Below are 72,089 nucleotides of genomic sequence, written 5' to 3' on the forward strand. Positions count from 1 at the left end.
TCATCTTTTTATTCTACATTGGAAAATACTTATGAAAATAAATAAAAATAAAATAAATGATGCATAGACCTAGGAAAATTTTTTAAAAAGTGAACTATTGCACAACAAATCAACATGAGAATATATGCAAGTAACATACAAATGCATTTAAATACATTGCATCAACATGTTCCATAATTCATAAATACATTTCACCTACTTACTGTTTATAATAATTTCTGGGTTCTGGAATTAGATGATTTCTTACCAACTCATTCCCATGTAGTACATTTACTTGCTACAGTAAAATTCAGTGAGAAACAAACATGTGCCATTTTGTTTAATTTAAGCTCATTTACTTAGCCCTTCCTTGGGCTGACAAAAGATGTGATCTTTAAAAATATATTTGAAAGAAAATAGTGCTCAATTCTAGATAAAACAAGAGTTTAAAATTCTTCTTCATATGATTTATAATAATTAGAACAGAAGAACATAAACTATTGAAATGGAATCCTAATATATACATTACTCTCCTAAATTTATTACAGCTTATTCTAGTTGATGGAATAAGCTGTAATAAATTTTTTTTCATCTTTGACCCTTCCTTTTGACCAGTATATACGATGGAATAAAGGCAACCAGAAAAAAAAAATTAATAGAAAGTCAGCAAAGAAACTATAAGGTAAATAATAATTCCCATTACCACCAAGTTATCCCCTGCCCAAATGAAAAAAAAACAAAAAACAAAAAAGCTAATGAATAAAATGATAAAGTATAAATAAATTTCAGAGAAAGTTATAAGCCACAAATTTCTACAATGATCCTTACAACTGATCAGAATCATAAATAAGAAGTTAGAAATTGCCTAAAAAAGGATTTGCTTGTACCTTTATAATAAGATCAAGGCTCTGTTAGGTTTGATTCATCAGAAACTACTACTGAATTACTGAGTGTGGCTGCACAAGCAAGCAAAGATATCGACTACTAAATACTATGTTACACTGAAAGTGACAATGATTAAAAGCTGTATTTTAGTCAAAGTTAAAGTATAATTACATTTTTGTGAATGTTTAATTACATAATAAATCAGCTATCTATTAAAGTAATGCATTTTCAGTGGTCTCTACTGTGATATGAATGGTGCTTCAGCCCTAAACAGTAGAAAGAAAATATAAGTAGGAAAAATTAGATGTTCTCTTAACCTACCCATAACTACATATAATTATACTTCAAGTGACGAAAATTCAAATTCTTTTCACCTGCATGCCCTACACTAATGATTAATTATTGGAGTTATTATCTATTAAGGGAGATGGTTTGTTTTAAAATCTATTAATTTAAATTCTTCTATATTCAAGTACATAGATATAAAAGCAAGATTTTGCAAGGAATTTTGTGCATCTTCTATTAAATAATATGCAAAGTTTGCAAAAATAAAGTAGCAAATTAAAACTACTCTTCAGACATGAGGTTATGGAAAAGAAAGGAAAAAAGTGAAATCTGAAGACAATTAGAAGTAGAAAGAATGTATGTTCAACTAATACACACTGAGTTAAAAAAAATTCACCTATAACCAGAATAAGATAGATTTGTATTTTCAGCCTTGTGTCTCTGAAAAGAAAATTGCATGATTACATTTTAAAGAACTGAGTAAAGATTTCTAAATTTGTAATCAATAATATACTGAGCAATGGGCAACACAGACCACAGGGGTTTTTTTCCTTTTCTTTTTAAAAAAACATTTATAAAATTAATTATTACAGAGCTCTACAGGAAAATGACCTCACATAACTAATTGTAACTAAACATATTCTCTTCAGTTCCAAAATTCCAAGCATCCCATCCTACGATGATACTATCTGAAAATAGGCACCAATAACAAAAATGTTTATTCTGATTTTTCCTCAAAGTAATGATCATTCTAAAACTTAAAGGGCTAAGCACTAGTGTTTGAGAGTTTGTGGAGGTATATTCAATGTGCTTTAACAACAGAAAAGTAATACCTAAGTTAATGATTCCACTTGAAATTCTTTTCTGACTGATAAGTGAATATTTCCTTGAATGGCACAGTTTAGGTTGTCAGGTATTTACTATATACAGTATATGTATACACACATACATACAAACACACATTACACAGCCAAAGGATTATGCTCCAAAAATTGTTGAAAAAAAGGTATTTTGAATAACTTTAGCACAAAATCACTAGGGGAAGTGCTCTAGATATCCAAGCAGCAACAGTCATAAAATTCTGGACTAAGCTCTTTTTGGATTCTGTTCACAGAACCATTCTTCGAACGCCACATTCGCAGCAGAACTTTGCCCGTTCTACAGGATATTTAGTCCCACACTCATGGCAGAATTTTGGTAAGTGTGCCATTGAATTTCCTTCAATGCCTTTAAGGTTTCCGCCATTAAGTGAAGAGATATAGTCTCCATCTGGCCTGGAGAGGTACAGAAATACAGTAGAAACACAAAGTTCATGTCAGTAGTTTTCAATCTGTAAGCCCTGGGAAACACAGCATAATACTAAGCATACCTAAAAGCTTGTTTAATCTCATTGTTAATATTCTTCTAGTTCAGATAAAAAAAATCCATGGGGTTTTTTTCTAACCACTCCATCACGATCTGTTGTTCTGTCTATCCCTGAATCAGAATCACGCTTTAATTACTATAGCTTCATAAATCATTCATGCATTATTCTTTAACTTGTCTTGGCTAATGTTATGCTTTTGTTCTTTCATAGGAAAAGAACTGATCAGGATTCACAAACTTTGAAAATTGCACTGAACTTACACACTGATTTAGGGGAGAACAGACAGCTCTGCAAGAAGCTTTAAAATATTGAATTTTCTATTTTATACAGAAGGTATATTCTACTTAGGTTTTAACATCTTTGAAGTTTTGTAATTTTCTCCATCAAAATTAAACTTCTTGCTTGGTTTTTAAATCAATTCCTATATTCTTTGAATTTGTATGTGGGTACTTCTAAAGACTGCATTTTCTGTTTGTTGCTGATAAACAGACTGCAAGTAACTTTCAATACACATCAGTATATCCAAACCAGCAAAGTTATTAAAAGGCTTCATTATTATTTATTCATTAGTCTTTTTTGGGTATTCTATATATGATCATTATAAAAACAGTTTTGTGTCCTTATTTCCATGTCTTATAATTTTAATTTTTTTTGTTTTACTACATTAGCCAGATTAAAATAGAAATTATACCTGACATTCTTGTGTTATTTCTGCTTCTATAGAAAATGCTTCTTACATGTCACTATTAAATATGAAGAGTGATAGACGGTTCTAGTAAATCTAATGTTCTGGTTGATTTAATGACATTCCCTTCTATTACCAATTTTCTAAGAGTTTTTTTAAAAATCAAAAACAGGTGGTAAATCATATACATGACAAATACTTTTTAATCCTTTCATCTGTTGATGTGATAAATTATATCAATAGACTTTCTAATGTTAAATCAATCATATTCTGTGAATTGGGTTTGATACATTTCTTGGAGATTTTTATATGTATTTTCAAGTTTCTAAGTAAGATTGATCATGGTCTGGATATCAAGGTTTTACTAACCTTTGAAAAGAAGTTGAAGAATGTTGTTTTTCACCTCCTTCCTCTGGAAAAGTTTGGTAGAACTCACTATGCGAAACTAACAAGAGCCCATTTTGTGTGTATATGTGCACACACGTGCACTCATGTGTAGTGAGGAAGCAGGTGTAGTTTAATGACTGATTCAATTTCTTTAATGATTATAATTTCTAGTTAATTTGAAATCAGTTTTCAGTGATAAGTTTCAAGTTACTGGCAAAAAGTTGTTCTTATAATTTTAAATTTCTGCTGCATCCGTAGTTGCATTCCTCTTTTCATTCTGCAAATTATTTGTACCATCTCTACTTTTTTGTTGATTCATCTTGAGAAGGTTAATTTATCATTTTAAATGAACCAAATTTTTTGTTTTGTGAGTCTTCATCATCATGTATTATTCATTCACTTACTCATTAAAAAAATTTACTGGGAGCCTACTTTATGTAAAGTATTAATACTTCTCTTGATCCTAGAGTTAGAGCAGTAACAAAACAGATAAAAATCTCTGTGCCTAAGGAGCTTACAGTTTTATGCAGAAGACAAGATAAATGGCATATATAACATATACAGCATGTCAGCTAGAAAACAATAAGGCAAAAATGGATGTGGTACAGGGTGGCAGAGATTGGTTCCAGCCCTTAGGACTTCAGTAGAGGGGATGAAGAATGATGGGTTTTCAGCATGTTGTGACGACTGAATTAGAATAAATGGCCTGACAAAATTCAATCTGATGACAGCAGTGATAAGAATTTAAATTAATTAAAGGTGAAGTATCACCCAGAATCCTAAAGTTCCCATTCTACCTCCTGCCAACAAAGATGTGTGCAGAAGCCGAGATTCAGATCTAGCGGTCTAATCAGGATCTCTAGCAGCTGCTGAGCACCATCTGGGAGGAAGCTCCTATTTGACCACCAGTTTTCTTCCTTAATGCTCTCCATTATAACCTTTTTATTTCATTAATTTCTGTTTTATCTTTATTATTTCATGTATTCACTATTAGTTTAGATTTATTTAATTACCAATTTCTTCGCTCACCAGTCTGCCTTGCAGAATTCCTCCTCTTTTGGACACTTTACTCTTTCCCAAGGAACTGCTTTTGGATGTTCTTTCAGTCACGGTCTATAGATGGCCAAGTTTCTCAATATTTTTTGTCTGAAAATACCTTTATTTCATTTCCATTCTTGGACTGACAGTTTAGCTCAGTGGTTCACAAAGTGATGTCCTTAATCTGGCAGAAGCAGCATCACATGAGAACTTACTAAAAATGCAAACTTGTCTTCCACTCCAGACCCACTGAATCCAAAATCCTCGGGTGGGGCCAACAAGCTATGTTAAAATTAGTGCTCTAGGTGATTCTGATGCACTCTGAAGCTTGAGAACCACTGGTTCAGGTGGTATACAATCCAAGGTCAACAGTTATTTTTCCTCCGCACCCTGAACGTGTCGATTCCACTGAACTGGCTCCAAGTGTTTCAAGTGAGCTCTGTACTATCTGGGTGATCCTCATGTTGTCTAAGCAATGTCCTTTCTCTGCAGCTGCTTTTAAGACCTTCTCATGGTCTGTCTTCCCAAGTTTCATTACAATGCATCTACATGTTATTTTCATTTTATTTGTCCTGCTTGGGATTGTTGTTCTTTGATTATGAGAACTCATGTTTTTCATTAATTCTGGATTATATTCAGGTATAAATTATTCAAATGTTGGCTCTATTTTCTTCTTTCAACCTTTGATTCAACAAATCTTAGACCTTATTTTACCACGCATGATTTTTAATTTCTCTCACATCTTCCTTCTCTCCTAGGACTACACTCTAGATAATGTCTTTAAATCTTTCCTCTAGTTCACGTCTCTCTTCTTCAGCTGAGTCTAACCTACAATTTAAACACCATCTTTTAAGGTTTTTTTTTCCCCCTTACATTGAATTGTTTGATTCTTTTGTAGAGATGCTCTAATCTTTTTGTGATAGTATACGGTCACTGTTAATGACTTCAATTCCCTGTCTTATTTCTTTATATACTTCAAACTGACTTATTTTATAAGCAATGTCTGATGATTTCAATATCTTAAGTCATGGGGCACGTGTTTGTTTTTGTGCTCTCACTCATGACTGATTTCTTGTTTCCTCGTATAGTTTGAAATTTCCAGGTGTGTTCTGTAATTCAGAATTGCAAGCTCATGTTTGTTTACCTGTGAGAATCAGGAGGCCTGGGTTAACAGCATTTCACACCAAAGATGATTCTCTTTGCTTTTGCTTTTTTTTTTTTTTGCTTTTGTTTTTAATAGCTCCGAGGAAGCTCTTAAGCTAAGAGTATCTAAGTTAGTTTTTCAGTTAAGAATTTCTTAGAATATGAAGATGCTGTACTTTCAAACCTTAAACCATGGGAAAGTGCACTTATAGTTGTGAATTATCAGTGGGATTCTCACATCCTTCTGAGCCATGGCTGAGACAGACAAGTTTCCTTGGAGTCTCTTATTCCTGGTTGGTAAAAAAAATTTTTTTCCTAGTCCATCCTTCTACTGAGAGGTAACCCTTTGAATACTGTGAGAGAAGGATTACAACTCTTTCTCCTTTTCTGTGGACATATCTGACCTTGGGATAACTTCCTAGCTCTGTTTAATGAAAACCCAACATAGGTGAAATGCTAGCTGTGTTTCTAGGCCATGGTGCTTATATGTAGTCTATTGAAACTGGATATATCCCTCAGGATAACCTGGAAGCTATGCCTATGAAACTGTTATATGAGATACTGGTTCCCTTTGGGGAAAAAAGATTTCTAACTAAAGCATCCCTACACCTACCTATGAGATCTTATTCTCTCACACCTAAGCTGTCAGACAGCCAAGGAAGACGAGCTCTAGGACTGCTGCAAGGGCTCCAATGAAAGAGAAACACCTGATGCTACCCTGCTGTTATCCCATACTTCTGCAAACAATTCCAATGACAAATGTAATATACTGTCATATAAATATCTCTGGCTGAGTCTAAGAAGACTCCATGCTGAACCTTTCAAGAATCTTGGCTTAGAGAAAGAGGCATGGCAGGAAGGGTAAGGGAAGATTGCTTTTAACACTCTATTTTGTACAAGTCCCAAAAGTCAACTCCTCTCTCCCACAATGACCTTAAAACCCAAACCTCTATGTAGTGAAGATTACTGAAAACCTCAAATGCAGTTACAGTGTCACAGTTAATTTGCCTATTTGACCTCTAGCTTTCATCATATTTTTGTTCTATAGAAGTTTCCCTTACTTTTCTGAGAGCTAAGCTATATATTCAGAAAGATATTTTTTCTTTTTTATCAAGCATTTCTAGTGTTTTGGGTGGAAGAGTTGTCCTGGAAATGTAGTCCATCACACTTTCAGAAAAGTAAGTCTGAGAATTCTCCATCTGTTATAGTTATAATTATTTCTGTCTGAGATGAGGGCAGAGCATAAGTCAAGTAACTAAGGCCCAGGGCTTCCTATCACATATAAAGCTCTAAAAAGAACAAAAAAAAAAGAATAACCCAAACATTTAATGTGTTTTTTGCTGCTGCCTGCTGACACTTCTTTTGTCTACCTCTTTTGTCTATCCTTATATTCAAGCATATGCATTGATTAAGTTTTCCATTTTACAACAACAGTAATCTTATACTCAGCATTGATTTAAAACACATGGTTCCATACATATACAACCAAAAGTACAGCCACACTCCAGGACTCCAAGAAACATAAGTTCACTTCTTTGATATTTAACACGTATTAAAACCTCAGGTGAAACAATTTATTAAAGAACCTAGCTGCTGAAAAGACAGCAATTCACCAATTCCTCTACGGTTCTCATCTTAGGCATAGGCATCATTTTTATAACTTTCTGAATGGCAGATGCCTAGAGACTACTCTTCAAACTAAAGAAATCAAAATCTCTGGGAGGGACCTTGACATGTTCATTTTTAGAAAGCTCCACAGATGCTTCTTTCTAATGGGCAACCAGGATGGAGAGCTAGCATCTTAGATACTTAAAAATCTATCCCTGGATTAAATCTGAATAATGAATGTGTACATGTCACATACTTACAACAGAAACAGACAATATATATAGTTACACATAATACACATCACAACAGGTTTTGGTGAATCACAGGATGTCATGTTATAGGCTTGCATGGAGGGCATCTTAAAAAAAAACACCCTAGGAAATCCGTTGACAAATTTAGTATGGATTCTGTAGAGATGTTAATTAAGAAGTTAACCACTAAGTTATTCAGTGCCCCACTATGAGAAATCACAGGAGAACCTTTGAGGCCTCAGGACTAGTTGTACTTTCACAGAGAAAGTGATTTATTTCTCTGTTTTAGACATCATGATTTATGTAACTAACCACTATCTTCTCCTGCACTCTGACTTCTATGACAAAGTTTAGACCCTACTTTGTGGCCCAGGGCTAGCCTAACTACAGGGTCTCATGATACACATTTTGTGGACTAATCCCACTGCTTTTTCCACTGTATCTTTTAATTCTCCTCTTTCCTTTACCTATTCTTTCATTTTAAAAAAAATGTTATACCTCACTATACATCATGGCCTTCTGTACCTTTCTTTAAAACTTTCTGGAATAAATCGGGAGACATATAAAAAATAAATATTTATAACAAATGATTTCATTATATGATTAAAAACAGAGTGAGTGTCGAAGCTGTACAAATATTGTGACAGATTAGAAAGGGAAGTACATGGATAATCACAATCTCAGCAGGGGAATTAAATGTATTAAAATGCTGCTGGAAATTATAATAGCAGTGGTATAAAGGGTCTATTATTCAATTTGTAGGGGTAAAAATAACCATGCTGCAGTTAAAATTAAGACATAAAAAACTCAAATGCATCCAGTGGAAGTGAATAAACTGTCTTGAGTATTTAGCACAAAAATTATAACTACAAGGTATGAGAAAACATTATTTATGCACAAACTATTTCTTTAGTGTATAACATAAAAGCCAAATTATTAAATAATATAGCAAGGTAAAAATTAGATTTTCTGTAAGTAGCCTGATAGAAATTTTTGTATATGGTCCTTAGAAAACAATATATCCTCATTTTTATTTTAGTTATTAGAATATCAGAGTTAAATATACCTGGCCATGTAGTTCTCAGTATATGTTTTTCTTCTGCTTGTAAGCACACCTGAGGCAGGATTTCGAGCCAAACTAGGTGGTGTGGAATTTCGAGGTTTGATGTTAGCTCTAGAAGAGAGGAAGAAATGGCATAATGAAAAAAACTATTGAATAGTGAGCATTTCTTTCTCAAATTGCTTATTTACATGATTAGAAAAATAATTAGAAGCTGTAGAGAGGTAAATTCAAAAGATTAAAATCCAAATGATTATTTCAAATCTGAAATCCTTAATACTAAGGATAAACCAAAGCATTTTGCATTTACTAACATTATCCTGATGGCACATAAAATCCTTTAAAATATGTACTCTCGACATGAAATTTATAAGTTAATCATTCTAAAAGGCTTCAAATTTTTTAAAGTTTAAATTTATAGTTCTCTCAAAATAGAGATATGTTTCATTAAATGACTATGAATAACTGTTAAATAATAATGTTAAGAGTATGAGATGTGGTTAAAAAAAGGATAATATTCTATTTATGAAAGTCTGTTCTTGGAAGAGCAACTAAAATAAGGGGGCTAATATAAAGATTTAATTTTACCAACTACACAGCCTGGGCTGTTACCAGTAAAGAAGGAGTTTTGGTTAGATTATCACTAAATTCTCTTTCTGAAATTTTTGGAATCAAAGAAAGCTCAGAAGGCTATATGAGGTAATAATGGTAAAAGCATAGGCTTTGGAATTTAGATGAATCTGGATTCAAATACCAACTGCTACTGAGCAACTTTGTGGCAGTGGCAACCTCTCTTGTGTCCAAGTTCCCTCATTTATAAAATGTGACCATCATAGCTTATCTTATAGGAAGATAGAGACATAACTTGTCATTTATATAGACATTTAGCATAGTTGATGGTAATGATGGTAATACTATTATTACTACTATGGCTATTGCTACTACAAGTTAACATTTATATAACAGTGCTTACTACCTTTGGTGTAGCTACATTTCTAATTGCCTCATTTAAAATTTATTTACTCCTCATAATAATCCTATGAAGTAGGAAGGATTAACAATTCCATTTTACAAAGGAGGCAACTGAGGCAAAGAGTAGTTAAGTAACTTACCCAAGGTGACAGACACAGTCAGTATGTTGCAGAACCAGGGGTAAGATGTTCAATCAAGCGTTAGTTCCCTCCCCTTCTTTATAAATTTAGTCAAATCTTTTCATTTCAGAGATAAGCAATGTTGTATATGATCAAGCAGAACACTTTAAAAAATGTCTTTCTGTTGGAGGTTCTCAAATATCTGAACTTGAGTACTTGAACTTGAATTTAGGTGGGTCTTATTACAACTCTTACATTCAATGTGCAATGCTATCATTCAAAGGGAGGCTGCTTTGCATAGTTAAATTGTTTCTAAACTTGGACAAGAATCAAGTTGGTGTATGGAGGGGTTACCCTGAACCTCTTCAAATGGCCTTCAAATGCTCACTGCAAGTCCATTCATGAGATGTATTCTACTCTACTTTTATACAGCCCCTCTAAGGAGGTTGTAAAACTATCTCATGCCTTTTTAGGAATTCAATCTCTGAAAATTCATTGCCAAACGATGTCAATTTCTGCAAGTAAGAGTCATAAGAGGAACAGGAAGGACACTTTTTTTTTCCAGCTCTAGAATAGTCTTGTTAGAAATCCTACCTCCTTCACATAATATGTACATGAGATATACAGATAATACAAACATACCCATGCACATATACACACACAACTTTGTATCAATACTTTATTCAAGTAATTAGAAAATAAAAAATTGGAGAAATACATAAGGTTATCAATAACAGCTGCCATTATTCAACACCTATTGTGTATTTTTAGTAACATCTTCTATGAGGCAGAACTGGAATGTCGAGAACCATTCTTAAGAAGACTGGGTAGAACTGTTTTGATCAGTACTTAAAACATGTTACCCCAGTATCACACAGTCAAGACATTTTTCTTCCTGGCCAGGGTCTGAAAAGTGCTACCTTTATTATGTATCTACAATCTGCCTGCTATAGTTCAAGCAGTAATAAAAAGAAGGTTTAATTTTGAAACTACACTTAAATCTACCTCACTGCTAATCACTGTTTCTTTGAGATCTGCTTCAGAGGGTACAGAGAGCAGCAGCACAAAGGAAAAAGGCTCAGGGCACAAATTCTGCCTTTTAGGATTTATCACTAACTACTTAAAAATAACACATGATGCCTGCTAATATATCAAAAAGACTTTTCCCATCTTTTTTTGTATATCTAGTTAAATTTATTATTATTTATTGGTAAGAGAATGTTGTAGTAGGCCTTAGTTTAAAGTTAACTAAGTGAACTCTATATAATAACATTTTTTCAATTTTAATTAATTTATGACACCCTAAGTTCATCATTTTAAGATGACAGGGCTAGACTTGGTTTGGGGCCCAAACTAGTCCTCAGTCTGCTAGGCCAGTCCAGAGAGGGGAGTGCGCCTGGCAGTATCGTACCCTTTCCCTGTGGTATGTGGAATTTGTAACCACCTAACAAAAAGACTGAGGACCCCTGGATCAAATGTTCTCTAAGATCTCTTTTTTCCTGCTTTTATATAATAATTTATCATCTGCTTAACTAAAAGATAACCTAGCAGTGTTATATAACATACGATATAATATTCCCTATATTCTTTTTAAAAATATCACTACTAAAAAATAACTTCATAAAAATAACAATTATTGAAGGTGACTATTTCAAGCCTCTAAAAATTAAAATTTAATGGAATAAAATGAATGCTCTAAAAACAGACTTAGAACAGCAGAAATGTTCATCAAAAATCAAGGTGTTATAAATCCTAGAAGATTATTTAGTACTTTTGGCTTAAAAATTAAAATTAAAAAAATATACGTATAGGAATGTACAAATTTATAGTATTCCATTATATAAAGCCTTTAAGGAAATACTGGAGAAAGATTAACCAAACTGAGTTACAAATACTTACTTGTAAATGGGTAATAACTCATGTCTTTTGATGGCACTGTCTGATTTTGTATCACTGTCATACAACCTTTGCACATGTCTTCCAGTTCGAAGTGGAGGGCCTAACTTGTCCATCTTACTATTAAAATATATAAAGGTGTACCCATAAGGAGAATGCTACTGTTTCTTTATATCAAAAAAAATTTTTTTTAAAGACATTATACTCGTTCATCAGAAATCCATACCCCAAGCTCTTAATTATCTGACTACCAGGGTAAGGACTAGTGTCAAAAAGAATCCTCAGGTAGTTCATACAATTTCCATTATTAGATATGCAACTTCTGACTATGCAGCCACCTTGCCAGTTTTGATAAACATCCTAACAAATCCCACACTTATATGCAGGTCCATGGAATCAATAAAAAAACCTTAGAAGGATTTGTTTCAAATAAAATTCATGAAGTCAGTGGTGAACTGAAAGTCATTATTCTGGTAAATAAAGACAGCTTTGATGTTTGTTCTTATGGAGATCACAAATAATCTAATTTTTCCCTTCCCTGAATTCAGAGAACCTTCCTCTGTTTTCTTCTTTATTATTTTATAATTTCCCCTACATTTTAAAATTCCAAGTATAAAATAATGAATCAAATAACGTATTTTTATCTTTATCCCTATCTGACTTTCTAAAACAAAGAATGACTATTTCTGAAATTTATCCAGAGAAATGTAAAACATGATCCTATGAAAACATGGATGGCAATTCTAAAAGTCACATGCAAAAATGTTAAGTGGCCATGCCATGTGAACTTCTCTGATTTTTTTTTGCCAGAAGTATAAAGGATTTCCAGGTAGTGAATAATAGAAAAACTGCAGGTTTGCAGAGATCTCATTGTTTTATATCAACTAAATTATATTATCACCAACCAATACCCATTCATAGTAGGGAGCAGGAAAAATTAAATTAGGAAACTAGAACTATCTTAAATGACTACTGAATGACACATCACTGCTAGATAACTTAAAAAATACAGTTTTTTTTAAGGGATTTTTTTTTTTTTTTTAACTTATTTAAATCCTGAGCACCTACTATGTATCAGGCACTGTGCTAAATTCTGGGGATACTGTGGTAAATAAGACAGACCTGATGTTTTTTTCTTATTATGGAGTTTAGTGTCTAAAAAGAATTCCTCTAGATAATAAGGATCTCTAAGGAGGGACCCATTTTATTCACTTTTTGTTCCTTCAGTATCCTATACATAGCAGGCATTTTGTTGCAAAAGTTGATATTATAAAGTTAAACCCATTAATAGTAGAGGAGTCAGCAGTGGCAGCACATAAAGAAGACAGAACGGAGCAAGATCAGTAATCAAACATGACCAAATCCTGCTGCTGCAGAATACTGTTCCCCAGAGTTAGAAAACCCAGCAAAATATATGACTTCTTCATAGCTCTCTACACTCCAGGGCACACATTTCACAAATAATCTCTAACTAAAAGTAAAATTCTATCATGGACACCCTGTGCCACTAAATACTCTGTAACTGCAGTTTAAGATTTAGGATAAAACAGAAAAAAATGAGCCATTTACTGAATAAAAAAAAAGTTGATATTAATACTTTGCTGGTGGTGACGCTTACATTAAATGTTTACATCCCACTCTTTAAAACATTTTAAAGAATTTTTTACATGCCTCCATTAAATTAATGTATATATAACAAAATTTCTAAAATTTCTGAGATTAATATTTTATGGGTTTTATTTGTGAGAGATTACTGGAAAATTCACTTATTTAGAATTGTAATTAATAAATCAGATTTTTCTTTAAATTAGTTAATAACAATCAAAACATAATTGTTCCAAACAGTGTTTATCTTACAAAAGCTATCTGTGGATTTGGAAAAAGAAATGAAAGATCTTACTTTCTTCCTCAGGAAAAAGTTACTGAAATTAAAATTTTAAAATTTAGAAACATCTAAAAAATGGATTCCTCTAATATGATAAGAACCATTAAAATCTTATGAATGACAGGACTTCCCTGGTGGCGCAGTGGTTAAGAATCCACCTGCCAATGCAGGGGACATGGGTTCAGTCCCTGGTCTGGGAAGATCCCACATGCTGCAGAGCAGCTAAGCCTGTGCAGGACCACTACTGAGCCCGCATTCCACAACTACTGAAGCCCATGTGCTTATAGCCTGTGCCTCGCAACAAGAGAAGCCACCGCTATGAGAAGCCTGTGCATCACAATGAAGAGTAGCCCCCACCTGCCACAAGCAGAGAAAGCCCATGCACAGTAACAAAGACCCAACATAGACAAAAATAAATTAATTTAAAAAAATGATAAATGATAAAACAAAGGAGATGAGTAAAATCTAATAAAAATCTAAAGGTAATTACCCAGTGGGAATATTACCTATTTTCCATACATGAAAGAATTGCTAGTATTTTCAGATTTTAAAAATGTAATTAAAAGGCAGGTTCCAATGATGATTTTTACTGTACCAAACACTTGTGCTATGAAATTCAACTCAATTGATGTATCTACCTATTTATACGTATATATGTATACACACAGACAATTCAAATGTTACTTAGGCTAAATGTTAGTAAATGTTGTCACTAAGCTCAAATGACTTAAACTTATGTTCCTGTATAATTTCCTACTGTTATGCTATGTTATTATCAAGGTCTAACCATACAAAAACAAAATTTTAAAATTTTATAATGTAATCAGGATTATATAATATATAAATTTACACATAAATGTATTTTCTATAATTTTTAATAAATACAATTTTATATAAATGAGTTTATATACTTAAGTGTTTCTACATATAAATTTTGCTTACATATATATTTTAAATATCATGAAATAATAGTCAATATTGGGGTAATTAAATAAATTTTAAAATTATCCTGGGACCTAATTAAATTTAAAGGCTTTTGCAGAGCAAAGGAAACAATCAACAAAACAAAAAGACAACAAACTGAATGCGAGAAAATATTTGCAAGTGATATGACCCATAAGGGGTTAATATCCAAAATACAAACAGCTCATACAACTCAACATCAAAAAAACAAACAAAAGACCTGAACAGACTTTTTTCTAAAGACAACATACAGATGGCCAACAGGCACATGAAAAGATGCTCATCATCGTTAATCACCAGAGAAATGCAAATTAAAACCACAATGAGCTATAAACTCACAGCTGTCAGAAAGGCTACTATCCATCAAAAAGACCACAAGTAACAAATGTTGGTGAGGATGTGGAGAAAAGGGAACCCTCCTACACTATTGGTGAAAACGTAAATTGGTGCAGTTGTGGAAAATGGTATGGAGGCTTCTCAAAAAATTAAAAATAGAACTACCATATGGCCCAGTAATTCCATTCCTGGGTGTAGATCCAAAAAAATACTAATTTTAAAAAGATACATGTATTCCAGTGTTCACAGCAGCATTATTCACAGTTGCCAAGATATGGAAGCAACCTAAGTGTCCATCAAAAGATGAATGGATAAAGAAAATGTGGTATATACATATATATGTACATATACACACACACACACACACACACATATATTGAGTACACACACACACAGCAATACTACACAGCCATAAAAAGAAATGAAATTTTGCCATTTGCTACATGGATGGACTTGTAGGGTATTATTATGCTAAGTGAAAATAAGTCAGACAGAGAAAGACAAATACTGTGTGAGATCACTTGTATGTGGAATCTAAAAAATGAAATAAACTAGTGAATATAACAAAAAAGAAACAGACTCAGACACAGAACAAGCTAGTGGTTATCAGTGCAGAGAGGGAAGGAGGGAGGGGCAATTTGGGCAGGGGATTAAGAGGTTCAGACCACTATGTATAAAATAGGCTACAAGGATATGTTTTACAACACAAAGAATATAGCTAATACTTTATAAGAACTATAAATGGATTATAACCTTTAAAAATTGTGAATCACTATATTGTATACCTGAAACTCATATAATATTATACATCAACTATACCTCAATAAAAAATTTAAAAAGGTAAAACTATCAGTTTATGAAAGAAGAACTTTCAAATACTTAAACCTATCCCTAAACTGACTTGAATTCAGACCACTTCTCATGTACCATCTTATTTATTTTAGTGAATAAGAACACTTCTTTGCTCACATTTCCTCTTCTATTAAACCCCTTCTTTTCTGTCCCTCTATCCTCAGTTTTTCTTGGTCTTACAAACCATCATTAACTGACTTAAAGAAGTGAATAAAACAAGTAAAGGAACCAGGAATTCTCCATTACATGTTTTGGGCTGCCCTCGGGGGCCTTAGATGCTTTAAGTTACGGAAAAAAAAAAAAATCACCTTTGTTGATTTTAATACTGAATTTACACATCTATCTACATCTGGGGTTACTTTAATGAATTTTGAAAAAGTATAATGAGAAATCTACTTTATACTGTATTTTTTTTGTTACTTTATTTTATTAACATACAATAAGCTGCATATAGTGTACAATGAGAAATCTACTTTATACTGTATTTTTACATTATTTACAAAGTTTGAGAAATATAATTTCAATTTGATAGTAATCATTATGGAACTATCAATATCACTGTTTTTAGAGTGCCTCTATGTTATTTTTCTATTAAAAGGTCCAATTCAATAATGACAATGACATACCCAAGGTCTGAAAGAAATTAAGGCAGGAATAAACAAATCTACTCAGCAGTAAAAAAAGTCTTGCTACTGCTAAGAGAAAAAAGGAAGGTATTTTAAAGCCAACCAAGCACATCCACACAGCGTAAATTTGGTGCAGACTAAGCAATCTGATACACATAATGTAGAATTCCCATGTGATTTTCAAGGATATGTCCTTAAATTGGCACCTAGATTTGGTCAGAATTAATACGAAGGTGTATTTTTAATCTCTTACTGTTCTTTCAATTCAACCATTGAAATGTGTTTGAATGGATTAACAAAAGTTTTTTTTTTTTTAAAGGCTTTGGCTCACTGGGACACTAATAATTGGCCTACCTTCCTAGATATTCCACATGACTTAAAAACAGTTCCATCCTTGGGAATAACTGAAGAATCCTTAAAACCCGTATCTTCAAAATTATAAATATCTAATTCCTATGATAACTTATTCATTCTAAAACACGGAGTGGCAAACTTTTCCTGTAAAAAGCCAGACAGTCAATATTTTAGATTTTGTAGGCTACACTGTCTGTCATACTCAGCTTTGCCATTGTAGACAATACATAAACAACTGGGTGTGGCCATGTTCCAATAAAAACAATAGGACAGGATTTGGCCCTTGGGCCATAGTTGAAAAAGATCGCCCACTCTAAAATATCAAAATTCCATACATAAGAGGGTGCTACTATTTTAAGATTTTGAAAATCTGAATGAAAGGCAGATTTCAATGATCTTTAAAATTTTACCATAAAGTTATGATAAATATCACTAGCTTATCCTGTATTCCTAGACAAAAATAGTAACTATCAAGCTAATACATTTTTATAGATGATAAACTCTTCAAATTTGACCCAGAATTTTTAAAAGGACTGTCTCTAGTTGCATGTAACTGCCATGATATGAATAGCATATCTAGAAAAGAATAATACTTTGGCAGGCTTTCCAAATATTCACAGCTGAATGAGCATTTTAGGAAATATTTGGTAACAATATCAATCTATTTCTAATCTGAGATAAACTTTAACCTAGGGAAGGTCCCTGTTTATTGTTGATACCTTGAGAGTGGATTCTCAGAAAATAAGCCACTTGGTCCTGTATGACTGTAACAAAGCGGAATAGATAAAATAAAAAGATGTCTGAAATAATTTGGGGAAAAAACTTATCAAGTGGCATTTTGTATCTTTGCAGACATCCACAGTTCTGATGTTTTGAGGCACTCAAAGTTTTGAAATCTGTCGTACTTCTACTTTCGATCCTAAACTTGTCAATCCTATACAAATAATGTCGTATTTCAATTCCATGGAAAAGTGAGCTTCCCCAGTCCAACAGCCTAAATCACTGTTATCCAACAAAAGAAGCCAAACTCTGCAATTCTAGGTTGAGGCATTTCTAGATCAATAATAAAAGAGAAAGTTCAGAAAACTCTAAATAATAATCCTCACAAACCACACACATCAAAAGACTGGCTTCTAAGAAAAACCTGCTTCCACTCATACAAAAATATACTTAAACACTAGACATTTCTCACTTTTGTTAATATAAAGTATGAGAAACCATTTTCTTTTTCATTAAAAAATGCATTGTTGTCTAGTTTCACATCTATTATATTCTATCTCCAAAGAAAATTCCTGTTTGTCAGAGTAACTGAACATAAGTAAACCTTTGAAATTTGATACTTTAGTTATTGAAAATTATCAAACGAAATATTCATTTAAGCTAGTAATTAACCACTAAGAAAACACAATTCTCAAGGCATGACTATGTAAACTCTCTGACACAATTCATGCATGGCAATATTTATTTAAAAACTCTGTGTTTTACCATATGTCTAAAATCTCTAGGAGTAAAGAAAATTATCTTTCAGCTAAGAAAAAAATTTTCTATCGGGGGTATGTTTTACTTAAAAAAAATTCTGTTTAAATCAGTTGACCGACAGGTTGCCTAGAATTACCAAACATATGAGAATTTTTCCAAGTAAAAAATTAATTTTTCTGTGGTATGACTTCAATATATGCTAAACATTACAGATCACTGATATGTATGATTGAAGTTGATCACAATAAAGATTATATATATCAGGGTCTAAATAATCGAGACACTAAAATGACTCATTTTACTAATCTCAGAAGATGTTAAACTTCTTGAACATTACAGTTAATCAGATGTCTTAATTCTGTCTTTACTCAATCCTGAATTATCTGTGTCAATAGAAACCACTGTCATGCAAACCTCAAGTAATTTTCTTACCACTACCAGACCATGATTCTGTGATGTGCCAAAAAACTGACAAGTGAGGAATTTAATTTATTGATTTACTATTTTTTTTCGTATGTTCACCAAAATCTGTGTGCCTATATAGCAAGCATTATACTATTGTACATTTTATAGTTATATCTGTAAGCAAAGCAGACACACGGTTTTGCCATCACAGAACTTATAATCTAGTAAGGGCAAGAGACAAATCATTACCACAATAATTAAAAAAATAACAACAATAACGAGCTCTGGCACTAAACAGCCAGCCATGAATGGTTCAATATACTAATACAGTAATGTTCCAGGTAATATAGTAATATATTGGTCAGAAGCACACATCACCACTCTCTTTCCAGTAGCTGGAAACACTCTAACATATAACGATCATATATAGAATTGGGATTTAAACAGTTATGTTTGACAGTTGAATATAATAGGGACCACCAAAAAATGTAAATCTTTACAGCAGTACAGCAGTGCATAACTTATAAAATTCTTGTGCCCAAAGCCTTTGCTTGTTAGTAAAAACATTTTCTCCTAGAGATCAATAAATGTTAGTCGGATTTTCTTAGATCAGTTGTAAGTAGTCACAGAAAGTTGTCAGAATGAGACAGAGAAGAGAGATATGCACGAAGTCATATAGCTGTTCAGTGGCAAAGTAGGATCTAGAAGCCCAGTTTTCTAATCCCAAATCAGTAACCCTTTTCATTTTACCAACCAGTTTCACATGCTCTCTTTTAAAAAGAGAGTGTCAATACAACTTAATTTTGCCAATTAATAAAATTACCAGTACGATAGGAAAGCTACTAAAAAATACCAGCCTGTAATTCATAATCAACTGTAAATGAAACTACTGTTTGTAAAGTATTACATATTTGTAAAGTATACATAAAGTATAAACATACCGCTATGTCTATATTTCACCTAATGAGTCAACTCAGTAGAGAAGCAAAACAAAAATCAAATGAGTTTTTTTAGCACTGGAAGATGAGAACCATTTACTTTTCAACCACCTTGTTCTACCGATAACCTGTCTCTTTCTTAAGGATAGCCTGTTAAGGACAGCCTGTCTCTTCTTTTTGGAAGCACAACAAAAAGGAAAAACATTTAACTAATCAGATCTTGTCAGCTGATCTTGTTCTTTTTCTACAATGATAATTACATTAAACTCTTTTTAGGTCTTACACTTTCTATGTAGTCCAAGTGAGGAAATCAAAGGCAGTTACTCTCTGTTGATAGATACCATCATATATATTTCCTACATAAAAACCAAAGTGAGAACTAGATCTGAAAATAATGTATGCTATGTTTCCTAAATCAACTTTATCAGCATCTGTAAAGATAAAGAAAAAGGCTTCATTCTAATAATCATGTGGCAATCCCTTAATTTTCTGGTTTACCAAAATGGAAAGTGAGTTTCTACTGGAATAGAAAGACTTCTATTAAAACCTCTAGTGTTATCAACAAATTTTCCCACATTAAAATAATTGTTGAAAGCTTAATTATGCTACTTTATTAAAAGCCATGTATATAAAACCATAGAAAGATAAAAAGTATCTTAAAAGTATTAAATTTTTATTGTTGCTATCAAAGCATACATGGAGTTTGTATCCTACATACTTCTCCTATAATAGCAGAATTAGCTTTTTAAAATTTATATATATTTTATGACTGTATAATATCCCATTATAGATTTTCATGATTTGCTATTCCAATAAAGCTAGACATTTAGATGATTTTACTTTTTTTACCTTATAATAAAACCATATGAAAAGAAACCAATGTTTAGTGTCAAAGAGACTCCAATTTGTATCCTGCTTCCAACTCTTAACGACTGTGTGGCTTTGAGCGAATTACTTTGCTTCTCTGATCCTCTCATCCTATGGCAGTGGGGTGGTTTTAATAAAAATAATGTAAGATGTCTAGCACAGTGCCTGATACATGCTTAAAAAATAATGGTTATTACAAAAATCTACCATATTTTAAGTGATTTCCTTAGGCTAGATTCCAAGAAGTAAAATTATTCAATCAAAAATATGAATGTTAAAAAAAAAAAAGAATGTTTTTAAGACTCTTGATAAATGTCACTAGATTTTCTTCCAAACTGGTTATACTAATTTGGACTCTCAACAGCAGTGTGTGAGCTCCTGACTAGCAATATGGTAAAAGATAGACTTAGAAAATTAAGATTAGTGAAAAAGCCAACTACCTATACAAAATAAAACCTGAGTATCACATGTATATGTGTGTATACATATCACTAATAAATTAAATTCAATATAGACTTACCCTACATGAGGGGCTGCTATCCCTTTATGGGAGGGAGACAAGGTCTGAAGTTTGTTTCCCAAAGAGCCGCTAACTGAAGACACTTTACCTGAAGGAACACCTTGTAATAAAAAAGGTATTAGTTTTAATGACACTCTGAAAAAGAAAAATCACATAAAACAGAGCATCTGACAAGGAAAACAATGCTTTAGTGGCAATAAGTCTTGTGGCAAAAGAACAAAACAAGTTATCAAATACGAAAAAAAATATTTAAATAAAATTTCCAGGGAACAACATATAGCATCCATCACTTACAATTTCTGTATTTCTTTCTTACAATCTACATACAAATAAAGGTATACTTCAGTAATCAATATTTTCTCCAAACCATTAAACATTTGTCTATTAAGGATAACTGTCAAGTTCAGAGAGGGATAGGTAGAAATGCGGGGAAAAATACTATGGTCAAAGAAAAGATCTTGGTAGACTATTCTGAAGAGATGATATAGCACTACAACACTGAGGGTAGAAATTTAAGCTAAAAAAAAAGGACTATAAAATATCTAAAGTAGAAGCTACTGAAAGTTACTTTATTTTTACCTAAAATAATTACTTATCCTCTACATCTCATCCTAATTATAAATCTATTTTGAATAATTCAGAATACCATATTCATTTCTTTCTCTACTGACACTGGTAAAAAAAAAAAAAAGTTATTTTTTGGATCTCATTACCTACAACAGTTTTGCTAGTGCCACTTGGTTGTGGTAATCGTGAAGATCCTGATGAGGTGGTTCCAGGAGAATTTGACTTTTTAAGTGCAGGCGGCTTATGCTAAAACAGTGAAAATAAAATACTTTATCAACATCACTTTTTGATTATCGATTGTAAACCAGTATTTCAAAAGCACACATTACCTTAAATGAGCAATTTTTTAATTAGTTACTGAATTATCTAAATTTAGAAAGTGTGGATTAAAATATATCACCTCAGAGAGAGGTTTCCCAAAATATGTTTCTTCTCAAAACTGAAATACTAAACGTTTGGCTCAGATGTTCTACTGCTAAAATAAAATAAGAGCAACTTTTCCCAATTCAAAGAAAACAAAATGGATGAAATGGAAAAAATTTCCTCAATGTTAAGATTTTAAATGCCAACCATAATAAGAGAAAAACTTAGAAATGCCCAATGATGCTCACTTGGTGGTATAGTTTTAAACGTCAAGCTTTTTACATGTTCCTGGGTATGGTTTTATATTTCATATATATAATCATCATATTTCTTACTGATAAAAATTCATAAGAGTACATATCACTCTGAACAAGCTTTACAATAACTGCTTAATGGATTATTACCCCAATGTGAAGAGAAAGAGCTAATTCTGGTTTCATTAACCTCACCAGACCATGTTAGATGAATGGAATATGGGCTGAGAGAGAGAGGGTATTTCAGCTTCTCTCGTTTATTCTCACTTTTCCTCTATTCTCTAGAGAGATAGCACCATTAATTTTATTTTACTCTTACTTGAGCCAAATATTGCTCTGTTACGGAATATAAACGTATCTTATTGATCACGCACTTCAACATAAAGAAGCGAAGTTGCCCAGGGTTACACCCCAACTTAACAACAGAACAGGAATTAGGACTCACGCCACCCTAGTTCTAGCCCTATATTCCAACTACAGGGTGATTACTGTGCTTGCATGTGTACTTGAGCCCAATGCATTATTCAGATTGCTTTGGACTTCAGGAGAAAAACTGGGTTTAAACCTAATTTTCAAAAATCAAATCATATTTGTAACCTATAATCAGCATAAAATTTAAGATGTGCTACTACTAAAAACTGCTAAGCACAAATTTTAAAGTCAAACATTAGAACTTCAAAATTCAGTATTTGACCTTTTATAAAAACAAATCTGGGTAAAAATGTCACACACACATACACACACACACAAATTACATGCACATTTGGCACTACAATGCCAGAAACTGCAATTTCTTAAGTATTTGGCAACTAGAAAACCTTCAATAACTGTCAGGTGAACAAATGACTAAGAGACTTTGGAGATGAGCCATAAAAATATACTGTTTCTTTGAAAATCTAAGAGGTATTTCTGGTTAGTATCAGTCTCTCCCACTAAAATACCAATACCAATGAGGACAAGAGAAATTTTAAAACTAACAATATGGAAAACAAGACCTAACAAAGACTTGTCAAAATATTAGAGGCATGTCTACTAAAAACATGGTCAATAAAAATGGATTAAGAAACAGGATTGGTGACCCACTCATATTGTGCTAATTATCAAAAACAGACCAAAATGATTAGCATTAATAAAAGATGCTAGTATAGCATATTACACATTGAAAGGTCAAGTTTTAGGCAGGAAAGGCCCTGGCAGCATTATAACAGGACTAGAGATTTTTATGTACATATTATTAACTTAATGGCTTACAAACAGAAAAAGGCAGAATATTCCTTTCAAAAGCTGCTTTGTTTTACCCCTCTGTATGAAACCTCAATTTTTTGGTCAGGTTTTCTCAGATGACCAGAATCTAGCCCAGCTTTATGTCCTATAATATTTCCTATTACTTTCAACCAAAACTTGTCAGGTTAGTTCCCTTACTGAATCCTCATACTACCTGAAGGCCTCTTGTTTAAAACATACTCACCTGTCTCTCAGTAACTTGTTCCCCTGACCTAGATAATATGACTCCTTCCTTACTGAGCTGTATTTTATCTATTCTACAACATCAAGCTGAAACTCTACTGGTAGGCTTTCAGGATGACTCTAGCTAGCAGCAATTTTGTATTAATTCATTTTAATGAACAGAACAATCTATTTTTATAGTTATACTCAATACATATTTCATTAATCATATAAGTATTTGTTAGGTGATTATTTCATGTGTTTTTATACAGATCACAAATCTAATAAGTTTTGTAAATAAGGTATTTATATTCACAAAGACTTTTTATTGAAATTGGGAAAAGCTTAAAGAACGTGGAGGGTGTTCATTTCTGATAACATGGTAGAAGGTACTACTTGTGCCAACCCTGCAACTTTTTAAAAAATTAAAAATGCTCAGGAAAGTATAAAAAAATCATTTTAAAAGCACTGAATGTCAGATGAGAGGAAAAAGAACTGCCAGGCCAATACCATGTGAGACTGTAACAAGCGTTTGGCCATCACATGGATTTGCTATATGATTATGCATTACTAGGTGCTACAGCAAACTAAAGCCAATAATTTAATGTGTTTCAGACTGGTAGTACTCTTAGATACCTGCAGTAAACAAGTACAAATTTTCTCTGAAAAACACAGTTCACAAGATTAATCCTCGTGAATAACATTTTAAGGGCAACAGCAGAAAATGGTCAATAATAATTACAAGCATAATGATATAAGGAATCATGAATGAGAAAAGAAATCAAGAACATATCCATGAAGGTCACATGAAATAACAATTATCAGACACATAATATAAAACAATTATGCTTACTATATCCAAAGATATAAAAGACAACTCTGAAAATATTAACAGGGAATTGGAAACTATAAAAAGTAACAGAAAATCAGAAAAATAGTCAACTTCAAGAAATTTAAAGTACAATAACAGATTACAAAGTCAATGGTGGAGAAGTGAAGCAGCTGTATAATCCTCCTATAGATAATAATTTTAAAAGAAGGATTTAAAAAAAAGATTTTAAGAGATTGGAAACTATCCAAAAGCAGTCCTTCTGGAAACTGTATCTGAGTTTAATCTCAGGAAATGGGAAAGAGAAGGGAAGGGAAAGGGAAGGGGAAAGGGGAGACAAGGAAAGGAAAGGAAAACGAAAACAGAAAAGCATGACCCATATTCAGCAAGAAAAATTCAACAGAAACTGACTCCAAGTGGGCACAGGTGTGTAAGACTTTGTAATTATGAATTTCAAAAGTTATTATAAGTATGTTCAAAAAGTAAAGGAACATATACCTAAGAATTAAAGGGAAATATGGTAACAGTGAATAAACATATAGGGAATTGCAACAGACATGAAGGTAAAATACAGGCATTTTTTCAGAAAACCAAAAACAGAGAATTCATTGTCAGCAGATCTGTACTGTTAGAAGGCTAAAGAAACTTATTCAGGCTGAAGGGAAATGACAAAATATGGAAACAGAGATTTATAAAAAGAAATGAAGTGGTCTGGAAATGATAATATATGAGTAAATATAAAATGCAGAGTATATACATGTATGCATAAACAAAGATATTGTATGTCTGCATATGTATAAATATATGTTCATGTATTATTTTCTAATTTCTTTAAAAGACAGATGACCCTTAAAGCAGTAAGTATAACGCTTATAACAATACAAATCAAGAGTACTGATGGCTTTATGTCTTCAGAGTTGTATATACATACAACAACAGCACTAAGGCTGGTGAGAGGTATACAAACATATCCATAGACAGGGTTAAATTAAAGACCCATTTTGTTATTCCTAGAGTAACCATTTAAAAAAATACAGAGACATGGCTAGGAAGCCAATAGAGAAATAAAATGTCTTTTACTAAGATAAGAGAGGCAAAGAAGAAATAACAGAGGAATAAAAACAAAAATTAAAAAAAAGACAAAATAGAAAACAGCAATATAGCAGACCTAAACACAAACATATCAATAATTACATTAAGTGTAAATGCTGAAACACTTCAACAAACAGGTTGACGTTGTCAGACTGGATTAAAGAAAATTATAGGCTGTTTACAGGAGATGCAAAACCACAAATTTAATTTAAAGAATAAAAAGAAAATTAGGATAATTAAGCTAAAATGGCTATATGTTATCAATGAAACAAATTTCAACACAAGGAATGTTGACAAAGACAAAAAGGGACACTCCACACAATAAAAGTCAACAAATACAGAAGATATAATAAATTATATATGTAAAACACATTTAATAATAAGAGAAATTCAAAATACTTAAAGCAAAAACTGGCAAAATTAATGAGAGAGAGAAAAGTTCACAATCATAGCTAAAGATTTGAATACATTTCTCTTAGTGACTGATGTAATAAAAAGGCAAAAGAACATGGAAGATCTGAATGAAACTACCAGCCATCTTAACCTGACTGACATTTATAAAACTTTATACCCAACAACTGCAGAAGACACTCTTTTTTCATATGCCACAGAACATTCATTAAAAAAGACAACATGCGAGGCAATTAAACAAATCTCAATATGATAAAAATCTTAACAAGTACGTTTTCAGACCACAACAGAATTAAAACAACAACAACCATAAAACATCTAGAAAAGCTCCAAATACAGTTGGCCCTCTGTATACATGGGTTCTATATCCACTGGTTTCACATTTACAGGTTCTGAATCCATGGATTCAACCAACTACAGGTCGGGAAAAAAAAAATCCAAAAAGCAAATCTTGAATTTGTCACATGCACACAACTATTTACGTATATTTACATGGTATTTACAACTATTTACAAAGCATTTATATTGTATTAGATATTATAAGTAATCTAAGGTTGATCTGATTAAAGCATGTGGGGAGGATACAGGTTATATGCAAACATATGGAACTTATCCTTGGTGGGGCAGGGAGTATGGTGTGGGGGTCCTGGAACCAATCCTCCAAGGACACCAATGGATGACTGTATCTGGAAGTAAATGACTCATATTTGAATAGACTATGAGTAAAAGAAGTCACAAACTTAAAAATGTTTTGAACTGAATAACAAAAAAAAACACACATTAAGATTTTTGAGATGTAGCTAAAGCAATGTTAGAGCAATAAAACCAAAAGCTGTTTCTTTGAAAAGATGTAATGAAAGATAAATCTCTAGAGAGAATAATCAAGGGAAAAAAACTAATCAGTTGGAAAAAAAGAGGATACAAAATACCTGTATTAGGAATGAAAAAGAGGATATCACTACAAATTTCTACATTGATAAGTTAACACCTTACATCAATAAATCTTTCATTACACAAAGTACTTAAAAGATACAAATTGCCCAAACTGACACCAAGAAGAAATGAAAATCTGAACAGCTTTATATCTACCCATGAAAATGATGTAGATGAAAAGCTTTGAAAAAAAGAAAAACTCACACCTAGATGGCTTTGCTGGTGAATTTCAGCAAACATATACAATAGGAATAATACCAGTACTATAAAACTCAACAAAAGAAGAATTTACAAAAAACTCTTTCAGGAAATGGAAGAGGAAATAGTTGCAAATCCATATGAGGCTAGCATTACCCTGATACCAAGACCATCTAAAAACATCAAAAGAAGAGAACTACAGACCAATATTTCTCACAAGTATAGACACAATAATTCTTATCAAAATTTTAGCATATCAAACCTGATAATTTATAAAAAGGGCAATAATTCATAACAAAATGGAATTTATTCATGGACTGCAAAGTTGGTTAAATATCTGAAAATTCAAAATGTATTCTTTTTTTTTTTTTTTTTACGTTAGCCTGACAAAGGGTATAGACAGAAATCCACAGCAACATCATACTCAATGGTGAAAAACCAAATGGTTTTCACATAAGAACAGGAAGAAGGAAAGGATCCCACTCTTACCACTTTTACTCAACATTGAACTAAAAAGTTCTAGCTAGTGCAATAAATTATTTAAAAAAAAAAAAAAGGCATACAGATTGGAGAGGAGGTAGTAAAACTGTCCTCATGTACAGAAGACATGATTGTGTAAAACAGAAAAATCCTATGATATCTACAAGGCTATTAAAATTAATAAGTGAATTTACCAAAATAGTAGGGTACAAGATTAGAAACAACATCAAGATCAAACAAGATAAAGAAAACACTGTTGAAATAAATTCTTTTTATCACAAGAAAAAAAATCCTGTAATTATGTATGGTGATGGATGTTAACTAGATTTATTGTGGTGATCATTTTGCAATATACACCAATATTGAGTGATTAGGTTGTATACCTGAAACTAATACAATGTTCTATGTCAATTATACTGAATTAAAAAAAAGAACACCTAAATAAGTGAGAAATATAACAAATTCATGGGCTGGACAATTTGATATTAAGATGTTAATTTTCCCAAAATGATTTATAGATTTAATGTAATTTCAATCAAATACTAGTAGATATTTTTTGGTAGAAATTAGCAAGACAATTCTAAAATTTATATATGAATGTAAACAATCTAGAATTACCAAAGCAATTTTAAAAAGGAAAAACAAGTTGAAGAATTTACACTACATGATTTTAAGACTTATAAGGTACAATATTTAGTACGGCAATAGTGTGGTATTGATAAAAGGACATACAGATCAATGGAACAGAACAGTATGTCCTGAAATAGACCCACACACACATTCAACTCACTGTCAAACAAGGTGCTTAGGCCAGCTCATCAGGGAAAGAAGTATTTTCAACAAATGGTGCTGAAACAACAGATTATCCATGTACCAAAAAATTAACAATTGCCCTTCAATTCACATCATACAAATATTAGCTTGAAATGATCCACAGATCTAAATGTAAGAGCTAAAACTATAAAATTTCTAGAAGACAAGGGAGAAAAATCTTTGTAACCTTGACAAGGGTAAAACTTCCTTATAACTAAGAAGCATAAAAATCATAAGATAATTTATAAATTAGACTTTATCAAATTTTTAAGCTTTTGCTTTTCAAAAGCCATCCTTAAAAAAGTAAAAAGCCAAGTCATAGAGGGGAAGAAAATATTCTTAATATACATTTGAGAAAAGACAGAGAATATATAACCCACACTGTCATTCAAGAAGAGAAACTAAAAAAAGGACCAAAAAAATAAAACCTACCAGATGCTTCCCAAAAGACACAAATGACCAACAGGAATACAAAATGATACTAAAATTAATTGGTTTTCAAAGAAATGTAAATTTAAATCACAACAATATACCACTATCCACCGCCTATAACAGCTAAAATAAAAAAGATTGATAATATTGAGTCTGAGAAAACCCAATACAATAAAGATGTCAACTCAATCCCAGCTGATTCAATTCAATCCTAATCAAAAATTTAATACATGTGTGTAAGTATGCATATGTGCAACGGCCTTAGAAAGATAATTTCAAATTTATGTGAAAATGCAAAGGACCAAAATTAGCTAAAACAATCTTAAAAAGTTCTACCAAATGTCAAGATTTATAAAGCTAACAACAGAGCTGGAGGTATCATGTGCTCTGACTTCAGACTATTATATAAAGCTACAGTAATCAAAACAGCATGGTACTGGCACAAAAATAGATACACAGATCAATGGAACAGAATAGAAAGCCCAGAAATAAACCCATGTACCTATGGTCAATTAATCTACAACAAGGAAGCAAGAACATACAAGGGAGAAAAGACAGTCTGCTCAATAAGTGGTGCTGAGAAAACCGGACAGCTACATGTAAAAGAATGAGCTTATAATGTTTCTTCACACCATATACAAAAATAAACTCAGAATGGATTAAAGACCTAAATGTAAGACCAGAAACTGTAAAACTGCTAGAAGAGAACACAGGCAGAACACCCTTTGACATAAGTCATAGCGATATTTTTTTTAGATCTGCCTCCTAAGGCAAAGGAAATAAACGCAAAAATAAACGAATGGGACCTACTTAAACCTAAGAGCTTTTGCACAGCCAGGGAAACCACTGACAACACAAAAAGACAACCTACTGAATGGGAGAAAATATTTGCAAATGACATGACTGATAAGGGAATATCTAAAATTTATAAACAGCTCATACAAGTCAGCATGAAGAAAACAACCCAATTAAAAAATGGGTAGAAGAACTAAACGGGCATTTTTCCAAAGAAGACATACAGATAGCCAACAGGCACATGAAAAAATGCTCAACATTGCTAATTATCAGAGAAATGCAAATCAAAACTACGATATATCACCTCACTCTGGTCAGAACGGCTGTCATCAAAAAGTCTACAAATAATAAACACTGGAGAGAGTCTGAAGAAAAAGGAACTCTCCTACATTGTTGGTGGGAATGTAAACTGGTACAGCCACTATGGAGAACAGTATGGAAGTCCCTTAAAAAACTAACAGAGTTACCATGTGATACAGCAATCCCACTTCTGGGCATATATCTGGAAAAGAGGAAAACTCAAATTCAAAAAGATACATGCACCCCAATGTTTATTTCAGTACTATTTACAATAGCCAAGACATGGAAGCAAACTAAACGTCCACTAATAGATAAACGGATAAGGAAGATGGGGTGTGTGTGTGTGTGTGTGTGTACAGATATATACAGATACACAATGGAATCACTCATTCATAAAAAAGAATTAAACACTGCTTCTTGCAGCAACATAAATGGACCTAGGGAATATCATAGTTAAGTGAAGTCAGACAGAAAAAGACAAATACTGTAATGATATCACTTACCCCACTTCTAGAGCTATGTGATACATCTAATCTCTCAGTCTTTCAATTTTTTATTTTTTCAGTACAAATTGAGTTTTGTTCTGTGTGTTTTTTTGTTTGGGCTTTTCGTACTGCCATTTAAAATTCCATTCTATTGGGTGTAATAATTCCTATATTGTATACTTATTTCCTTTCTAATTTCTAGCCTGTTCTGCTGTTATCTATCATCACGTTATCTCCATCTTTGTAGGTTTATGTCTTTTCCAAAAATCCTTTTATTTTATAAACTCTCTGAAATGAAGGATTCTGGAAGGGAGTCAGAGTCCATCTTGTCTTCTCTGCCATCGCTAAATGGAAGCAATATATTTTATTCATCTGTCTTGACCTCTCAACAGCATTGAACCCTGCTACTCATATTTTTCCTTCTAAAACTTATGTGGAATCTAAAAAATAAAACAAACTAGTGAGTATAACATAAAAGCAGACTCACACATACAGAGAACAAACTAGTGTTTACCAGTGGAGTGAGAGACGTGGCGGGGGGATGGGGGAGAAAACAGGCATATGGGATTAAGAGATACAAACTACTATGTATAAAATAAATAAGCAATATGGATATATTGTACAGCACAGGGGAATACAGCCATTATTATGTAATAACTTTAAATGAAGTATAATCTGTAAAAATACTGTATCACTACGCTATATACTTGAAATTAATATAATATTGTAAACCAACTATACTTCAATTAAAAAAAGATTTATAAAGCTATAGTAAATTAAAATATTGTGGTCTGGGGACTATGTAAAGAGGCAAAAATTGATTATATGTAAAGTCAAAATAGTGACTACTTCATGGGTGTCAGGGCCTAAGAGTGAGAGAACATTATATTTTGGGAGTAAAACAGTATAGTGGAGGCTTCTGTAAGACTAATAATATTCTATTTCTCAGCCTTCTTGTGGTTATGCATGTATTTATGTTTTGTGCATTTTTTTCTACGTATATAATTTACAAAAAAATAATTGGGGTAATTATGAGAAAAAATCAGAATAAAAGTGCTGTAAAAAAATCAGAGCTGAGAGATAAATATTTAAAATGTTAACTATGTTAACTTTTAAAATATATATTTTTCAAATTTTCCATAAACAGGAATCCCTTAAATAATGAGAAAAATATTTATTAAAAATTGAACATTATCTTTCCAGACTTAAAACTTCATTACTTTAGAATAAGTAGGGTAAGACTCAATCAGAATACTGAAAATTCCTAAATTGTAAAGTACTTATCTTATTGCTTTAAACTCATAAAGTAACTCAACCTAGACTAATCTGATGAAAGAGTACTGCAGGACCCAAATTATGCATGGCTTATTTCAAAATAATTTGTTCTTTTAAAATAATAAGACATAAGTTAGCATACATTAGATGACATTTTTGGTTTGCTATGTCTTCATGGGGCTACTTTAATACAACCATGCCTGAATTTGATAAAATTCCTAATGAAGAAGAATTATGAGAGCTTAACTGAACTGTAAAATTTCTTGTTTTTACCTATAGGAACCTGATCTTCACTGTATTTGTAGATTAGAGCAGGGTCAAAAAGTGGGCTGTAATCAGGCCAGATTGTAGTTGTTAAATATGACAGGGAAGCATTTAAGCATCTTTAGGAAAAGTATTCTACTTAGTTTACTGATATAGATCCAGTAATTGGTACAGTGTCTGGTTCAAAGAGGGTACTCAAAAACTTCTTGAATGGATACAGATGAGAAAATATGGAGTCAGACTGAAATAAATATATATGACTGGGCATGGAATCAGAACAGATAAAATTTAAGGTGAGAACTTAAAAGCTACTTGGATTTTACATTTATGAATCGTTCAGCACCAAGTTGCTGGAACCTACACATTCTATTGCATTTCCTTTGCTCTACTGACTATTTTATTCTTAAAAACAAAACAAAAAAATTCTATTGGTGTTCCTAACTATTCAAAAGATATGTGTTGTTTGCCATCTGTTTTGGAAATTCTTCAAAATGACTTTCATGTGCTATTCTTTCCCCACAATGATGATGGTAATAATGATATGCTCTATTTCCAATAATATTAACAAAAATTCAATAGCAGGATTCTCTCAAGGAGGTCTCAATTGCAAATCAGTCTTTTAATCCAATATTTTATTCATAAGTAACAAGAGAAATGGATTTGATTATTTACTGCTTGCTAAGTTTACAGTACTAAAAAAAAGTTTACAAAAGAAAGCTTTGTGAAAAATAAAATTTGCTTAGAAGTATATTTTCAAAGCTTCTGTGTAACAATATGCTTCAAGAAAAATGTAACAATATGCTTCAAGAAAAACAACAGTAGTGTAAAAATAAATTTCATATAACAAAATCCTTATATGGTTTATGGTTCTCTAAGTGCTTTCACATACATCATTTCATTTGCTTCTCACAACAGTTATGTAGATTACCACTTCACAGATGAAGAAATAAAGGCTTACATACATTAATGTCACCTGCCTAAAAGTTCAAAAGTAGAAGTATAGATTTGACCCCATGTTTTCATTTCTTCAAATGTGTTATTCATATATAACTAGGAAACATTCACTATTTACATGATTTTCAAATGTGGATTTTTATTGCCATTTTCTCACTCATCTAACCCCTTTAGTGTCCTCTGAATCTGCTGCACCTATTTTTAACTGATTTTCTCCCCTTTTTCCTAATACCTCTTTAAGTCTGTATATTTTTAAGTCTTTACTAACTCAAGTCCACTCCAAATTTTGTTCTCAACTACCCATTCAAATTTCTTACTAAATCCCTGAAAAGTAATATACAAATCTTAGCAGATGAGAAAACTGCAGTTAAATGTTCTGAAAAGAATAAACACAAAACTGTGAACTTAAAGTCATTTTCTCATTTATTTGTACAAATGATTACAGTGATTACCTGTGGCCGAGAAGTTGATTTTCCTTTGGTATCAGTAGAAAATTTGCCTTTATTACTAATACGTGCTGCCTGTTCTTTACAGAAATTTATATGTCTATCAGCTGCATTTTCATTAAATCTCCTCTGGCAATAGGGACACTGAATATAGTCTAAAACAAAAAAAAAAAGAAACAGATTAGTAACATAATACTTGAAATGGGACATTAAGAATTATAAGTTTTATGAACAGAAATTCAAAACATATAAATAACAATTGCTAAGCAAAAACTCTCATTTTCTTAAAACTACCAAATCTGACAGATTGTAGTTCTATCCACCTCATACATCTATCCACCTCACTACAATCTGTCATACATAGTGAAGTAAGTCAGAAAGAGAAGGACAAATATTGTATGCTAACTCACATATACGGAATCTAAAAATGGTACTGATGAACTCAGTGACAAGAATAAGGATGCAGATACAGAGAATGGACTGGAGAACTCGAGGTATGGGAGGGGGCGGGGGGTGAAAAAAAAAAAAAAAAACTACCAAATCTGACTTACCTAAACTTAGTAAAGACATTTAATTTAAAAAGTCTGCTAGTATATGATAACCTACAATTTTCTCCCAGCTTAGAATCAACTTTGAGGGGGGAAAAAAAAGGTAAATCTTTACTAAGGAAAAATGTTAATTCTTTTTTGCCTCTATATTACCACATGTTTTCATCACATATATATATTTTCATATGGTAGACCAGGTGAAGTAATAATAACACATTACATTAAAAACACATTTTAAAATTTGGGCTCATCTGTTAAAATCTTTAATTTCAATTAGAGGAAAGCTGTCAAGAAATAGTTTAATAGACTTGACACAGTTTTATTTTCTCTTAGAGATCCCAATAGATGGAGGAAGTGATAAAAAATATCTTAACATAACTCAAATTTAAGAAACAGCAAATGTTTCAAAGATTAAATATTCTCCCCAAATGCAATGCATGCTATAAGCAAAATTTCTTCTAAAATTAAATCTTAGTCATCCCAGAAAGAACCAAATTTTGTAGCACTGTGAAAGAGTTCAACTCTATGAGATAACAAGAAATAAATATAACAACTCAGCAGTGTCAAAGAAAAAAAACCCTTCAGTTTATTTCAACAGGTTTACTTTTTGAGATGGAGTTTGCCCTTTAGAATTTACACTCACCTGAATCTCAGAAATTTGTCTTGCTAACTAGTGAAACAGGTCTAAAATCTCTAATAAAGAAGTTGTTTTGTCAGGACTAAGATTAAAAAATTTCTAAAGTCCAAATTATCCTGAAGAACTGCCCCCCTCTCTCTGACTTACGTAAACATGAGAAATATAGCTATGTTGAATAAGATGCAATATACAGATACCTCTAAAACAAAGAGAATTCAACTTCATGGGGGAAAATAAAGGTAAAAAACAGAAGAGACTGAAACCCATATGGAACATTCCAGAAATACTCATAGCATTAAAGTTAATTACTAAGACTCAAACAGAGGTTGGCAAACAAGGCCCCATGGGCCAAATCCAGCCTGCCTGCTGCATGTTTTCATAAAATTTTATTGGAACACAGCCACACCCATTCATTTACACATATTCTGTGGCTGATTTCTTGCAACAGGGCAGAGCTGACTAGTTGAAACAGACCTTAAGGCCTGCAAAACCTAAAATATTAACTATTGGCCCCGTACAGAAATTGTTTATCAACTTCTCCCCTACAATAAAATGTTATAAAGGATCATATCTAACTTTCTCTTTACTAAGAAATTAATCCCAATCTAGACTACTAACACAATTTCAAAGCAGCTAACTTGTTATCTTAAAGTAACTACCTCTTGAGGCTACTCTATGAACCAATGTCAAAATGTCAACGGTACCATTTAAAATCTTTCACTATCTCAATTATCTCATATGTGGCTGTCAGCATCTTGGCTTGCTTTTGGTAACAATAAACTAGCAACTTTTACCCAATGAAGAAAATATAAAAATACATCAATTTAGGGCACAACTTAGGTATATCCGTCTATATGGTGGTTACACCACTAGAATAATATTTTTAAAAGCAAAATTATGACTTTTTCTACTTTCCCAGATGAGAAGATACCAAAGAACCAGGCAACATAACTATCTGAATCTTATTGAGTGACTACATTTCAATTGACAGTACGTATGATTAAAATATTTCCTGGAATATTAACATTTAATAGTTACTACAATAATTTTTAAATGATATTAAATGCTTTATAAAAGTACTGAGATAAAAAGATAATGCATTTCTATGTTCAACACTGATGTGTTTTTATAAGCCTAAATGCCTAGATTGTCACCATTATAAGAAAACTTATAAAGATTATGCTTCATCAGATTCAATGATTATAAATTAAGTCTAATAATCTTAAAATATACAAGAATTCTATCAATATTATCAATATTTTCTCCCCACATGAACAATTTCTGTCAACAACATGACATATACCAGGATCATAAGAAGGTGGAGGAGGGGGAGGAAGTTTGCCACCCTCTTTAAGTGCCTGACCAAGACCTTTAGCTGCTCGTATGGTGGCAATGAACTCTTCATGCTTTCTTCTCCAATTAGATGGCTTCTTTGGTGGTTCAGGCTGTGAACAAATTAAAAAAAAACAAACAAACAAGAGTTTCAAAACAGTTTTTAATAAATTAAAATAAAACTCAAGAAAATGCTCTATTATTTTAAACGTTCTCTTATCAGGAGTCCTTAAATGATCTCCTTCCCAAATTTATAATTTTAGGAAGAAACTTTAGGCAACTGTATTACATGCAATTTTTAAAATACAATTGTAATTGTGACAGACACTGCTAAATTGCCTCCTGTAGATGTTACAAGCTTTTAAGCCACCACTAAAAGTGTATTTCCCTATTTTCCCATTCTCCAACATAGTATGATACCAAACTTTTGGTTTTTTAACTGATTAGAGATGTCAAAAATAGTTCTCTCTGTGGTTTTAACTGGCTTTTCTCCTATGAGTGAGAGTGAACATCTTTTCATACCATTAAGAATCATTTGTATTGCCTTTTCTGTGAACTGTTTATAAGCCTGGTCAACTTACCTGTTGGGTTATTGGCCTTTTTTTTTTTTTTTTTTAACAATTTCTAGTAATTCTTATTAGGAGACTAGTCCCACCCATCCCTCATAGTACAACTCCTTTAACCTTGTTTAAGGGTCTTCCTACATGCAGAATTTTTTAAATGTAGTTTAACTCACTCTTTTTCTCTTATAGTCTCCAGATTTGCAGTCAGTTAGCAAGGCCGAACCTCACACCAATGTAAAATAAATTTTTTCCGTGTTTCTACACAGAACTTTCATGGTTTCATTTTTAAGATTTTTAAATCGTTTATTCATTTGGAATTTATCCTGACTTATAACATATGGATTTAACTTTATTTTCTGTTTTTTTAACATGGCTATGCAGCTATCTCACCATCCTTTATTAACTTTTCTCTCCACTGAACTGAGATGACACCTTTACCATATTCTCTTTGGCATTTGGGTCTATTTCTGAACTCTCTGTTCTACTGTTCTGACTATATGTGTGTCAATGCCCATGTTTCAATATTGAGATTTTATAATAATATTTTAATATCCACTAAGATAACCCTACTTTCTTTCAATCTTTTCTGGTTATTCTCATTTGCGTATTTTTCCATATGAATTTTAGATTCAGCTTGTCTATTTTTTTAAAACTACATTTTAATTAGAAAAATTAAACATTACATTCACAAACAACTTGAGGAACTTAAGGACTCTATTTTGCTGAGTCTACCTATCTAAGAATGAGACATATTTCCATTTGAAGAAGTGTTCACTTGTATCTTTCAGTAGTTTTTTTAAAGTAGCCTTTGTGGAAGTCATGCACTTTTATTATTATAAGGTTTATTCCTAAATATTTTATATTTTGTGTTATTCTTTTGTAAGAGTTTTTAAATCATTTTTATATTTCAAGGAGTTGTTTGTTGAAATATGAAACCTGGTAATTTCTGTATATTAGCATTATATCTCATTACTTCACTGATTTATTGTTTGTAGTTTCAATTGATCTTCTTGGGTTTTTCAGGTATATCATCTCCTAACAATGACAGTTTTACCCCCCTTTTTCCAATTCCTATGCATATAATTTCTTGTTATCATTTAACTCTATTGACTAGCACTTTACTGTATCGGTTGGAGTTTAATCTTGTTCCTGACTTTAATGGAAATACCTCTAACTGTTTTTCCATTAAACATAATGCTGGCTTGTGTGCTACAAAGAGATTTATTTTGTCATATTATTGAAATATTCAACTATTTCCATCATATCTTTGTTTTTAAATCAAGAATATTATGTTGAGCCAACAAAGTCAAAAGATGGTTCTTTAAAAACACTAATAAGGCAAGAGTAATCAAGAAAAATTGAGAAAAAAAAATTACCAAGGAATGGAAAATAGTTCTTACAAACATGAGAAAGAAGATATATTAAAAAAAAAAAACCTTTATGCTAATATATGTGACATTTGGGATGAAATGGACAATATCCTTGACAAAGACAACAAAACAGATACCAGAAGAAACAGAAAAACTAAAAGTCTTATATTTATTTTAAAAAATGAATCTATTATTAAAAGACCCACAAAGAAAACTCCTGGCTCAGATGCCTTCACTGTTGAATACTTGCGAACATTTAAGGAAGAAACAGCATCAATCTTTTAAAAACTCTTTCGAAAAATAGAAAACAAGAGAACAACCTTCCAACTAGTCCTATGAGGGCAACAAAACTGATGAAAAGAAAAATCACAGGCCCACTTTTCTCATGAATATAGACGTAAAAATCTTAACTAAATATAAGCAGATTGAGATGACTGATTCTTTAAAGTTTCTTACTTTATAGTGAGATTTATGATCACAACATTCATCTTCACAGTATTACTAATTTTTGCTGCTCTTATCCACCTTTTCTTCTCAAAGTATTATTACATATATATTATTATATTATGCTTACCTAATGTCTTTTTATTACCCATCATTGAGTGACTTAGGTTTTCCTTGTACAGCTACTTACAAGAGGTTTTGGGGAAAAGGAGAGGCACAGGGCAGCTTTATAGTCTACGCAAAACAGCTCTCTTCTCTTTTGCACCAGATACAGATACAAATAAGGCCTGTGGGTGTGATTACACAGACATTCCTCTTCTGATTCTCTAAAACAATATGTGTCCAGGAGGCCTGCTGCTGCCATCCATACTTCCCTCAGTTCTTACACTTCAAAAATAGGACATAGACCTTTAAAGTGGGCCCCTCACCTTCAGAAAGGGTATTTTCTTTCAAACCTCTTCAACTCTCTGTGCCTCTTCTCCCACTTCCTCCCTCCTGGCTCTCGTCCAGTTTCAGCCAGGCTCATTCTAGTTTCGGCTCATTCCAAGTTTCTGCAGCACACCCCAGTTCCTGCCTTGGCTATGATAAACAAGGGATATATATTCTTCCAGATAAGACCCCTCACCTTTAAGGAGTCACCTTTAGGGATGAGAAGACCCCTCACCTTTAAGGTGACAGGTTCCCAGACCTTGGGCCACGGGCTCCCCAGCAACTTCCTGCCCTTTCTCTATGGGTAGCTTCTCCTGGATCTCAGCTGCTTTGGGCAGCTCTGACATACATTTTGTAGTCCCTGGATTATGCCTTTCTCCAAAAATGGAGCTTGTATTTCCTTTGCTCCACTCTGCTTGTGATTTTATAGGAGTTCCTTGATACAAGTAAAGAAACTGAGAACTACACTATGATTTTTTTCTAATACCCTCCTTCTCCAACTGTATATATATGACTCATCCAAAGATTTTATTAAAATGAAGATTCTAATTCAGTATGTCTGGGTGGGACCTGAGAGTCTGCATTTCTAACAAGTTTCCAAATTGTGCTAATATAACTGCTCTATGGCCCACACTTTAAGGAGCAAGAAAATAGAACTTCTTATTGTAAGATAATGACTTTTGCTTTGCTTTTTCCTAGAGATTAATTTTTCAAGTATACAAATCTCCTCCTTAAAGAAATAAGATAAATAACATTTACTGAGAGATCACCATGGATAAATTTAATGCAATTCCCCTAATAATTCCACTAGATACTACCACTACTATCTCCATTTTATAAATAAACAGAAGTACAGATTAAGTAACTTACCCAAAACAGCGAAGTAGCAGAGCCAGGATTAAATCCAGGCAGTCTGACTTTTGAGCCAGCTTTTCAAACCCACTATGTTATACTGCCTCCAAAGATTTAATTAGTTTATCTAAGCTAAGCTAATTAAAGCTAATACAATCATATATCTGGCACATTATCAAGAAAAACTTTAAATAATAATTTATGTACCTTATCCAAGCTTCTCCATCCTTCCCTTAAATATTCATAAACTGAAAAACAAAGATGAACTGATTTTTCTATTATCAAAGGATTTTATTAATAAGATTAATTGCCCCATAGGGAAATGTTTTCCTATAACACTGGGAAAAGTTATTACTGCTGAAAGCAGTTTGTTTCAAAAACCTATTGAAATGAGGTACTCAAATTTTGACATTACACTGAAATGACTCTTTAAAACTATGTCGGACAAAGCATTTATGTGATTTATTCTTGGCAAATAACACATCATGATGGGTGGTATTAAGGAGAAATTAGCTAGGAGATTCATAGCTTTAGTTACAAAGAAAAAAATAAGCTGACGATGACAATATGTGAACAACTGAGCAATGGATAAAACTTTTCCAGAAAAGTATAATAAGATCATAAATGCTGACAAATCAATCAATCAAGATAATATTTATTATGCCAAGATGATTATAACTAATAGCTTTCCTTTTGTATACCACAGGGATTATTACACTGCTGGTAATCGTAAACATATTGAGACAAAAATTTAAATTGTAGCTGAAGTAATTAATGACTCACAATGAACGTGTGAGGACTTTTCAATTATTTCCAGCCTACAGCTAAACAATTGGTTCTCCAATGCTACAAAAACCTCGCTGTAATAGTTGGACAGTACTTTGGTCTCCCTTTTGCTGAGATTCAAAATAAACACTGATCACTTCTAAACTGAGAACATGACAGAGAATTCTGCTTACTCTTCAATCTTAGTATAACAGATAATTATAATTTTTTTTATTATACACAGCAGCAAGGTTCATACTGTTCATAAGGTCATAGAATTACCCTAGGTTTAAGAGGTTTCACTGTTGGAATATCAGTTCCTTCAGCTCTTTGTCTGCTTGAATCAAAAGTCTTCCTTTTTTTACTGGCAGTTTTCTGGCAAATAGGTCCATGTTTTTTCTGTTAAGATAAAAAAATACAACATATCACTTTCTTTTCTGCAGAAGACTATAAAACTTTAAATTGTCATTTGAGACCAGTTTAAAAACTTGAAGATGAAATAAATAATACTAACACATAAGTAAGACACAGTTTGCTTAACTAAAAGTGTGAAAAAATATATATAACACATGCTACAAGTTCTTTCTCACAACAAGAAAGTATAGATAAATACTCTCCCAAAATTTTTATTAAAAGTTATTTAATATTCTCCTGGTTTTCACACTGTTAAGGAAACTAACGCAAGGGAGACAAAGCTATTCAAGTGGGAAAAAAGTTATCTTTATTACTAAATACCTGAAAATAGATACTAGAAAAAGCAATGTAAATGGAAAACACTTTAGCATTAGGATTACAAAAGCTAACATAATAATAATAGTTTTTATTACTCAAGTTAACATAAAAGGGAACTTCCTAGGTGGCGCAGTGGTTAAGAACTCTCCTGCCAGTTCAGGGGACATGGTTTGATCCCTGAAGATAGAACATGCCGTGAAGCAAATAAGCCCGTGCGCCACAACTATTGAGCCTGTGCTCTAGAGCCAGGTTTGTGTCCTTCCTCCACAATCATCTCTTTCCCCTTTCTGGAACTCAAATTTTCTACCTTCTTTTTTTTTTCATCAAGAATTTTTCTTGTACTATCTAGTATTCCACGCCTACAGTTTTTTGGGGGGCTTTTTTTTTAATATGGTTGCCAACTCTTTCATTCAATCATTTATGTATTAATTTTAAAGACATTACAATGGAAGCTCTCTCAGCTGACCTCAAATTAACCTACTGGATAAATAATAATTCTCTTTCTCCTAAATAAAACATGATGACTAATAACATAGAGTATACTAAATTGCATTTTTTCTTTTGTATTTTGATAAACAATGAACAAGTTGGAACCGTTAAACTTTAGGAAAAGAGGAAACAGAACTGGTTGATTCGATGTTATGGAGTCTCAAGTATGTAGTATTCAACTGTTCTACGTACTTGTCAGATTTCATTCCGACAAACACAGTAGTTATAACTATTAGATTTTATTCTAACAGTTATAACTATTAGAATAAAATCTCTTAAATATTAAAAAAAGGCGTGGCTAACAGGTGACTTTCTAGAGATGTCTGCTCTCATATTGAGTCGTATATGTCAAAAGTATGTAGTGCCTGTTCCAAAAACTGATGTAATATACAACTGTAGTTGTTACTGTGATTATATAATTTAATTAAATATTAACTAAAGAGATAAATGAGGGAAAAAAAGAAACTTTTTCCCTGTGAAAACTCAGCTTAATGCTTTGAAAATGGTTTGAAAAATAGCGAATCAGTAAAAATAAAAAAAGTTACTGAATTATGTGAGGCCAAGAAAAGATTAAGGAAAAAGCTGTTAATATTTAAGAGGAGTCTGTAGTTGGGTGGATTTTTTGGATCATTAATTCCTCACTGCTTTAAAGAAAAACTAGAAACAGTGAGAGGATACAAAATAAAATGTGGCAAGACACTAGTCAGCAGACCCATACTCAAAGAAAAATCTTTATTCTACATCAAAATAGTCATAAATACATATTTATCTTTGAAGTTAAAATATATAAGGTATATAGACTTTTTGTTCTTATTCTCTACTAGTTAAATATTTTACATTAAAATCAGTTAAATGTACTTCTATTTGTATAAACCAAGCATCTAAAGAATGTATAACATATTTGAGGTGCACTTTTAATTAAAATATTTTTTCTTTGGAATATTTCAAACATGCATAAGAATTGACAGAATAGTGTAATTAGCTCCATTTACTCATTCCCTGCCTCAACAATTACCAATATTTTAGCAATCTTGTTTCATCTATCCCAGCCCCAGATTTTTTTCCTGAAGTTTAAAGCAAATCCCAGACATATCCTTCTGCTTATTTAAATACATTATTTCTAAGAGTATCTCTAAGAGTTTTTTGTTTTGTTTTTGTTAATAGTCTCACAAAGGGAGGAACACTTTAATACTTTAACAGAGGAGTTCTGAAGACCAAACTCTGAAGAAAATAGAGCACTCTGGAAGAATGACACAGATGGAACTGATACTCTTGAGCAAAAAACGCTAGCCAGTGTCTCTTTAAATTATTCCAGAGGTTCTTTTCATTGTCCTGAAGACTAAAGATTAAAGATCTATCAAACTCGAAAGGAAAAAGGCACTCACTAATGCCAATGGAAAGAATGTTCTTCCACAAATCTTGCAAGGTAGCAATTCTCCAACTTGGACACTTCCATTTTCTAAAACAGAAAAGAATGTAGTCAATATATTCAATGGCTCAAATTGTGAAACTTTCAAATTTTAATGTCTTTACTTCGTTTCATATGCAAGTTGTCATTTCTTGTGAAAAATATCTTATGTCATTTTGAAATAAGCAATATCATCAATTAAAATGAGCACAAGACAAAGTTATCAGTGGTCAAAAAGGCAAATGCCAAATACCGAATTCATAATTTAAGAAGAACCAAATTGATACTGTTGTAAATGTCTGGTTTTCTTCTACTTTAACCAAATCTATCTGTCATAGTCTCTTAATTTATAGGCTGTCCCTATTATAAATTACTACAGTTCAAAAACCAAATTTATCTGAAGGTTTATATGTATTATTTATCTGCAAAACATTAAAAAATAATATTGGTGGCTACCATGAAGTGGAGAAGATGAGTAGGAAAACCCTGAGCTCACCTCCTTCCATGGGCACAACAAAATTATAACTATTTACAGAGCAACTATCATGATGCGGACAACCTGAAGACCAGCAGAAAAGATCTTCCACAAATGAAGACATAAAGAAGGACAGATGATGAGACAAGTAGGCGAGGTGGAGATGTGGTACAGTCAAGACCCACACCCCCAGGTAGGCTACATGCAAACATGAGGATAATCACAATTGCAGAAGTTCTCCCCAAGGGGCAAGGGGTCTAAGCCTCACATTGGATTCCCCAACCCAGGGGTGTCCTGCAATGGGATTATGAGACCCAAGTATGTTTGGCTTTGAAGGCCAGGGGACTTATTTTTGGGAGACCCAGAGGGCTATGGGAAACAGAGACTCCATTATTAGAGGATGCATACAAAATTTACATGTTCCAAGACACAGGGCAGAAGCAGTAATTTTAAACTGGCCTGGGTCAGACACACATGCTGATCTTGGAGAGCCTCCCGGAGAGAAGGCGGCAAGTTGGACTCACCCTGGAGTCATAGACACTGATGTCAGCCACTTTTTGGAGCTCATTCTATCATGAGGAACACTAGTGCTGGCAAGAAACATTATGGAGCCCTTCCTCCGGTTTAGTGACAGGAGCCAGTCCTGCCCACCAGTCAGTCAGTAAGAGTCCTAGGGACCCACAGGCCAAGCAGCTAACTGTGGGGACACACCTTCACCCAATAACAGACTGGCAGTGACCATAGGGCACTTTGATTCCCCCAGCCACCCAGGGACCCAGCCTTGTACCAGAGAGAACCCAGACCCAGCTCCACTCACCAGAGGGCTGCCACTAACTCCGGGACCTGGCCTCACCCATCAATGGGCAGGCACTAGCCACTGGACTCCCTTGGCCCCAATGCTGCCAATCAGTGGGCAGACACCATCTGTGAGAAACTTTCAGCCAGCCACAACAAGATCCAGCTCTACCCACCAGTGGACCAGCACTAGCCTTGGGACCCTTAGGGCTTCACAATCAGCCACCTCATGACCTGGCCCTACTTACCAACGGCTGTCAGCATCCACAAAGGCAGAGCCTGGCAACCAGTCAGACCAGGGGCCATCCATGTCTACTAGACCACCAACAGTAATCAGCCCACCACAACAGAAGGGCCCATGAAGCCCACAGAGGAGGTACTCCTGGAACATAAAGCTCTGGTGACCATAAAGCTCTGGTGACCAAAGGGAAGTGAGCTGCTGGGATGCAGAGGACCTTTCTTACGAAAGAGCACTACAACAAGATCAAGAAATGTAACCAACCTACCAATTACACAGAAATAAAAACAGCAAGTTAGGCAAAATGAGGTGACAGAGGAATATGTTCCAAACAGAGGAATAAGATAAAACACCAGAAGAACTAAGTGAAGTGGAGCTAAGGAACTTACCTGATAAAGAGTTCAAAGTAATGGTCATAAAAATGCTTAAAGAACTTGAGAGAAGAATGGACAAACACAGAAGTTTAACAAAGAGTCAGAAAATATAAAGAAGAATGAAACAGAGCTGAAGACTACAATAAGTGCAATAAAAAACATACTAGAAGGAATGAACAGTAGATGGTATGAAGGAATGGATCAGCAAGCTAGAAGACAGAGCAGTAGAAATCACTCAAGCTGAACAGAAAAAAAAAAAAAGGAATTTAAACGTACTAACATTTGCATATTGGGAGTTCCAAACTTTATATGTAGCAGCAAAAGCAGTTCTAAGAGGGAAGTTTACAGCAGTACAAACCTACCTCAGGAAACAGGAAAAATCTCAAATAAACAACCTACCCTTACACCTAAAGGAACGAGAGAAATAAGAACAAACAAAACTCAAAGTCAGTAGAAGAAATCATAAAGAATACAGCAGAAATAAGAGAAATAGAGACTAAAATTAATAGAAAATATGAATTAAAATAAGAGCTGATTCTTTGAAAAGATAAACAAAATTGATTCAGCTAGATTCATCAAGAAAAAAAAAAGGCTCAAATTAAAAAAAATTGGAATGGAAGTGGAGAAATTACACTTAACATCATGGAAATACAAAGGATCATAAAACATTATCATGAACAATTATACACAAATAAAATGGGTAACTTAGAAGATATGGATGGATTCCTAGAAATATATAATATCCAAAAAATGAATCAGTGCTCATCCAGAGAGGAATGGATAAAGAAGATGATGTGATACGACACACACACACATGAATACTACTCAGCCATAAAAAATGAAATCTTGTCATCTGTGACAAAATGGATGGACCTAGAGGGTATTATGCTAAGTGAAATAAGGCAGAGAAAGATAAATACTGTTTAATTTCACTTACATAACAAAACAGAAACATAGTTGTAGGCACAGAGAACAAGCCATGGGAGAGGTGTGGAGGGGAGGAAGAAAATAGGTGAGGGAGATAAAGATATACAAACTTCCAGTTACAAAATAAATGAGTTACAGGTATAAAATGTACAGTGTGGGAAATACAGTCAATAATAATGTAATAAATATCTTTGTATGGTGAGAGATAATAACCAGACTTATCACCATGATCATTTTGAAATGCACAGAAGCATCGAATCACTATATTGTGCACCAGGAACTAAACCAGTTTTGTAGTCAAATATACTTCCCAAATAAGGGAAAAAGAGATAAGATGTGTGGTTGCCGGGGGCGGGGGGCGCCGCGAAGGGTGAGGGAAGATGGGAAACTGGATGAAGGTCATCAAAAGGTACAAATTTCCATTTATAAGATAAATAAGTACTAGGTATGTAAATGTACAATATGATAAAGATAATTAACACTGTTCTATGTTGCATATGAAAGTTAAGAGACTGGATCCTGGGAGTTTCTCATTACAAGGAAAAAAATTTTTTTTACTTTTATTTTGTACCTGTATAAGATAATGGATGTAAGTCAAATCATTATGCTGTGCATCTTACACAGTGCTCTACATCAATTATATATACACAAAACTGGAAGGAAAAAATAAGATAAAAACGTGCTACAATCTGGGATGATGAAAATATTCTAAGGGTGGACAGTGATGATGGTTGCACAACAATGTGAATGTAGTTAACACCATTGAATTGTACACTTAAAAATGGTTAAAATGGTAAATTTGATGTTATGTCTATTTTCCCACAATACGACACTTTTTTAAACTAAAAAAAAAAGTCAGAAATAACATTGGAGATCAGTGAGGTGGCTTCCTAATACGATTAGGGAGTCTAGGATAAAACGAACGCCATCCTCCCTGACAACAGGAAGTATTATGCTTCAAGGAAAAGATTACCGAGTTTCTAGGCATTATGTTGTTCATTATTTTATACATATAATAGTATGTTAAGATTCCTTGGACCAGCAAATTGAGATAATATGACCTTATGGGCACAAGTCATTAAAAAAGGAAGAAGTAGCTGCAACTTTTACAAAAGTTAATGAATCTATCATATACTTGCATATAACAAATTTTGTCTCTCTCTCTCACACACACATACACACACACACACACAAAACTACATTCTTTGGGGTCCTACATAACTAGGTCAATTTGTCATTTTATTATCTAGCCAAATATTACATCTTAATTTAATTATTTCCATACGTGTAAATTTTCATAAAAATGACAAAAATGTCATATCTTTATCATATTTTCTGCTGAATATTTTACTGATTGTTAAAAATTCTTTTATCACATGAAAGGCAAATAGAAAACCATTTTCTTTTAGAAGTAACAAACTCATGAAAAGAATACAGTTACGGACTCCATATAATGTGTTGTTCCAAGGCATTCAGTGAGTCCACAGAAAACTTATTAGGAGAATCAAAATAGACATTGCTGGGAACACAATCAAACAATAACAGAAGAACTGTTTTGTTCTCTCATTCTCCAAATACTCCACTGCCCTATTTCAGTGGTAGATAGTGACTATTTGTCATTTCAGATGGAAGCCAATGCCTGTATGGTAGCAGTTAAGCTGTGAACACTACAAAAGCAAAGCTAAGATTTGCTTGATTTGTCCTTTCCAATACCAGTCTAGGTTATTTAAGATCAAAGCAACTTCATTTATCTGGCTCACTTAATTCCATGAATCATCCAGAAAGCTGAGGTAGTTGCTGGATGGAATCCATTAGGTATATGAAGATTTGAATGTCTTCACAATGACTGTCAAAGTGATACCACATACTGCATAATCTATTAGGCTTGTCTATTTTCATGTCTTCCTTTAAATTCCAAACAATAATTTAACAATTCATCAATATAAAATGTTAAAAAGTACCATGTTACTTGCTTAAAAGTATATTTCAGTATTTCCTTGTTAAATAGATAACAAAGCAAAATCTTACAAAAATTAACTATTGAGAAAAATCAGTTCAACATATGGAAATAATGTGAGTGCCTACTTGAGTACCTACTACTTGCCAAGCGTGTACCAAGTAATAGTGACACAAGGTGGAGTTACACGATCACTGCTTCATAAAGCCAACAGTCTCCATTATTTACTTCTTCACTATACCTAAGAGCCAAATCATTATCTTTTTTTTTAATACAAAAGCTTAAAACAATATAACAGCAACTAGAATACCACCATAAAATATAATTCAACTCCTGGGATTAACTCCTACAAGTCATCAAACATGTTCAAACTGTCTTTAAAGAAAAAGAAAATTATTATCACTGAAAGGCATAAAAAAGAAAACTGCATTAAAGAGAAAACATTTAAAAACAATTATCTCAAAACAGAAAAAAATTTAAGTTATTACTTTATTCAAAGTAAATAAATAAATTTACAGTTTCCTCTTATAGAGTATAGCCCTATAAGTCCACAAAATATGCCATGTGTGTTGACATCAACATCTCCTGAAAAGAACTTCTACCATCAGGTCATGATAAGCGGCTTAGGCTTCAGAGTCACAAAATCATATTTTGTTCTAATGGCATTCATTAAAAGACATGAGAGTGTAGTACAAAAGGCACTGGAATCTGTCTCATATTATCTAAGTTCAAGTCCTGGTTCTGTCACTTAGAACTATGATTGCTGGGCAAGATATTTAACCTCTCTAAAGTTCACATTCCTCTTGTATAAAATAAGGAAGTTAGATTAAATGACCTATGTGGCCCCCTTCTGTCTCTAATATACCGTAACAAATATAGCATATTTTTTTAATATTTAAAAAAATTTTTTAAAGAGTCTTCGTTGCTATGCGCGGGCTTTCTGTAGTTGCAGAGAGCAGGGGCGACTCTTCATTGCAGTGCGCAGGCTTCTTACTGCGGTGGCTTCTCTTGTTGTGGAGCACAGGCTCTAGGCACGGGGGCTTCATTAGTTGTGGCAAATGGGCTCAACAGTTGTGGCTTGTGGGATCTCGAGCACAGGCTCAGTAGTTGTGGCACACAGTTTTAGTTGCTCTGCGGCATGTGGGATCTTCCCAGACCAGGAATCGAACCCATGTCCCCTGCACTGGCAGGCAGATTCTTAACCACTGCTCTACCAGGGAAGCCCTATAGCATATTTATTTAATAAAAATCTACCTTAAGACCACATTGATAAGAAAAGTAAATGGATGGTAAGACACCTCCCTTACTGGTGTTATGTTTAAAAAAAAAAAATTGGTCATATATAAGAATGATTAAACCAACTGACCAACTGTAGATGGTAGAATGGATGTTTCAGATAGTATGCAGGATGTTGAGGAAATCACTTCCACTTGTCTACGTACAGAACCGAGGACCTGCGAGGACCTATAGCAAAGAACATGATGTCTCTCTCCTTGTTGGAAAAGTTTTCACTATATGAACTACAAGAAAAGGTATGACTAATCATATAGGTAGCCTCAAGTCTAACATCTGTCAAATGAAGGTAACATCCACTCAATTTAGCTTAAAATTTAAGAGGATCAATTGAGGTGTTATATATATAAATGCTTCACAACCAATGAAATAACAACTACTACTCTCCAGGGCATGCAGGCAAACTCCACTACTCTCTACTGAGTAGCAGGAGCTAGAGAACTGTGCGGCTTATAAAAATACAGTAGAGAGAGATGATATTCACTGCTGAAAGAAGCACTCAAATTGATGGATAGAACCAAGTGAATAAGTACTTAATATTCTAAAACTTTAAAGAAGCCAGCCTCTCCTTACAAAATGTATCCTGTATACACTGTTGATTCTGTTAGGAGTTACTGTATTGAGCAATTTCAAAATGTGCACAATAAGGCTTAAAATGGTATCTTTATATAATACCATTATACATTGCCTAAAATAGTTATGACATTCTGAAATGTATACATTTAAGAAATAGTAGAGAACATTTCCAAAAGAAAAATCTTGGAAATCAAGAACAATTCTGAGCTCTGTGTTTCTCGTCTATTACTTCACCACTGGTCACTGCATATATGAAACCAACCTTTAAAACTCAGCAAACCTCTCTTTTGAAGTACACGGCATCTGTTCTCCTATTTTCTTCCTACAATCCTTTTTTAAAACCTAATTACTTCAGGTCAACAATCTCTAATATCTCACAAGATATTCCTTTTTCAGCTCATCCTAGATTTCAACATTCATGCTTAATCTACTCAACACACAATATTCACCCTCCACTCCTCTTTAGTGACCTGCACTCCAGTTCAGCAAAAACAACCACTGCTAAAGCAACTTAGAAAGATCCACCTCTGGACTCAAAATACACAAGCTCCCTCTCTAACCACAGGCTTCTACCATCTACCTCTAAATCACTTTCTTAATCTCAGACTGACTTGCATTTTCTTGATCACCCATTCCTGGCTGCACTTCCCTTCCTATCCAGGCTGAACCTGACTAGTCACTTCCACTACTTCCATTAATCACCCTCAAATCCTTTGCTCATGGTCAAATGTTTGGAAAATGCTAGATTAAACAAACTGGTTTTCTTAGAACAGGACTTCCTCACTCTTGAAAAAAAAAAAAAGAGCGAGAGAAAGATTTACTATGCTGTTATTTCCCCAAAAGAAATCCTTTCTGCCCCTAAAAGGTATTTAGGACCCATGTCCCGAGTATCATATTTTTGGAAACACTGCCTTACATTTACTGACTAGCTCCTCTCATTCTCCCCCTATCTACACTGCAGGCAAGCTTTATCAGGACTAAATACTATATTAAAACAGACACATTTGTTGTCTCAAGTATTTATTGAGCACTTAGCATGAGACAGGAACTGTTCTAGGAGTTAGGCAAACAGTGATGAAAAAAACAAAGCTCCTGATCTTATGGAGTTTCTACTCTTTGGGGGAAAAAAATCACTTTTTTTCACCACCTGACATTTTACATATTTTTCTATGTGTGTGTTTGAGAAGTGGGTAAGATCAGAGAAAGCTTTTTTAACAAGGAGGCATTAAAGACCTTAAGAAACAGAGACAACAGATCGCCCTTAATCTATCAATTGTCAGATTGAAAGCCCACTTTTGAATCCTCAACTTACTGGACCTTTCTACATCATGAGGCACTGCTGAACAGTCCCTTCCACCTTTAAAGTCCAACCTCTCTTGGCTTCAAAGATATTTCTCTCTCCTAAGCCCAGGTTTTTCAGATTTCACAACCAAGCAGGGTTTGCCTTGGTTAGTACTTAGATCTCTAGGAATACCAGGTGTTTTTCCTAGCATATTCACTACTCAATAAATATTTGTTCTCCCCCACTTCCCTTTCTTGACAACTTGAAACCTTTTTAAAGACTATTTCCCATTCTAATTTCCTTCCCTACTCAACCCTGAAGCATCAGTTCCCTGCCCCCCTCCAAGTTTTTTTCTTCATTTTGTTAAATACAGCTTTCCTGGGCAAACACATCCATTTGCTGTCACTTATATGCTGATGACTACTAAACTAACAACTCCAGACAGATATTTACAAGTAGCTATAAAACTTTTCCACCAAATATGCCCTAAGTACCGTACAAACACATTTCTAAAGCCAAATCATTACCTCATCTTCCAAACTTGTCCTTCTCTTGGTTAAAGATCTTAATGTTACCTCTAAGTCCAAGCTAGAAAACTTCTTTATCTTTGATTCCTTTCCCCTCTCACATCCAGCAGTTCTATCTCATCTTTCCATCTCAGAAATGTCTCTCAAATCTATACCCCCTTTTTAACTCCTGCTACTTTTGCCTTAGTTCAAATTCTTATCATATATATGTATTTCCAGTCTCTCCCTTCTCCAGTCTATCCTGCTCCCATAATTATCTAGTGAGATTGCCCCACAATCCCTTCCAAGCCTGCTACGATTTACTTATACTGAACCACTCTTAAGGTCCTAACACACTTCCTGTGATTTTATCCACCCAATAAACAAGTACTGGAGGGGGCCTCCTATGTACTAGGCAGTTGCCAAACGCTTTATATATGTTACATCATTTAATACTTAATATAGTTCAGGTAGAATGGTATTTATTAGCTCCATTTTTTATAGCTGAGGACACTGAAGTTCAGATTAACCAAATCACAGAGCTAAAAAAAACAAAGCAAGGATCCAAACACAGACCTGTCCAACCTAGCATTAGATTCAGTACAAAAAATAATAATCATCTAGATAAATTAATAAAGATGAAGAATTATTCAGTTAAAACACTGCTTGGATTAGGGAAAAACAAAACAAAAAGCCCTAATGGGACAGCATGACTGTCTTCAAGTACATCAAGAGCTAGAGGGCTTCCCTGGTGGCGCAGTGGTTAAGAATCCGCCTGCCAATGCAGGGGACACGGGTTTGAGCCCTGGTTCAGGAAGATCTCACATGCCTCGGAGCAACTAAGCTTGTGTGCCACAACTACTGAGCCTGCACTCTAGAGCCTGTGAACCACAACTACTGAGCCCATGTGCCGCAACTACTGAAGCCTGTGCGCCTAGCGCCTGTGCTCTGCAACGGAAGCCATGGGAATGAGAAGCTGCACACCACAACAAAGAGTAGCCCCCGCTCTCCACATCTAGAGAAAGCCTGTGTGCAGCAACAAAGACCCAACACAGCCAATAATAAATTAATTAAGAAAAGAGCTATACTAGAAAAGAGTAATCAGACTTCTAATCAAGTCTTAGAGGGCAGTACAATAAGATCTACTAATTTTAGCAGTCCAAAGAAGGAACAGGCAGCCTGATCTCTGTCACAATTGTTAATAACCGCTTATCAAGATCTTATGAAAGGAATGTCTCTGTCACAATTGTTAATAACCGCTTATCAAGATCTTATGAAAGGAATGACAATATATATGGATAAAATCTGCTTAGGGTTTGTCATCTCTCCATTTTATGGATGAAAATCTTATGAAAGATTGAATTCTCCCAAGTCTAGAAATACTTCTATTGCCTTCATACACCTATAGGGCACGAACTTTAGGTGAAAAGGAATTAACTCCAATTACACACACAATGCACAAGTGCTCAGATACAGATTATACAAAATCATGAGCAATAATTTATATTTGGTTTTGAAATACAGTGTTCAGCCTAACATCTCAACTCCTGACAATCCAGGAAGCATAAAAATCCCAGAAAGAGCAAAAACAATGTAAGCCATATGCAATCTATATGCAAGTAGTTTTAAAAACAAAGAGTATGATAATCTCCAATACAATTTTTCAGGGGTCCATATATTTTCTGGTTTTACAATTAAGACTAGTCCGCTAACTGGCTTCAACTATAAACATGGGTCTAATGTCAAGCAGTACAATATTTGCTCAATTACTATTATATATATTAAGCAAACTCTTAAAGATTTTCTACTGGATATGTCAATATAATGTTCCTTAGATACCTTCAAAGTGCTAGATTTTAATTTCCAATGGGGAAAACTATCTTACCACTGTACCAATGCATCACTGCTTATTAACAAAGGCACAGATGAATGAATTAATGAATGGTAGTAACCTTAAGACTCGAAGTTCATCTTTATAAAGTATGACCTAATGAGGACTAATTTTTAAAAAGGAGGAGAAAAAGAAAGGAACTAACTTCAGCAAAAGATTCTTAGAGCTTTTATTTTATTAAAATTAAAAATTTTATTTTATTACCACTTGAAATTACCAATATTCAATGGTTTTGCCCTGAGAAAACAATTTCGTATATTTTAACCTAATTCATTACAATTAAACACATCATAGTTAATGGTAGCAACCTGCTTTGTTTAAAAACAAATGACTAAAGAACAATTACTGTTTAACATGAAACATCACAAGCTGGCTCCCTAAAACATGCACATGATAAACATACCACATTACACCAGAATTTATGTTTTTCTCCAACTACATAATTGAGCATTATAACAGATTTTCATTATATTTTAAAAGCATTTTTGGTAAGATTTTAGTAGTAATGTCTTAGCACTGCTAAAACATAAGATTCCCTAAAACGTAGGCTCAATGAGAGCAGGGGTTTGAATTATTTTTTCCTGCGTCCCCAGGGCCTCTCTTGATGAAGTCATTTATCTAACAACAAATATTTACTGAATACCTACTTTGCTTCAGATACTGTTTTAGAGGCTTAGCATACATAAAAGAAGAAAATCAGATGAAGATCTTTGCCTCAATTACAAATGCTGAATAGAAATATGCAGATCAACTATTCTGAAACACTTTATGTGTATTATGATAACTTCATGAGAATTCCAGGACCCATGATCCTAACCACTATGCTGTAATACCACCACATTTGAAAATTTATTAAAAAAAAAAAGAAGCTGTCTCCGGGAGTTCTCTAAACAAAAGTATCGTGAGTAAGGAATACTATCATTACAATTCCTATTTCATGGAAACTTGAACGATCTGCCGAAAATTAAAAAAGCAAAGCACAAGAACTTCATTGGTCATAATACACTGCAGTTGCTGCCAAGTGGAAAATCAGAATTCCTAATTATCTATCATCCTCAAGGTGCTTACTACGAGAGCTTCACCTAGGAGCAAAAGCGTGAAATACTATCATTCTCATTATTGTATTTGCTTTTTGGTTGACCCTAGGTCACTGCAGAAAGTACTCAGTTACTACTTTTCCTTTCATAACACAACCTGAAATAATATACTCTCTAGCATCCAACAATACACAGGGCTCAACGCCTCTGTTTATTAATTCCACCTGAATCTATGTAAATTAAGAGGGGGAAAAAAAAAAATCAAGGCTGAATCAAGACCACAGGATCCCTCAATTCAGCAGGCTATCCTTCGTCGGAAGGATTGACCACAATTTGAAAAGGAATTTTGAAACTGTTGCTGCTAATGCTAGCTGGGGTTTTTTCCCCTCTTTGTTGTTTCTGAGCGAATGCTGTATTACACAGGATAAAATGGGTAAAGAGAACAGAGAAGTGAAAGAATTGGGAACAAAGCAGAATCTGGACTCGTGGTTACAGCACAAAGATAAGCCTAAAGATAAGAAATCAATGCTGGCTCTTCCTTACAGAGTCCTCGTGAATAAACCCTTAAATCCTCCTGCTAATCTATTGTCCCGGCTCTAAAGCTGGCCAGTGACACTTCCTTGGGAGATGCTCTTGGCATCCCTCCCATAGAAGATGCGGCAGAAATGGAAAAACGGTTACCTAGGGAAACCAAGGAAAGTGGCCAAGGAAAGTATCAGAAGCTCGAGGCTGGAGACACACCCCAGGGCTCCAGCAAAGGCTGGCGGTGGGGAGGCGGTAGACATTAACGGAGAGTCCACTTTGCAAGGAAAACAAAATCTGGTCGGAGGCTGTGATTACCAATAGGATACTCAGGGAGTCAGGCAAGAACAGAAAACGGTAGGAAGGGATTTGCAGCCGTTTACCAGAGGCAGGATCTGGCTCGGGGTGGGGAAGCAGCAGGTGAAGACCTTCTGAGGAGGGGCAGCCTGAGGGTCATTAGCTCGACCGCGTCGGGGGCTGCAGGGCACCCGCCAGCCCACCCACCCAGGCCTCCGGAGCAGCGGTGGGGTCCATCGCTCCGGACCTGCCCTCACCTCCCCGATACCGAGGTCCACGGCAGCCCCTCCTCCCCGCCACCCGACCTCCGGCCGCCCAGCCCGCATCCCTTCCACTTCCTCACCTTCCAGTCCCTCCATTGCGGCACCACCTCGAGCTCCGCCAGTCTCCTCAGGCAGCACCCGCCGCCGCCGCCGCCTTCGCCGCCGCCCAGCTCCGGCTGTAGCAACCCCGCCGCGCCTCCCACCCGCTAATATTCTGAGCTCCCATTGGTCCGGCGCTGGCGGGGCGGGGCGGGGCTCCTGGGGGCGGGGCCTCGGGGTGGCGCTTCGCCTGCCGCCGCTGCACGGCTGCCTTGCGGCTCTGGGCTTTCGCTGGCGCCCTCCCGGGTACGCCTAGACCATTACGGATTTCATCCTGCCGCCCAACGGCGCCTTTGTTCGCCTCCAGCCTTGTTTTCCTCACGCTTTACCCTGCTGTTTAGAATATCTCAGCACCTCAGGGTTCCCGTCGACAGTCCCTCAGTCAGTGCAGTTCGGAATTCCCGTCTCTCCCTCTCTGAGGACTTGAAGCAAACGCGCAAACAGAACCCACGCCCTACATGTTCCTGAGATGCACCCTCTCCTTTCCCCGCTATTGAGTCCCATTTTCCCCGAGTGTAATCCCTAGACTTTATCTTCACACACGGATGTATGAGTTCAGGGACCTTTTTCCTACAGAAATCGTACTCTAACTGGGATTGTGGAACTAGAGATTCCTCTCAGCCCTTGGAAGCAATTTCCTCAGCGTGAAAGCTTGGGCCAAAAAAGTAGAAGCGAAACCCAGCCCTCCCTTCCTCTTCAGCTTCTCTTGGCCTCTCCGGGCCCCAGACTTGATCATCCTTGAACTGAAGTAGAAGGCCGGCCTCCCAGCTGATAAGGTAACATCGAAAGTATGTTTGATCACGGAGGTTAAGGGGGAGCAAATCTATACCTAATAGAAGGAGGTCTGTTTCTGTCAAAACCTCTTGGGAATGAAAATAACTTCACAACTAGCTAAAACCTCTGCTTAACAGTCTCACACATTTCCCCAGAACTAAATGTGTTTGCAAATTTGATTTAGCAGTGATAACCAAGCCGTATGGTTGGGTAACTCGAGTATACCTCTTGGCAAGTTATCAGTATTAGTGTAATTCCCACGACAAATCTTGTATTAATTTTCTTGTTAATCTGTTCAACTGCAAAGTTTTGACATCATATCTAACTTTGTCTACAGTTAAAAGTATGTATCTTACAAACCAGGAGCCTTTATGAAGCAAGAGTTCTGCTCTCCACTCCAATGATGGCATTATAAGCAAGTAAACAAAGACTTGACCGCGACACCATCGCTTCTTTGGAAGGTGATCTAAGTATATTTGAATGTGGTGCAGTCCATCTCTTAAATGGAATTCTGAGACATGCCTGTCTCAACTCCTCCCCTCCCCCTGGTTTTGCCCTGGCTCTTTTGTTCCTCTGAGATCTGAGATCCTAGGCCTAATTGGCCAGCCCACAGCCATACCTGCCAGTTAGCCACACCGAACTGAGTGTGGAAAGGTCCTTTCCCTTTAGTGCTGCTAAAACTAAAGTTAGAATGGTGGGGGCATGGGAGTGCTTTAAAAGAGCACTAAGAAGGAAAAAAAGCACACTTGGAAAAAAACCCAAAAATAAAAAAACGATTTACAAATCGCAAGTTCCTGAACTGAAGTCAAGCCACAAATGGAGTTGGCAGATACACACCCTGTTGGGCATAAATGCTGCAGTAACAGCAAAAACAATAATAATGATAACAGTAACAGTGAAAAAAAATCATATTAGGCATGTTTGAGGTCCTTTTCATATATTCACTTTAATCTTCACAACAACTCTACAAAGTAGATACTATAATTTTCATTTTTGAGAATCAAAGTCTTCAATTTCTAGATGTCTCAGAGATTAATTTTTTTTTGCTAATATTTATACTCTTAGTGAATGGTAGCTTGGATTTAAACTCTAGTCTGTCTGATTCTACCTATGACAATTTCATGGGACTCCTCACTTCCTTTCCTCCTCATATTGCTTTCTAATTACCTTAAATGTAAATCCAAATATTTAGATTTGTTGTCTAAAGTGTATTTGTGTAGGCATTACTACTGTGAATCTTAATTCTCTAAGACATGTCTGCCAATCTCTACCAGTAATGGGCTCTCAACACTTTTATGCTCCAACTACTCTGGCTTCTTCAGCTTTTCCTGCTCCTGAAGAGGACAATTTCTTATACGCCTTCAAAAGTTCCTTCTTCTGCCTCCTACATGCCTGGCCTGAGAGCCTTTTTGGTCTTGATGCTCTCTTCTTGCCTTTCTTCCTCTTGATCTATTCCATTTTTCTGATGCATTCATTCAACAAGTATTTGTTGAGTACCTACTATGTTTCAGGCCCATTTCTTTAGTATCCAGTTACTAAAATGAATGAAGCTCGGTTTCTTCTCTATGTACCTAAGCTTTTATCTGTTCATAATTTTTTTTAGCTCCCCAGTGATCTTTTTAGCTAATGATGACATTCATAGAGGAATATGAATTAGAGATCTTCCCACCTCCCTATCATACAGAAAAGAAAGCAAAGGTTCAGAGATGTTTAGTGACTTGATCCAGATTACAAAACAACTAAGCAGCTGAAATAGATATTGTACCCTTGTCTGATTACATCATATCCCTGATTCTTTAGACTTTGAATTACTTTCCCTTCAATCACCATTCCCTGGAGCCCATCCACATCTCACTTGCACCTTCCAAAGAGCTGAGCAAGCTGCATCCATCTTCTTGTTTCAAAGCTCCAAACTCCTGTTGGATCTCACACAAAGATCAATTTCCCTTTCAGAGACATCGTTTGGCCCTCATTCTAATCATTTTCAGAACACAGTTAAATGAGATTCTGAATCTCAGCGAAAAACCAACTTATTTTATAAACCCACTGTGTAGGGTATTTTCCCCTCCAGGGAAATGACCCGTCACAAGTTAATATATAAAAATTTATTTATACACTTGGCAGTCATAACAAAAATGATAGTTTTCAAAAACAAAAGAAACATATTTCCTTAAAAAGGGGAGAAGGGGCTGAACAGTATTCTAGATTGAGGAACCATATTCTGAGTTAGCTCTTATTAGTTTTATTTTGTAGATCTAAGTAAAACAAAATTCTTTAAGTGTTCAGGAACAAAAAAGTGATAGTCCTGAACAAGAAAACGCTAAGAAAAGGAAAAAGAGAGGATCTTAAAGCAAACTTCATTGCCTTCATTGATTGGAGGATCCTAAAGCAAACTTCATTGCCTTCAATGTGATAGTGATTATTCTACCTCTTTCTCCCCAGTTCCGAAAAGAATTCCAACTCCTTAAGGAGCCTCTATTCTCCTCCACTTTCAAAACTAATTTCCAGCTTCAAAAGGATGACTTTTTTAAACCTTCAGTTATGATCCCATATATCCGTCTCTTCCTACCACAATTCCAAATCTCAGCTGAAAATCTATTAGTTCAAATACTTATTAATACACTCCTACATATGCAACACTGTTCTAGGCACAAAAAGGAGGTCCAACGAAATCTCTTTGGTCTCTAGGAAGTTATCTAGTAGAGGAAGCCTGGGCAAGACAGTACAGAACAATAGAGGACAATATATTCAATGGATTATTCAGTCTTAGATGTTCTGGTACAGCTTATAAAAGTAATTGGTTTTAAATAAATATTCATTTAGAGATTCGCCTATGCTGCTGTATATAACACTAGTTTATTGCTTCCGAATGCTGAAAAGTATTTTACCATATACATATACCACAGTTTATTTTCTCATTCCTGCAGTGATGGTCACCCAGCTGCCTCTAACCTGCTGCTACAATGAACATCTTTGTGACTGTCCCCTTATGAACCTGGGCTCAAGTTCCTCTGGGATGCCTCCCTGGAATAGATTACTGGATCATATTCATTTCCAGTAAGTATGCCCAGACCGTTCTCTGCAATGTCTGTACCAGTGTAGCTCAAATTTTTGCCAGTCTGTGAGAATCAAAAGTTGGAAATCTCTACATATACTTGCTAACTCAGATTTGCCTTTAAATGAATTGCCTAGTTTTATCTATATTTTCTATGGATATAAAATTATATATTTATATATTACAATCATAATATTTATAATACATAATTATAATACATAATTATATATTATGATCTCATCTTTTTGTTATGGATTTGTAAAGTCCTTGTATATTCTAAATATTAACCTTTTGCTGATTTTGATTAGTTTAAAAATCTTTTTTCTAGTTTATCAAATAGCTGATAACTTTGTCTATGAAGCCTGTCATTGAAGAGAAATCCTTAACTTTAATTTTGTCAAGTCCATCAATATATTTTCTTTATGAATTGTGCATTTGAGTTTTTATTAAATTTCTCTTCATCTTTAAATTATGAGGGTATTTGTTTACATGTTTTTCTGTTAGTATACCCAAACCTAATCCTTAGAAAATGGAGATAATCTGGATTCAGACTGGAGAGGACAACAAAAACATTTTTTTAGTGTCTTTTATGTTATGGGGTAACTCTAAAACTTGAAATAGGAACCAATGCCCAGAACATTTTGTGCCGTTGTAAATTTCAGCTTTATCCAATTTTGCCTATTGTCACCAGAAAGCAACGTGTTTTTAGGTGCTTTTTTTCCCACCTGGAGGAAGAGAAACAAAAAGAGAAGAATATTGAGTCCTTTCTCCCTTGCTTTATTATTAATCATAGCAGCTTCTCATAGCCTTTAAAAGAGTTTCCTTTAAAATGCTGTAAAGTATTGCAAATAAATATTATATAATGTTGATGATGTTGTCAGGGTATTTACGCTAAGGGCAAAGAAGGCAAATTCTCCTGTTATAAATCACCTAAACGAATACCTTGGCACTTCTTTATGATTTTAAAAGCCTTATGACTGTTTTTTAAAACAGTTATGCGATACTATAGTTTCTGCAGCTACCTTTTAATGGAAACAACTATATATAAGAATTCACCCTATAAACACATGCTTATTGCTAATATAATCGATTACTTGGTTTTGCCTTAAGAACTAACAGATAAAAGTGAAAAACTAAAGCTCTAATTTTCATTGTGGATACACAAGTTATTAGAATTATCTACCATTAACTATTTATACAAATGCCCACATTTGCAAACCTATCTTTCTAGAAAAGTTGCTTTTTACAGTTTTACAATGAAAATATATTATTCTGTTTACTTACTTTTTACTTAGAATGCATACCAAAGGTATAAGTTTGGTATATTGTTGATCTAATTTTGTCATATGAATCCAACAATTGTTTGCTTGCTGTATCCAAGAAACAAGAGTTGCTTAAGCCTGTTCACATTTATGTTTCTTAGCAGCTGACAGATAATCAACAAAACAGAAATAAGAATCTCCTCTGGCTCTGTTTTCAAAACATAATAAAATTTATAAGAAAGAGAAATTCCATATAATAAAATCTTAGTATCCATAGGAATTTAATTTACATGTAATTCAAGGAACAGCAGTTTTCCGAGTATTTGAATACTATAAAAGACTTTATGAATGTCTTTAAGGCTTTCTTTGAGGCTTCAGAGTTCTTAACACCTTTGCAGTGTGTCTGTTATTATTTTGAACATCAGTGGCCCTTTGTAGTGAAGGTTCCTGTTGCCCTGTTCTCAAATTCCCTTTATACTGGAAGGTGCATGCAGCCCCAGTTATTAATAATGTTGGATGATAACCCGTAGCTACTTCCTTCCCCTGAGAGGTTATGGCCTCATCATCAGGGGGGCGGCCTACAACCAGTCACTGACTGACCCTGGGTACAACAGGCTATCCTTTGACTCAAAGTGAGCTGAAGCCAATCTTCAAATACAACCACATCCTTGCTTACCTTTCTTCTTCCCTACTGCCCTACCTATTTCCTTCACTCAAGAGTAGTCATCTCTAACAAATCACTGCCACAAGAATCTCCCTCTTAGTCCTTGCTTATAGGGAACCTGACCTAAGATCCCTTTATAGATAAATAATAGTGCCAATTTAATGACCTAGTGCTATTATTAAAAGTTACTCCATCTCTGGGACTTCCCTGGCCATCCAGTGGTTAAGACTTCGCCTTCCAATGTAAGAAGTACGGGTTTGATCCGTGGTTGGGGAGCTAAGATCCCACATGCCTCGCAGCCAGAAAAAAAAAAAAACAAAACCCAAAAACATAAAAGAGAAGCAATACTATAACAAATTCAAAAAAGACTTTAAAAATGGTACACATCATTAAAAAAAAATCTTTAAAAGTTACTCCATCTCATGCCCAGTAGTACTTGAGTTGATAAGAACTATACAGAATACCAACTATTTATTTAGTGCTTTTGATAATTCTCTACATTTTTGTAGGGCATTGTTGTTTTAGAAAAACTTGACTTAATATTTCAATCAATGGTATTCAGTAAATATTTGCTATGTGAGTGAATAGATATAAGTGAATGGTATGTTCTTCAAAAGAGTTCTTTTAGGTAGACAGAGAAGTTTTTATTTAACACATAATGGTTATGGTTAATATGTTACTATGAAGACCATTTCCCATATACTTTCATGTGATCCTTATAACCTACCTGTGAGGTAGGTGTTATTATTTCCATTTTCATGTCAAAGGAACTGAGATTCAATAAGAGTAAATGACTTTTTCAAAGTTATAGTGAGTAAGTGGCAGGGTTAGAATATGCCAATATATTCTCTAACTTGAAATCTATCTACTGTAGTGTAACTGATTTTTCTGAGTAAGAACACTGAGTCTGATGAAAATGATGAAAGGGAAACCATTGGATTCCTTTTCTCTCTCTCAGATCATGAAAGAGTAAACTGTCCATGGAATGAAATAAATGGAAGCCATCTGAATGATTCTTATTTCCTTCAGTGATAGAATCTATGTGTGATGGTTCGTTTTCTGTGTCAATTTGGCTAGGTGAAAAATTAGTCTAGAAATTTCTGTGAAGATGTTTTCTGGATGAAATTAACATTTAAATTGCTGATGTTTGAGTAAAGCAGATTGCCCTCCATATTGTGGGTGGGCTTCATCCAGTCAGTTGAAGGTATTCCTCCCCTAAGAAGGAATTCTGCCAGCAGAATGCCTTTGGGATTCAAATTGCAGTTCTACCCTGGATCTCCAGCTAATGACCTACAGATTTTGAATTTTCAAGCTTGTACAATCACAGAAGCTAATTGCTTAAAATCAATCAATCTCTCTCACTCTCTTTCTCTCTCTCTTTCTCCCTTGTTATAGATATAGATACAGATATAGATATATAGATATAATCTATTTCTCTGGGGAACCCTGATTAATACACTATGCTTACCCAGGTAGCTGGGTAACAAACACCTGGAAAGCAGCAAAGTAAAACCAAGAATATTCTCTGAAAGGATTCAAAACTTTATATAACCTTTGCCCTTACTCAGATACCCCATCAGCTGCTTCCAATTGTCAGAGTTCTCTTTTGTTCCCATTCTCTTTTCAGAGGTAGATACTTCATCTCTTTGTGTCTCAATTTGGACACCATGGAAAGAGGCAAACTATAGCCCAATTTCAAAACTAAATCTATAAAATATCTTAACAATCTCCCACCACAACATTACTCTAGAAAGACCCAGAAAGATTTATTAAAAGACTGCCCAACATGGATGGTTGGTTGGCTAAACCAGGGACTGGAACCAAGGTCTTCTGACTTCTGGCCCTTTGCCCTTCAGGGTGTAACTTTGCGTCTCTTTATATACAAATTTTGCATAGTTCAATTTTAGACATTGTAAAAATAAAAGCCTGTGACTTCAAGAAACTTAAATTCTAGCTCATTGAGCAAGAATATGTGAAGAATATAATAATAATAATACATGACTAATAACAAATAACATACTGGATATAATTTAAGGGATAAATGAAGGCTGTAGGAAATAAATACTAAATAGCCAGAGTAGAGAATTATTTCAGGCTGAATTTCCAGGGAAAGATTGATGAAGAAGACTGGGTACTGAGAATGGAAGCCCTACCGAAGTTTACAATCTAGATAGCATTAATATTACCTAAAAAAAAATGCTAGGAATACAAGCTAACACACAGAACATGTACAGTACTAGAATGAAAAGTTTAGGTTAAAAAAGCAGAGGACTTATAGGGAAAAATATTCATATGGTTTGGAATTGGAAAGTGGATTGTAATAAATGGATTTTGTATTTGTTCTCTTAAAATGTGTAGAATTATGACAGATAATTTGGGTAGGTAGTTGATCACAGGATGAACCAAGGCCAAAAAAAAAGCAGGAATGATAAGTGACAAGTTCAGGGAACAGTGAGAACATTTTGAAGATGGAAAATTAATTAGACAAGTATTTACTGAGCATTTATTATATGTGGGAAATTTAAATTGGGCCCAGATTACAGAGGATCATGAGTGCTAGGCTTTCAGATTAAAATTTATTTCATAGACAGTGAAGAATCTTAAGCCTTGGTGATTTTTGAACAGGATGAAACATTTTTTTAAAGTATAATTTAAGGTGACTATATCTGTTAGAGACAGGGAGCGGGGTGGTCTTTTGGAAGGACACTGAAATGACCTAAGCCTAAAATGATGATGCTTCAGCTTATTGTTGGTAACAGAGTTGGTACATCCAAGGCTGTGGTTTTATAATATTTGATATTATCATTCTCCGGGACACAAGTTTATGAATCTTCCCTTTTCAATTACTCCAGTCCCCAGTGGGTTACCTTAAGTAGATTATCCACGAAAAATAGTAGCAAAATGTAAAACACTTTTTTATTGGTTGGGCTAATGTTCAATAACTCCATTGTAGAATTATAATAAAACTTGGTGGGACTCCATAGCATAAGCATTGTATTAGTCACCTCAGGCTGCTATAACAAAATATCATAGTTGGGTAGCTTAAACAGAAGGAACTTATTTCCTCACAGTTCTGGAGGCTGGAGCCTAAGATCAGGGTGGCTGCAGGGTTGAGTTCTGATGATGACACTTTTCATGGCTTATAGACCCCAGCTTCTTGCTGTATTCTTATGTGGCAGAAAGAGAAAGGTCTCTGTGTCTCCTCCCCTTCTTATAAGGCCACCAATAATATTGGGATAGGACCCCACTCTTATGACTTCATTTAACCTTCATTACCTCCTAAAAGTCCTACATCCAATTATAGTCACATTGAGGGGGTGGGTTAGGGCTTCAACATGTGAATTTGGGGGTAGGAGAGGGAGACAATTCAGTCTACAGCAGCACTGTTTTTGACATACTATTAAAAAATTAAAATGTGACATACAATTTGTATGGCCCTGTTGTTTACAATGACTAGAATAAAATGGCTATAATAATTAAAGATTAACAATAGCTCCATGACTTTCTGACAGTTAAGGTTACCCCAACTGAGAAGAAATAAACTGTCACAAAATGTCTTTTTCAGATATTAAGAAGTATTCTGATTCTTCAGGAAACTTTCTCCTAAAATTGAGTTATGGAAACAATTTATGGTGGAACATGAGAATTAAAGGCAAATTAGAAAATAAAGATGACTAGGTTGGAGGGTTAAAAGGATGAAAATTCTAATGGAAGGAAAGGGACAAAGAAGTTCATTGGAAACAAAAATATACATTTGGTAATTTATAACGATGAGAAATTTTACAAAATGACAAATAAGGCTAAATATGGTATTTTCAATAATACAGGAGATATATTTGTCAAAGTAACACTTCAGTTTGTATTGCTGTTTAGAAATGAATTGTTAAAGTCATGTTTTTTTACAGATGTTTCTGTGGCAAGATACGAAGTAGTAACAGTTTTGGTGCTTATTAAATAAGTCAAGCCATTTGTATTTGGGAAATTTTAGAATAAAAATAATGAGGTCTTACTGAGTTAATTATCACAAGATTGGTGGGTAAATTTCATCACCTTTTTACAGCATGAGATTCAACCTTAAGTGAACAAACGCACATTTTCTAAGATAACCTGGTAGTACCAATGTCGCCAAGATATTTAGAATAAAGTTTAAATATTTACAAATGGACCTTAACAATGCAAAAATGAAAACGGACATTTTGTTTTTATTGGGATTAAAAAATTTTTTTCCTTTACACAGAATGAAACATCTTCATAGCAAAAACTTTATAATGTTTCCTTAGAGACAAAAACAGAGAAATTTCAAAATTACTTCCTGTGCTCCAACCAAATAATGAGCACTTTGCCCAGTAATTCTGTGAAGTCTGCCTAAAAGTTGCAGCAGCATCACAGTATTTACACAGCTTTAAAACAGAATTGACCTATTTGAGGTCAGTCTGGCCTTAGGGAGCTTATTTAAACTGAACACTTTTTTCTGTGGGAAAGCCAATATTTTTGCCAATTTATAGATTTTATAATTTCTTGGTCATACCTGACTCCAAGGACGTAGTTCTACTGAATTATTAACTTTATCCCTGGTGCTGGATCTCTTTCCCCTGCTCCATGGAGATCCCTTTGTGGAAGTTATACTCTTTTCTTTGAATTCCTGCGTGCTATTCCCATAAATATCTGCATGTACAATATAGTGGATTTGTGATAATATAGTCTTAAGAATAATACACTGAATTTATCCCTCTCCCCCCTCGCCTTTGGTAACTATATGTTTGTTTTCTGTGTCTGTGAATATATTTCTGTTTTGTAAATAAGTTCATTCGTATCCTTTTTTTTTTTTTTTTTACAATTCCTGATATAAGTGATATATGATACTTGTCTTCGTATGGCTTACTTCACTTAGTATGATAATCTGAATTTGGGATTAAAATATACATGCTACTATATATAAAATAAATAACCAACAAGGACCTACTGTATAGCACCGGGAACTATACTTAATATCTTGTAATAACCTATAATGGAAGAGAATGTAAAAAAAGAATATACATATTTATATATATGTAAGTATAACTGAGTCACTTTACTGTATACCTGAAACTAACACAACATTGTAAATCAACTATACTTCAATACATTTTTTTAATTTCAGAAAATCCTTTAAAAAAGAGAATAATACACTGAAATCATGTTTTTGTCACAAAACTTAGAAACTAAAATATTAAAGATATAATTGAAGACTCTTCTACAAGTCTCTCCAATTTAGATACAAAGTAGCTATTAAATTTTGGTTTTAAATAACAATTTTTAACAAATTTACTAAACAGGCAAAATTAAAACAGATATCTGAGCAGGTCATAAATTAATAGCATTTTTTATCATTGGAAATTTCTATTTTAAATCAAATCGCTTCTTCAAATTTTAAAAATGAAAAAATAAGTATCTACTCTTTATTGTTTTAGATGTATATCTGGATAGAACTTTAAAAATATCCAAATGATTTACAGAACTTTTCACATCTCAGTGTAATGGTTCACTCTTAAATAGCAATGTCATCTGTCTAAGACATTTTACATTAACTTGTAGGAATATGGGATATAAAATTTAATGAAATGTAATATCATGTTTTCCAAATAAAAGGGTTAAACACAGGAGAAGACACAGTAATATGACAAAGTTTAATATATTTTATGAATTGAAGGACACTAAAAATCTTTAATTGATAGAATTAGATATGAATACCACTGGAAATAATAGGATTTAGAAAAACTTATAAGGATTGAGTCAAATGTTTTCTTTAGGGAAAGACAGGTTGAATTCACTTCTCTTCTCTAAATTGTCTTTACTATTTCTCAGTTTTTCAAGGCAGAAATTTTATTTGGCTGCTCACTAAACATCAAGTTTCAACGTGACTTTGTACTGATGTTAAAGAGCATTACTTGACATTTCAGAAGGTAATAATGTCAGTGACCAGTCCTGGATAATATTTTCTGGCTAACACTCAACAGTGTCAGAGTTGTGTGTTTACAACAGAGATTGCATGGCCCGCAAAGCCTAAAATATTTACTATCTGGCTCTTGAAGAAAAAGTTTGCCAAAAAAAAGAGGAAAAGTTTGCCAATCTACCCCTGTACCACAAACCTGGATTTGCACCCTTGTTTCCTTGAAAAATAGATTGAGCTCCTCTCAGACACCCATTTCATACTTATAAGATATTGGTAATAGTACCTAATTCATGAATTATTATGTAGATTAAATATGGAAGTTCAGGTGAAGCACTTAGTACATAATAAGGTGTTAATAAGTGCTAGCTGGAATTGTGAACTTGAATCAAGCCACACTTTTTTCTGTATTATCTCATAGATTTGTTTACAGATACTTCAATTGTTAGCCAACACAATTCATAATCTTCACTAATGTTATAAGTAATAAGTTGTTAACCTGTGTGGAATATTTTAAAATTAAAAATATATTCATTCATAAAATTTAATGTACATAATCATTTTTCTTACCAAGTAGCTTTATTCTGATTTAAAACATTTTGAAGAGCCTCCAGTACTGGTTAAGATAGAGTAAGGATATTCTACCCTGTCTCTCCCACTGAATGTAACTGAAATGCCTGGACTGAAGGTATGAAACAGCTATCTGTAGCAAAAGAAAAATAATGGCCGCAGGGAGATCAGAGAAGAAAGGTACTACTTGGTGTATGAGCAATTTGGCAGTGGGTTTCCTAGTTTTGTTTTTGTTTTTTTAACCTCCTGACCTGAACTTGAAGGCAGCCCAAATGTCAGAAGTGCATACCAGCATGAGCAAAAGAAAAAAAGAGCGAAGGGAAGCACTGTCTTTCTCGTTTGAGAAGTGAAAAGGGGAGCCCTGGTGGAATAGAGAGACTGAGGGCGCTTTACTATATTTTTTTCTGTCTTAGCCCTGCCCTCAGGTAAGCTCCAGTCCTGAAACTACAGTTCCATGGTGGCAGGGCAGTAGCAGGGGCCAGGAAAGCACTTATACCTCTCAAGGAGGAGAATCATTCTCTCTGACTAGAGTGACTGTGATTGAAAGAGTGTGGAGAGAATCCCCATTGCTTTTGCTTTTTTTCTCTCTATCCACTTGCCACTGGAAGTGGATAGTAGAGTGGGAAGATTAAAGTTAAAATTATTCAACATAAAAAACATGGGGACATTTTGAGAAACCGTATGGGAAAAGTCACTCAACAGACAACAACTCTGAGAGGAACTAGATGCTGAAAATAATTAAGACTTTAAAGCAGCTAGTAAACTATGTCCCAAGAAATGAGGAAAAGCACTGTTGAAAAGAAAGAATAGAAAATCACAGGAAAGAAATAGAAGCTATAGAAAAGAATCAAAATGGACATTTTAGAAGAGAGAAACAAAATAATAAATCATAAGCAAACCAATGAAACCCAGGCAAAGAAAGAATCTTGAAAGCAGCCAGAGAAAAAGATGAACTACATATAGAGGAATAATGATTTAAATGACTATGGATTTCTCATCGGAAACCGTGGATGTCATAAGGCAGTAGAAAAACAATTATAAATTGCTAAAGAATGATGTGTCAACCTAAAATTCCACATCCAGCAAAAATATTCTTATTCAAGAACAAAGGAAATATAATATTCATAGATGAAGAAAAACTAAGAGAATGTACAGCCAACAGACCTGCTCTAAAAGAGATGCAAAAGGAAATGATATCAGAGGGAAAGCTGGAAGGTCAGGAATGCAGGAAGAGTAACAGATATGATAAATATCTGGGTGAATATAATAATTTTCTCCTGTTAATTTCTTTAAAATATATATGATGATTAAGAACAAAACTTGTGACAGGGTTTTCAGTGTTTGTAGGTGTAATACAAGTGACAATCACAACATAAAGGGGAGAGAGTAAAGTTATCTCTATAGTGGTAAGAGTTCTACATTCCACTTGAAAGTAGTAAAATCATAAATTTAAGTAGAACATAAAAAGCTAAGTATGCACACTATTATCCCTAGAACAACAACTAAAATAACTGAACAAATGAATATAGTCAAAAGTCAGTAAAAAAATTAAAATGGACAACTAAAAAACGTTCAGATATTCCAAAAGAAAACAGGAAATGAAAAACAGAGGAACAAACAACAGAGGAGACAAACAGAGAACAAATAATAAAATGGTAGACATAAATCCAAACATATAACTATATTAAATGTAAATGGTTTCAACACACACATAAAAGATAGACATATTCAGTAAAAAAAAGAACCAATTATATGCTGCTTACAAGAAATCCACTTTAAGTAGAATGATTGGTAGTTTAAAAGGATGGGAAAAGATAAACCATGCTAATGCTAATCACATGAAAGCTTGAGTATTATATTGACGGGGGCAAAGTAGACTTCACAGCAAGGAAAATTACAAGAAATTGAGTGACATTACATAAAGGGGTCAGTTCATCTAGAACACACTAATTATTATTAGATTATGTAACTAACAAAAGAGCTTCAAAATGCATGAAGGAAATACTGAAAAACTGAAAGGAGAAATAGAGATATTCAGAATTAGAGTTGGAGATTTCAACTTTCTTCTCCTGTTAATTAATAGGACAGGTAGTGTATGCAGAAAACTATGAGACATTGATGAAGGAAATTGAAGATGGGACAAACAGATGGAGAGATATACCATGTTCTTGGATTGGAAGAATCAACATTGTGAAAATGACTGTACTACCCAAAGCAATCTACAGAATTAATGCAATCCCCATCACATTACCAATGGCATTTTTCACAGAACTAGAACAGAAAAATTTTTACAACTTGTATGGAAACATAAAAGACCCCAAATAGGCAAAACAATCTTGAGAAAAAAAAACAGGCTGAAGGAATCAGTCTCCCTGACTTCAGACTATACGACAAAGCTACAGTAATCAAGACAGTGTGGTACTGGCACAAAAACAAATATAGATCAACAGAACAGGATAGAAAGCCGAGAGATAAACCCATGCATGTATGGGCACCTTATCTTTGACAAAGGAGGTAAGAATATACAATGGAGAAAAGACAGCCTTTTCAATAGGTGGTGCTGGGAAAACTGGACAGCTACATGTAAAAAAATGAAATTAGAATACTTCCTAACACCCTACACAAAAAATAAACTCAAAATGGATTAAAGACCTACATGTAAGGCCAGACAGTATAAAACTCTTAGAGGAAAACATAGGCAGAACACTCTGTGACATAAATCACAGCAAGATCCTTTCTGACTGACCTTCTAGAGTAATGGAACTAAAAACAAAAATAAACAAATGGGACCTAATGAAACTCAAAAGCTTTTGCACAGCAAAGGAAACCATAAACAAGATGAAAAGACAATCCTCAGAATGGGAGAAAATATTTGCAAACCAAGCAACTGAAAAGGGATTAATCTCTGAAATATACAAACAGCTCATGCAGCTCAATATCAAAAAAACAAAAAACCCAATCAAAAAATGGGCAGAAGACCAAAATAGACATTTCTCCAAAAAACACATACAGATGGCCAACAAACACACAGAAAGGTGCTCAACATCACTAATTATTAGAGAAATGCAAATCAAAACTATAATGAGGTATCACCTCACACCAGTCAGAATGTCCATCACCAAAAAGTCTGCAAACAATAAATGCTGGAGAGGGTGTGGAGTAATGAGAATCCCTTTATACTATTGGTGGGAATGTAAATTGATACAGCCACTATGAAGAACAGTATGGCGATTCCTTAAAAAACTAAAAACTACCATATGACTCAACAATCCCACTCTTGGGCATATACTCAGAGAAAACCATAATTCAAAAAGATACATGCACCCCAATGTTCATTGTAGCACTATTTACAATAGTCAGGACATGGCAGCAACCTAAATGTCCATCAACAGAGAAATGGATAAAGAAGATGTGGTACATATATATGATGGAACATTACTCAGCCATAAAAAGGAATGAAACTGGGTCATTTGTAGAGACATGGATGGACCTAGAGACCATCATACAGCGTGAAGTAAGTCAGAAAGAGAAAAAACAAATATCGTATATTAACACACTTATGTGGAATCTAGAAAAATGGTATAGGTGAACTTATTTGCAAAGCAGAAATAGAGACACACGTGTAGAGAACAAATGCATGGATACCAAGGGGGGATATGGGGGTGGGATGGATTGGGAGATTGGGATTGACATATATACAGTACCATGTATAAAACAGATTACTAAGAAGAACAGATTGTATAGCACCAGAAACTCTACTCAATGCTTTGTGGTGACCTAAATGGGAAGAAAATCCAAGAAAGAGGGGATATATGTATACGTGTGGCTGATTCACTTTGCTGTACAGTAGAAACTAACACAACATTGTAAAGCAAGGATACTCCAATTTAAAAACAAAAAAAAGAATGCATTTTTTTTTTTTTTTTTTTTTTGGGCACACGGGCTTAGTTGCTCCGTGGCATGTGGGATCTTCCTGGAGCTGGGATCGAACCCGTGACCTCTGCATTGTCAGGTGGATTCTTAACCACTGCGCCACCTAGGAAGCCCAAGAATGCATTTTTAAAATGGTTGAAGAAATAAAAACGTGAATAACTTCTACTTGATAAAATTTTTCTCTCTAGTGGTTACATTTAGGGTCTCTTGGTATATACGCTTTTCCACTATAACTCAAATATTTTATAAAAATTTTAGTAAAAATTTCTTTATAAATGCAAGGTTCCTTCTGTAGTAGTTTGGACTTGACTTTTTAAAAATGTTTGCGAAGAGGTTCAACATTGGTAATCTTGTTCCTTTTGAAATTCAGTAGGTCTAGTCCATGTTTTATTACTAACTAGCCATGTAATCCTTGAGCAAATCATTGAACAATCTCTGCCTTCAGTTTCTTCTTTCATAAAACAAGAATGTTAACTATAGGACCTGTGACATCAGAAAACATCACAATTTGTGATTCAAGTAGTATTCTGTCGCCATTTATGGAAGGAATAGCTCTGGGTAGGCT

The 72,089-nt window shown here is 34.1% G+C and overlaps 1 protein-coding gene and 1 long non-coding RNA gene across 3 annotated transcripts; one reads left to right on the plus strand and one right to left on the minus strand.

Annotated features, from left to right (window-relative positions):
• Positions 1-1,705: 1,705 nt before the first annotated feature.
• On the minus strand, positions 1,706-55,447 carry ZC2HC1A (zinc finger C2HC-type containing 1A). Of its 2 annotated transcripts, XM_057737065.1 has the most exons (10): positions 55,319-55,397; positions 42,783-42,856; positions 40,459-40,575; positions 35,725-35,866; positions 33,243-33,391; positions 21,613-21,712; positions 20,900-20,999; positions 11,678-11,794; positions 8,694-8,801; positions 1,706-2,423 (listed from the first exon to the last, which is right to left on the minus strand). In XM_057737065.1, exons 1-10 carry the CDS (start codon positions 55,332-55,334, stop codon positions 2,258-2,260), a joined length of 1,089 nt encoding a protein of 362 aa, XP_057593048.1. In that variant the 5' UTR covers positions 55,335-55,397; the 3' UTR covers positions 1,706-2,257. The 2 variants fall into 2 exon arrangements, with proteins under 2 accessions (XP_057593048.1, XP_057593049.1); XM_057737066.1 differs by lacking the exon at positions 11,678-11,794 and having other exon boundaries at positions 55,319-55,447.
• Positions 55,448-55,610: 163 nt separating this feature from the next.
• Positions 55,611-59,145, plus strand: LOC130853929 (uncharacterized). The gene is made up of 3 exons (XR_009053911.1): positions 55,611-56,113; positions 56,449-56,572; positions 59,039-59,145. It is a non-coding gene; the product is annotated as an uncharacterized LOC130853929 (long non-coding RNA).
• The last annotated feature ends 12,944 nt before the right edge of the window (positions 59,146-72,089 follow it).

The sequence above is a fragment of the Hippopotamus amphibius genome, chromosome 5 (genome assembly GCF_030028045.1).
Source record: "Hippopotamus amphibius kiboko isolate mHipAmp2 chromosome 5, mHipAmp2.hap2, whole genome shotgun sequence".
NCBI lineage: Eukaryota > Metazoa > Chordata > Mammalia > Artiodactyla > Hippopotamidae > Hippopotamus > Hippopotamus amphibius.

Excerpts from the sequence above, each read along its gene's own strand:
- ZC2HC1A (XM_057737065.1), bottom strand. Across the intron at positions 35,867-40,458 it reads TGAAACCTCTTAAACCTAGG|CCTGAACCACCAAAGAAGCC; the intron begins GTAATTCTATGA and ends ATTTGTTCACAG. Across the intron at positions 2,424-8,693 it reads ACTGAGAACTACATGGCCAG|GCCAGATGGAGACTATATCT; the intron begins GTATATTTAACT and ends GTACCTCTCCAG.